This window comes from Pomacea canaliculata, linkage group LG6 (genome assembly GCF_003073045.1).
Source record: "Pomacea canaliculata isolate SZHN2017 linkage group LG6, ASM307304v1, whole genome shotgun sequence".
NCBI classification, from domain to species: Eukaryota; Metazoa; Mollusca; class Gastropoda; order Architaenioglossa; family Ampullariidae; genus Pomacea; species Pomacea canaliculata.
The window spans coordinates 6932825-7004562 of NC_037595.1; the positions used below are offsets into that span (position 1 = coordinate 6932825).

The 71738-nt window shown below is 42.5% G+C and overlaps 3 protein-coding genes across 7 annotated transcripts in view; 2 read left to right on the forward strand and 1 right to left on the reverse strand.

Annotated features, from left to right (window-relative positions):
* The first annotated feature begins 18413 nt into the window (after positions 1–18413).
* Positions 18414–25854, forward strand: LOC112566346. Its single transcript, XM_025242493.1, has 11 exons — positions 18414–18535; positions 19667–19717; positions 20186–20278; positions 20688–20813; positions 21532–21683; positions 22109–22127; positions 22398–22518; positions 22710–22890; positions 23315–23509; positions 23878–23982; positions 24809–25854. Exons 1-11 carry the CDS (start codon positions 18502–18504, stop codon positions 25112–25114), a joined length of 1383 nt encoding a protein of 460 aa, XP_025098278.1. The 5' UTR covers positions 18414–18501; the 3' UTR covers positions 25115–25854.
* A 151-nt stretch (positions 25855–26005) lies between these two features.
* On the reverse strand, positions 26006–55452 carry LOC112566345 (adhesion G-protein coupled receptor G6-like). 5 transcript variants are annotated; one of them, XM_025242490.1, is made up of 29 exons: positions 55350–55452; positions 47112–47643; positions 46571–46642; positions 46134–46205; positions 45820–45891; positions 45171–45251; positions 44785–44954; positions 44532–44638; positions 43353–43548; positions 42845–42963; positions 42505–42575; positions 42152–42330; positions 41595–41733; positions 41120–41229; positions 40689–40920; positions 40200–40371; positions 39440–39574; positions 38829–38978; positions 38438–38587; positions 37763–37890; positions 37255–37311; positions 34691–34814; positions 33914–34058; positions 33451–33526; positions 33017–33296; positions 32621–32729; positions 32230–32244; positions 30063–30158; positions 26006–29065 (listed from the first exon to the last, which is right to left on the reverse strand). In XM_025242490.1, exons 2-29 carry the CDS (start codon positions 47369–47371, stop codon positions 28704–28706), a joined length of 3879 nt encoding a protein of 1292 aa, XP_025098275.1. In that variant the 5' UTR covers positions 47372–47643; positions 55350–55452; the 3' UTR covers positions 26006–28703. The 5 variants fall into 5 exon arrangements, with proteins under 5 accessions (XP_025098275.1, XP_025098273.1, XP_025098274.1 ...); XM_025242488.1 differs by having other exon boundaries at positions 30063–30230; XM_025242489.1 differs by lacking the exon at positions 37255–37311 and having other exon boundaries at positions 30063–30230.
* Positions 55453–68897: 13445 nt separating this feature from the next.
* Positions 68898–71738, forward strand: part of LOC112566628 (vacuolar protein sorting-associated protein VTA1 homolog) — a 5616-nt gene continuing 2775 nt past the window's right edge. Inside the window, exons 1-6 of the mRNA XM_025242894.1 lie at positions 68898–69052; positions 69667–69761; positions 70119–70243; positions 70670–70745; positions 70940–71045; positions 71370–71591. Of these exons, the coding sequence (XP_025098679.1) occupies positions 68947–69052; positions 69667–69761; positions 70119–70243; positions 70670–70745; positions 70940–71045; positions 71370–71591 (730 nt within the window). The 5' untranslated portion in view covers positions 68898–68946. The remainder of the gene's footprint in view (positions 69053–69666; positions 69762–70118; positions 70244–70669; positions 70746–70939; positions 71046–71369; positions 71592–71738) is intronic.

The following is a 71738-nucleotide window of genomic DNA, read 5'->3' on the forward strand; positions in this document are numbered from 1 at the left end:
ACAACATGTCCTCTCTGTGTGTATGTATGCGTGCGTGCATGTTTGCATGTATCAGCTAAAGGCATCTACGCTTGTCTGTTACTGTGTGCATTTTCTGTGTGAAGGAGGTTTTTTTTTTAAATAAAAAAAATCACCACTCAGGGATCGTTGACTGTTCAACATTCTTACTGGACAAGAACAGGCAAAATCGGTGCGTGAGGGAGGGGCCAGTCCTCTGTGCATCCACTCCTCCTGCTGACATTTTTTTGTGGACTCGGCACGCACAAAGGAAAAAAAATACCAAAGAATCGTCATGTATTTTTGCACAGATATTTGTCTTTACATGTGTGGTCCTGCTCGGGACACCATCCACTTTAAAGCAAGAATGAAGTTGACGGGTTACATTCTATTTGCCACAGACTATATATTCTAGCTTGTCCTGGTGCGACACTGTTTCCTCACACCATGATGTCCTGCCGCAGCAATATGTGCACGAGCACACGAACGTTACGATAGAAGACTCACTGCTCACTTGTTCCTGAGTACGGCCGATAATTTCCCCTCGCCAACATCACGTGCAGCATTACTAGAGCCGCTTGGTTGTGACGACAGGCTACGTCTGACGGAGATAGAGAGAGACAGGCGGAAAGAGAGAAAGAAATAGGTGTGCATCTTGTAAAGGTAGCTGGTAAATAGCGTGGGAGGCCTTGTCAGTCCTGGAAGTAAAGCGATTCCTGTTTGCACTTACCTGTGCCGGAAGTTGGCTTACAACTAGACAGAAGTTGTGAGACACAAGAGAGCACGTCGCAGGAACGGCAACTCCAATGACCATTTTTCAAAATTTATTATTACTTTTCTTCGCAATGCCAAGTCCATATAGATATCCACAAAAAGTTTTGCAGCGTCGATGTGAGTTAAGGTGTCTTCACACGGTATGACTGCGTTGTATGAACCTGACACAACTGGTGTCATTGCAGCAAATCTGATTTATTCGCTTAGAAATTCCTGTGTTGCGACTAAGTTTTCCTTTAATACTTTGCACAGCTCCCTCCAATACCCTCAACATTATGATAGAGATCAGTTATGGGTGGATTCCGATCTTCGAATTTGGGTGGAATCGTCATCGTTGCAGTCCGTCAGACTAGTTGTGCACCCGTTTCACTTCTATGGGCCCTGCATTGGAAGCGAGCTGGCGAGGGTTCTGGAAAACTGTTTGCTCCTGATGCTGCTCAGGGTGAGTACGCAGTGAGAGAGAGAGAATAGACTACTGCGGTATACTTGGCAAGTCGACCATTGTCTTACCATCGCAGTGGTTGTACCTTCGCTTACAGTAGACCAAACGGCACGAACAGGAAATCCACCTCCTTTCTGTGTTCTAATCCTTCCCCCAAAAAGTTTTTTCCGTTACTTCTCCCCATGGGGAATATTTTTCTTAGAAATCATATTTTGTGTATCATTTGATTAATTACCGTTCGCCTCTTGGAGCTTTTCTTTCCCTGGAAAGAGTTATGACAAGAATCTTGCCGTAGCTTCTAAAATCATTGCATTGCCTGCATTCTGGAAAGAAGTTTACAACCAGAGTACTGTCAGATTTGCACGGAACAAAGATAGTCACAGAAGGCCTGAGAAGATTTAGGTGGATAATTCTGCAAGGTTGACACTTCCAACAATAGGTTTGTAAGACCCTGCAGCGAGGCAGGACCTTGTCCACGTCAGGTTCTGGTAGGTGCATTTCTTGTGTGTGTCCCTCCGATGCCTGTTCTCGCCACGTGCTCATGGTTGCTGGCTTGTGCGAAGTCCTGGGATCCGATGCACAGGAAGTCGTTATACTCTAGCTTGATAGTTAACACAAAATAATCTGCTATGACGATTATAAAATATACTTGTTAGGGGGTAACCAATCAGCTAGCATCTAGAGAGGTGTTGTGCATTCGAACACCCTTAGAAGAAAGTGAAAGAATAACATAAAGATCTTTGAATTTTAAGAACCCGTCATAGCAAAGTTACTCGAATGTACTTTATATTTACACTTTAGCTGCAGGTAGGTAGGTAGGTTTTAAAAAAATTGTAGAGGGAAATTTGCGCTGTTAATTGAACACGACAGCTACAGGTCGGACCAATAATCATGAAAGGATGGTTCATGTAACACCTGTCACACAGCCTCCATTGTTTAATGCCCAAACCTCTCATTGCTGCTGGCCCTTTACGGTTTTACTGACCTTTGTCTGGTACATTCTACAGTCTCTCTGAACACGTTCCATTGGCTGATGTTTTAAAGTGCAAGAACGAGGTGCACCTCAAATAAGTGTTGTTACGATTCCTCATCCATCACTTTGCATTTGGAAGGAAGGGGTTAATTTTGATCCCGCCCGCTTTTCTTTTAAAAAATATATAATTATCATGGTGGTGATCGTCTCATTATTTCCAGATATACTATGAGAGACATTTTTTTTTAATCTTCTCGGTAGCCCCGTTATAGCCACAAAAGCGCTACCACAGCTGATGCGCAAGGTACCCGTTAAGCGTTTTGTTATGTGCCCTTAGCAAGCACAAGAGTTATCGTTCGTAGGACAGAGGTTTTCGACTTGACTGGCTTGCAAGTGGCTTCCAACCGATACCTGAATGCGTTTTATGTAGTCACAACATTTTTTTTTTTGGAATACTTTTCTATTTGTTATCTTATAGTGAGGTATGTTGATAGGAACTGGTGGATTAACGGTAGATTAAGATTTTAGTCACTTTGGTCACTTTCTCGGAAATTTCTCTGTTTAAAATCCTAGCCTACTGCGCATGTGCGAGGTTAAGCTAGCATTCAGGGACCAGGTGCACTAGAGGCTGTTCACATATTATCTGGACAGCAAGCAGTAACAGCAGTCAGCCAAACTGTTGACATTTTACGCCGACTGTAAGCAGCGCCTTAGCGACTTGTCCTGCACCTGGCCCCTAAACACTACTCCGTTGTTTTAATACGTTTTTCTCACTTATTTCTTTGCTTAATGGTTTGTGGTGTCGAAACTCAGCATTTCCTTCTTATTAACTTTTGTCTTGATGTTAGCAGTTCGTAAACATCACACTTCCGTCAGTTGACTTGGGTGACGACGTGCTCGAAGTCGTTTAGTTGTTTTAAGTTGCCATACACACGACCCCACCGAGGCCTGTTCTGTGCCTTCACGACCCAGCCTTAGGGTTAGAGCAGGGGTCAGCGTAATGGGTTCACGGTAGCAAATGAAGGAGTTGCATGGCTTTATTAGTTGGCATTCCTTTCCTCCGCTTATCTTTCTCTGTTGTCACATGGGATAATTCAAGAAAGAGGAAAAAGCTCTTCTCTTGCAGATTACATAATAGTTCTGCAAAGAACATACAAGAACATAACATGCCATCGCAAATATTGTCATCCCAGAATGGTTGGTTTGCTGAAGCTATCGTTTTTATTTCTTTTTAAAAAAATATGTTCGTTTCTTCTTTAAGCTATATACAAAAACAGGCACGACCGTGAATCAATACCCGTTATAAGTATTTGAATTACACAATATATCCAAAATCCCGTTGTAAGTCGGTACAACTGAAACTGTAACATGAACATTACAGCTTTAAGATGTTATGATGGTATTGTTAAATGACTAGTGTGAAACATAGCTATATAATCTAAGGACAGCAGAAGTATAACAACTATTTGTGGATGTGGTAGTGAAGAAAGTGATGACAAACTTCAGAGATATTTTCAGATGAGAGCGAACTAAAATTGTTTAGTCAGCGAGTGTTACACCTTGGAATTTTAAGGTAGTTTACACATTTTGCATATCTTTTGCTTTTGTTTTTGTAACTCCTTGATCATTTCCTTCTCTGGATTGAAATCAGCATTTAAATTTCATCCTTTTATTTTTCTTGTACCTGTCGTGAAGGATTCATGCAGCCACACGAGGGGAAGAGATACCCCTCTATTATAAAAGTAATAAAGCAGCCGGCCAGTCTCTCCTGGTCCTGTGTCTGTGCATTCTTGTGGACATTCGTAGCGCAGTGCTGCGGATAGAAAGACAGAGCCATGGTGTGCCTGCAAATCATTGATCAACTCATACTAATAACTTGCATTAAGAAACTGTCACCGGTCAACAGTATGATGTACATTTTTTCTTTGCCATTCTTTCCTCGGTGTACAATAGTGAACGTAAAAAAGTATTTCAGCTGAAAAATTACTTTTTTTTTTTGGAAAAAGGTTACAAGGTCAACGTTTTTAAATGTGTTGTTCGGGTTTGTTTCTTTTCTTTGTTTTGTACGATTTTACGATTCAGATTTTTAGCAGCCAGTGATTTTGATTTGATTGTTAATGTCATTTCTACAGCTACTATGTCGACAGATAAAAACATTATATGTACAATTGTTCCAAAGCCTTCGTGTGTTATTTTTTGATGTGGGTTGGTGAGCTTGACTATGCTGGAATATTCTTCCTCGTCAGAGAGAGAAAGCGTGTGTGTGTGTGGGAAAGAGAGATTGCCTTTAGAGGTCGTTGTCTTTTAAGCATTGGGCACACGACATATAAAATCAGTTCAAGATAAGTAAAATCTGTGATTTTAGCATAAGTACATCATTAGTCTTCACAAATATTTTTGTATAATTACAAATTTATACTGAAGGAAATATTACAGTATTTATTTTAAAGAAAAAGCCCCTGAGTATCGAACCCATTTGCCTTCAATTTCTAATCCTCAAGTTAACGATTACACTACAGTAAATCAAAACAAATCCTCACCAATAATGGCACTTGTACTTGTTTATAGATGTTTACAAGTCTCTGGCTTAAATGACAAATTTGCAGACAAGTGATTTTTTAAAAAATTTTCTCTTTGGTTTTATGTTTACAAAAAAAAGCAGATACTGTTCGGCCTCGGCAAACATTTTATACCAACAGACTGCAACTTTGTCAAACTGTATTATCCATTACAAATCATTAGAAGCTACGCTAGTAGTCGCCTCCCTTAAATCTACAAACCAGGCGACCAAATACTTCGTGCCGAATGAACAAGTTTGTTTTTTTCTTAAAAGGTCTTTACACATCAGAATAGTTCACGGGACCTATACATCATGACCAGTTGTGTGAGTAAGACCAAAAATTATTTGATGTTCAGGCGACCTTGGCAGCCATGTTGGAAAATCGAAAACTAAAGGAACGGGCTGCTTAAAAAAATAAAGAGAAAGTCAAACAGGTTTGCTAAATTGTTTGGGAGAAGTTTGCAGTGTATGTCACACACCAAACAGGAAAAAGGATGTTGGTTGGGAAACTTTATGCCAGCTGCTTTTATGATCTTGTGGCCAAATGAGTGAAAGGCACTTGTTGTCCTCAGTAGCCTTCCGTTATAAAGAAAACAGTTACAGCCAGGACTAAGTTTTGTGTCGCTCTATAGATAATAAGGAAGTGTCCGACATCACTAATAAATGATACCGGCACTCCTTCAAGGAACCAGTTCGCTTAAGCACATTAAAAAAAATTTAAAACAGTCCAGGGATAGTTCGGTAAAGACAGGATCGAGGAACTCAGACAATAAGCTAAGTATATTGGTTATAGCATATACGTATATCAGATAAGAACACAAGTTCTAAATGTGAGGTGTACAGGCTAAACACACCCGTATATCAGTGAGGAACACCCTCCCCCTCCACATGCTATCTTTGTCCCTTTCAGACATCCTCCTAAAAAACTTGTCAGTCAGCACACGACCACCACTGGCTCATGATCATCTCACGACTCTGTAGCCAGCCGTGAAATAAAGTTAACACTTGCATCCCATGTACATAGCCTCCTTAAGCAGAGATGACTGGGCACTGTAAACTGCTGTCAAGATTCCAATAAATAATTATCCATACCTCCTGATAGCTTTTCGCTGCCGACAATAGATGACATGCACTTCGGATACAGATCTTGAGCTGGTCGCTGTAGTCTTCAAGAGACGAGGAAGAAACTCTCTCCCCTGGCTGCAACACTTTCTGTCAGGGCATTGAGTGAGTCACTAGCCTCCAAGACACATACACACACCTCAAGGCCAGGTGTGTGTGTTTGGAGAGGCCAGGTAACGCTGAGTAAGTGCATTGTGTGAGTCATTAGCCTTCAAGACAGAAGAATGCATTGTAGTAGTAGGAAGAAGAACCTTCTGGTCCCTAATGTTGATTAGTTTTGCTTTCTCCCCTCCCCCAACCAACTCTTCTTCCGACCCCAATACTCTATTTTGCACATAAAAAATGAAGACATTCCCTTTAACACTGATATAAGGCTTACACCTTCTTGCCTAGTTGAGAACCGTGACCTATTTTTGGTACGCTGACCTATTTTCTGACTGGACAAGCGGCTGATGACCTAGTTCGCGCAAGGAGTTCAGAGCTTCGTTCTCTGCATAGTATTATCGCCTTGGTTTACTCACAGGAGAGGCATGCACGAGTTATTTTTTAAAAATATTGTGGTACTGTGCAACGAGCGGCACTGGCAGAAAGGCCTCATGAAAAGAAAGTTACCTGCACAGGTGAGTGCAGGTTTGTCCTAATTACTGAGGCATAAGAATTTCTCTCCATTCTTCCCATTCTCTCTATTCTTCTCCCCACCCCCCTCACCAATTCTTCACCTTCTTTTGCGCTCCCCATCCTTCTTTATTGCTGATCTTGTTTGGCATCCACATACCCCACCTGTTGGCATGATACATTACTCCGATGAAGTACTATTTTTGTTAGGGAGGAAAATAAGTCAGCAAGGACTGTGTTAACCCTTTCTTCACAACCGAACAACAGAAAATAAAAACTTTGCCTTGCTTCGTTTCTCTTTCTGATGGAGAACAAGGCATGAACGAAGACTATCAGGAAAACACAAAACTGAACTATTTCCTCAAAATGTTGACATCTCTGGGCCGGATTGCATGATCTCCAATCTGCTTTCCTTTTGTCACAGAAGGGCGTGTCCACCAGCTGAAATTTATAAGATTCATTAATGTTTGTGAAAGAAAATGAAACCACCAGGTACCACAGATTTAGGGACAAGCCAGTGCAGGGAGTTCGGTCGCCGGGTCCAAATTAAGAGGCTGGCCGGGTATCGTTTCTGGGAGCTGGCGGCAGGAGTACCATAGGAAACTCGAGCAGGTAACACCACTACTCACAGCTATTTCGGGATCGCTTTTATCGGCCTGAAAGCTCGACAGACAAATCCTCTTTCTGCCGTGCATCCTATGGTTCTGTACCTGGTCCTAGACCCGCCCACAATCTGTTTGATGTGTTAATAAGAGAATCGTTTCCTTCTAAGTGCAAACCATTAACAAAATTGTCTTCAGCCTTTTTTTGACAATGAATAAGAGCAGTATATCTCAATATATATATAGCAGTATCTGAGGCGATGATGAATTTAATAAAGAAAGAAAGTGTGTGTGTGAGAGAGAGAGAGAGAGAAAGAAGAGGGGGGTAGAGGACGTGTTTATATTTTTTATTTTTTATTTTGTTTTTTTTTAATTGCCCATTGGGACTAATAAAGTTGGTTGTTGTTGTTGTTGTTATTTTGAACTTCCAGCAAAAAAATAAAGACTATCCCATCACTAGGATTGTGCTATTATAAGTTTCACTATCCATTTTCTCGAGTTTCTCATATTCAAGATTCATAATCAAAATCAAGGCTTTGGACTCACTGTTGTCAGCTAACAGTTCTCTTTCTCTCACTCTCTCGTTTGGTGTCTCACTTCTGCATGTATGTACGAATATAATCTCAGGTACACGTACACAGGCAGATGCCCTTTTCACCACACACACACATTCACTTTCTCTCTCTCCTACACACGAACCACATGGAAGATACAAACCTCTTAGCGTTCCCGTCAGGAATACCAATCCTACCGTCCACCTTTCTGTTGCCCCCTCCCACCTCACCCCTCCACCAGGCGCTCCACCATCCCCATGTTTGTGCACAAGCACTCTTACCTGCTATTTCACAACTTCCTGTGCCCTGGGAGGCTGTGGAGGTCGGCTGCTATTTTTACCTGCCATCAACACGTAAATAGTCTGGCAGGAATTTTCATGCAGAACTTCGAAACTGCAGCCCCCTCCGCCTCGCCACTCAGCCTCCACACCTCCACCCGCTCTTCTCCAGCTCTGACCGTTGGCTTGGAGAAAGTCGTGGAAGGCTACCCGCAGGGCGACGAAAGGACGACTTGGTGCACTTTCCACGACTTTTGTTCTTCCTTCTCTTGCTTTTACCCGTGCAGCATTCGCAAACATTGTATATTCCAACTTTTTAATTTACACTGAGCGTGCTCACTTGCATACATTAGGAATTAAACCAGGTATGCAAACAGCATATCTTGTCCTGTGACCAGATAGATAAAGGGATAACCCTCATTAATGCATTATTCTGGAATAATGAAGTATACCGAAAAGACAAACAAAGAAAAACTAAATTGTTTTCAGTTAGTGGCCAAATGTCCAAGAAAATGTTTGTAAGGAGTGGAAAGCTGTTAAAGATCACATCATGTTGTGTCATAACTCGCACAGAATCAACAAAGTATCAGTGAGTACGAAATGAAGTGCTCTTTGCTTCTTAAATCAACAGCAATTCAAAAAGCAGACCTTTCCCTCAAACAGCCTCTTAACTCCTTAACCCTAAAATTGGAGAAGTAGGCCGGCAAGACCGTTTATCTCCCATTCCGCACACTTTCTGACCAAGTTTCATTAAAGGAGTGGCTTCCCTCTTTCATCGGGCTGCTCGCCCCTTTCCGGTAATGCTTCGCCGCCTGTTTCCGGTCAGGTGATGGTCAGTTCAAAACAACGTTTGTTTAGTTGTCTTGATTATCGAATCTTACTCCCGACTTAATTTAACAGCCTGTGCCAAACCTGACTAGTGACAAAATGGTGGCTTTGGGGCCGTTGTTTGCCGTCACGTGACTAAAGACTGGCGCTATTGTCAAACTACTCTCCTGCTGTCAGGAGACTTTAGCAAGGGCTCACTAGCCACGTGACCTTATAGGACCAAGCTGGAGGGGTGGCCTAGACCTACCTTCAAGTGCTTCATCTAATGCTGCACTTCTCGGTAACAGGTTGCTCTTGAAGCTCGTCTTGCCTGCGATTGGTTCACCTGCGGAACTCTTGTTTTTTTCTTTTTCTTTTTATTTACGAACCTGTTAATCCGTTAGGAACACTGATATCTGACGAGAGGTTTTGTTAGCTAGATGCGATAGTGACTTGGGGGTCTATGAACCTTGTTGACATTAGGTGTACAAGGAATTGTGGGATGGGGCGGAGTAAGTCTTGTTTGATTTATATATCTTGTTACAGAAATGATTATTTTTCAATGTTATTTTACTCGAAAAAGTTTGTTATAAGGACATTAACTATCTACGTAGAGAACCTCATAATTTCAAAGGGTGGTGTCCCATGAAGGGGAAAGATGGAGAAAAGGGTGGAGACGAGTGACGGCTGACACCATCACAATATTTATCTCCCCCTTGGACAGCCAGCAGCGTCTCTCGCCTCCCCTCTTCCTTTCATCTACATCTCACACTCACAATAATAATAAAAGAAAGAAAGTGGCATTGCCCAGGCAACTTTCAGAGCACAATGCAGTTGCAGATAAATAATCCAGTAGATCAAACACGATCTAATCACGCAAATTGTATGAAAAGTTTGTTTCTCTCATATAAAAACATTTACTGGGAAAGTTGTTTTTATTTTCAATCCATTGACTGAACATGTCAACAAGTAGATTTTTCAGCTGTAGAGTAAACTGTGACAGTTCTTCGATACTGAGACATTCAACTGTGTAGACATGGTTTGATTAACGGGTTGGCAAGAAATGTCAAGAATGAAGAGACCAGTGTGAGTGTTATCTAAATTCTTGTCTAGTAGGCGCAAGAGATTTCTGGAATTTCTTTGTTGAACTGCAGTAGATTCTGTAATTTACGTTAAATTCACGAAGACATTTTTCACCTTAATACATTGTTCTTCCCAGTTTCCTCTAAAACCCCAGTTTGTTTATATGGCTGTTTTAGGGGCTGTCCTGCTTAATGAGGGAAGTTAGTGGTGGTATGCAAATTGTCATGGGCCTTGGATAACGAGGCTTCATCTGATAATTACAATGACCTAGTCAGATTGCTAATATTGCAGATGAAAAAATTAAAATGTGATATGTGAAGTTAAAAAAAAAACTTTGCCAGACATAGCCATGCATTTCACATATGTCCTGAGTGGCCTTTGGCCTTTAGCCTTTAGCGCGAAATCACCACGTGGCGAAAGTACTGTGCCGGGTGCCGACGACCACCCAACCTAGCAAACTGCATCGAGGCTTGGTTTAGAGGGCTGGGGATGGTGAATATGGCTTCCACTACGAGACTGGCACAGAGAGGAGGGTGGGGGACGAGGATTTGCCAAAGAGACTCACTCTGGTCAAGATTCCAAGAGATTCCTGGCAACAGGAAGCAGTATATTGAGACAGCTGGGGCACTTTAGTCTGGACAGCCTGGAGGTTGGGACTGGGGCACATAAGTGACGCGCAGACGGCATGAAGAGCAACGGTTTTTAGCTGCTGAATGGACCGGCATCTGCTTATGTCTCGTGATTTTCCTCATGTCCTCGTCGTCGTCATCCTCTTCCTCATCATCATCCTCGCTCAGCGAGTTAACGGTGGCAAGAAAGAACTCAAGCAAAGTATTTACTTCCATTTCTGAAGTCCACGGAGAAAGTTTGAGGGACTTCCCTTATATTATTAGTTTTGTTGTTGTTGTTGTTTTTACAGCTGTTTCATGTCAGAATCATAAACGTCGCATGTGGTAGACAATTTAAAACAAGTCTTTGTGCTTTGAACAGAATCGTGACTTGCTTTAAATTTATAGTCTCTTAAAAATAAAGGAAATTTGACGAAAGTGACATTAGGACTTGTCTTATGTCGGTGTTGTCTGCCGTCGCTACAAGTACATCCAGTGTACTGGTTCTGCCGACTACCGACAGCCAAGCTCACGTAAACAGCAGGAGCCAATCACCTTCAAGCGGCAAGGCCTTTCTCTCCTCTCACCCAGAAGAGTAGCAGCAGCAGCAGTCACTCGTCCTGAGCAGCCTTTCCGGCCGGGATTCGTGGGAAGCATTTAAATTCTGGCTGGACAAGAGTGCTAAGAAGACCAAAAGCCAAATCCCGCCATCCCACCACCCTGTTCACCCTCAGCCCCATACCCCCCACTTATCCCCTTCCGTCCTCAGTGACGCCTACCACGTGGCGCGAGAAAGAATGCGCGCGCAGACACGCATTCCGTACCTTCACGTGCTGATCGGAGGTCCGCGTGTTTGACCAGCGCCCGACCTTCCTGTCGTGAACTCTCAACGAACTCCGACCTTGCAACCCTTCCCCCCTCTCCTTTCGCAACGTCAGCGGTAGGGAGTGATTGTAAGGCGATAACCGTTTGGAGGGTCGTGGTGGGGGAGAGTGTTGAGGGAGGAAGAGAGAAGTATGGGGCTGTTCCGTTTCCGATGCACTTGACTAAAAGCCTGCGCGTGTACCCATGTTCTTTTGGACCAATCTTCAGTTAACCTTTAACCTTTTAGTAGCTTCCGTCTTCTTAACACCGCCCTTTCTCTGTTCATTTCGTAAACGGCTTTCTAAGTGTTTAAAAAATATTTCTAAAAAACAAAAACAAGACAAAGACACTGGTTACGTCTTTAACAGAGGGTCCAGAAACAGTTTCTATAAATGTAAGGAGAAGGGAAGTGCAAGCTAGATTATTTTCTTCAGAAGGTCAAGTAAGGGAGATAATTTCGTTGAGGAAGGTGGAGTAAGGGAGATCATTAGACTCATGTCTTTTGTCGTGTTGCAAATTACCATGTGTGATGTGTGTAAATTTGTGTATCATACATGTGTGTTGACTTGTAAAGACGTACACAGAAGTCAGGTGACTGCTCAAAAAGTCCACAGTACCCTACATTGTAAACAGTTCAACGGACGCATTTGTCAACTTGTGGCACGTGCAGATGTCAAAATGCATCACAAGCATTACCATTCCTCTCCCCATGTGCAACAGGTGTCGCTCTCGCACGGCGAAAAGTGTAAGAAGAATTGGTCACAAGTCGTGTTGGCATTCGTTCGAGGGAGGGAAGGACTGCATCCTCCGCTTTCTATTTTTATTTGTGTGTTCACAGTTTAGCAGACTTTTAGAATTGTTGTAGTATGGCCGACAGCTCAACGGGCAGGGCGACATTTCAGCAATGTATTTGTGTACTTGGTTATGCGCTCAACTTTTTGGAAAAAAGCTATTGTCTGTTGCTGTTCTTTGCATGATTTCTGTAATTTCTTGTCTTACTTTTTGTGATTATCGTGGTTTTTGTTTTAATCTAGTATTTATCAACGTTTCAATGTCTAAACAAATATAAACTTATTGACCTTTGAGGAGGTGAATCTTGCAGCGTTTTCAATACGTTTACTGTTCAGATTTATCACTTCTCATCATAGTGATGAGAGTGATGATGTCCCTTCGCCTGACTCGGTTGAGGGTCTTGTCTCTGGTTGTCTGAAGTCGCTTTTAGTGTCTCCTATTGATCTGTGCTTTTTGTTGCGCCATTACCACTCTCCTGGATTGCCTGCGCCATGTTGTTTCCACCGATACACCACTTCATCACTAACGATCTTTGCAGTCTGTTCTTTGTCATAACCATCTTGTCCGCAGTTCTTCGATTTACAGGGTTAACTGTTCTCCGCTCCGAAAATTTCGTTTTTCTTCTTTGCCGACAGTACATTCTTCAACCCGTGAACTTTCTCGCTTTATTTTATGTAGATTGGATTTCATATGTGTCCATATAACAGACTGAACGAATGATTTTTTTCTAGATTATTGTCAGTGTACACACTTTTGAGAAGCGGAAAGTCGTTCAGCCCTCTCTACCCTATCCCTAATATCCCACAACTATCGTTCACAGAGGGCAACTGCGGGGCAAGTGATGTCACTGTGCAGATGGCTGATGGCTGTACGTCACACCTCCTCACGCACCTCCCGGGCTTGCTTTATTCCCCTGACAGCAAAATACCTGCGACACAGCTGCTGGTGCGGCCACTTCCGTTTGGTATTAATTTTCATCGACGATTTCGTCAAGTGTTGTGCCAGTTATTGCACTTCGCGGCACAGCGGTGTCTGCTTTCCCCCTCCCCACCCAGCCCCGACACACACACTCTTGCTCGGCCAATCCCAGCTGTTGCCAGCCGACAGTTGTTTCCCTGTCAATGGTTTGTATTCCTCCATTCATAAACATCGGTGGCAGGGAGGGGACTTGATGGGGAGGGGAAGTGAAGGGGCTTCAGATTTTCCAACCCACAGCAGCAAGAGTTGTCACTCCTAGCCATCACCTTCGTCGTCGTGAATGGCGCTGGGTCATCTTTAACGCCCTCCTGGCTACACAAGCAACTTTCCAGGACAATCAAAGCGGGACTAACTGCAATCCCACCGTCAGGTCTGCTCTGAAAACCAAGCATCACCCTCAGAGTGCTACTAGCCACAACAGCAATCGTCACAAGACACGAGACTAACCCTTATTAGAGTGCAGCTCTCTGTTTTCCCACCTATACAGGACTAACTTGAAGGCCCCTCTACAGCAGCAATAAACATACAATAAACAACAATAAACATGCAATCACCACAAATCCTTCTCGCCGTTCTCAGAACAATGCTAAAAGTCACTACAGAAAGTCTTAAAACTGTAATGTCGCTGTAATGAATGTAAATATAATAAATGTAATAAACTGTAATGAATGGGCCATTATTCCGACTAATTATAAACATTTTTCTGACAACTGTCAATTATTTTCAGCTTATGTGAAAATTTTTTGTGGAAATTCTATTTTTTGAAGAAATTTCACTTTTTTTTTTTTTCAAAGCTGCTGCTAATCGCTTTTCCGTTTGTCACAGCAAAGCCTGACACAGACTGTTTGGAATGAAAGAAAGTTGCTGACAAGTAGATTGCCGCAAGACTGTTTCAAGGGCATGAACTCTTCTGTTCTACAACGTACGCTGTATTCTGGACGAGGAGAAAGGGAGGATACTGCGTTCTTTGACGATTGAAGTGATGGTGGTGCCTGCTCCAGTCAGCTGGTCTTTAAAGCGAAATATTTTCAAGTCTTTCTTCATCTCTAGAAAGCAAGGAAACATTAAGAAAATTACTTTTCCATTTCCTTTTGAAATGTATAAATATTGTTTTCCCCAAGGTTCGTCTTTGAGACTAAATACAGAAAAATCATAATGTCAAAATGTGCAAAAAATATCATAATGTCTTTTGCTTGTATACCGAAGCTACGGAAGTCTCCATCAAAATATAGGGGTGGGTCTAACTGTTACTAAATGTGACTGCAACCTTCAGTGCATTAAAACCTCTATATTTGGATGTCTTGTCTGCTCAGCACGAACTGATGGGCGACGAAAACTGCAACTGAAATTATAGAACCATTTATAGCAAGATGGAGTACCCCATGGTATTGACCATTTCTCTTAAACAAGTCTTTTTCTTTTTCTAAGAGTGAGGTGCTTTAGGATCGGGACGGGGGTGATGAACCCACACTCATTTGTCTATTTTCGTATTTTTGTTTTGTACATTTTTAGGCTCATGGAGCTCGCTGCTCAGCGGGTAAATAAATGTGCTGCTGCTGATGATGATGATGATTTGCTTTCAAGGGCAGAAAAATCTACAGCAATAGAGAAAGATGCATAAAACTTTCCGAAAAGAGCTTTTCTTTATCATACGGGCGAATATAATAAGCCTGGCCTTACGAAAATTCTTAAAGTCAAGATTTGGCAGTAGCTTTCTGTCGCAGTGTTACTAAAGGAAGAAGAATGGGTTGACGGTGAAGGTTGGGGCGCATTATTCACTGGATTATTTTAAAAACTGACATAATGTAGATAATGGGTGTGATCAAGGCCGACTATCGAGAACCTGATGCGGGCGTGGGGACAGAAAGGGGTAGGGGGTCAGCAAGGGAGGAGTGACTACTACCCGATAAACAGAGTACACGAGAACGACAGAAAGTATTACACTGAAGAGACTAAGTCAGCAACCGCTTTACAAATAAACGTTCAATCACCGACAAAGGCATATTATTGTCACCATACTCTATGATGTATGTCACCATAACTGCAAAAACAAAAATATAAACGTCGGAAATATTAACCAGCAAAATTGAAGCAAAACAACTGTATGAAGTTTGCTCGCTTTAGTTCAAAACGTCGAGATTCTACTTGGTCTCGTTTTGGTTCTGTGCTGTCGATGATCTTTTTTTTTCTTTCGTATGTTACAAATACTAAAAGCATGTCCGTGTCGTATATACAATTTCAGGTAAATAACATGATTTGGGTATTCAGTGATAAGAACAAAAAGGAAGGAGAGAGAGAGAGAAAGAGAAAAAAGAATTAGAGAAGGCGTTTGTGTGGGCGCGCGCGCGTGAGTGAGAGACAGAGACAAGCAGAGGGAGAGAGACAGTAAGAGAGAATTTGGAAAATTATAAGCAGGGACAAAAGAAAAAGGGAGAAAAATATGGGAAGAGAAAACGAAAGGACATAAAAACAGAGAAAAAAAAAAAAAAAAAAAAACAAAAACCAAAAAGCGGTCGGACAACAACACACGTCTGCATTACGAGTTACTCGTACTCAGTGACCTGACAGTTTATGAGGAGGGAGACAGTGCAACTCACATGTCGAAACACGATGGAGCTTATATAGAACCTAAGAAGCAGAGTCACATACTCGCTGGATTACTTGTTAATTATGTCAGGCATGCGCAACGGCCTTCTAAAATGAAGGTAATCACCTCGCCTGCTGCCGAAACACCAACACTCCGCCCCCCCACCCCTCAACCCCACCTTCACCCTCGCGTGGGCTTATTCCAGATTCCGGGGGTTGCGTTGGATGACGGATGCTGTTGACATCTTGTAACCGAGGGGCCATCGTTGATCCCTGTTTTACACTTATAATTAATTATAATTAATTTTCTGCGGCCAAAGCCTGGCAACAACTGAACACTAAGAGAAACGCCGACCTGCAGCCCTAGAACAATTATAGGTCAAAGTTGGCCGACCATGGATTTTAATTAGTGTTTCTCGACGAACGTTGTATGGACCTCATGTCTACAGCTAGACATCAAAGAAGGGTAATGTCACCTGCAATTTTGAATAGTCTTTTTGACCATAACTATGTAACTAATGTATTACATAATTATATATATTGTGTTCATAACAAAAGGATTTTTTTCATAGAGATAGTTAACCGCCAGAGTAACTGAAATTTAAGTAGGTACGCACTTCCACAGAGACCATTAAAAATAAAAAATGAAATGAAATCTTTCCTCTGACTGTCATACCCTTCATCTTTGAAATCACAGTCTGACAGCTCGAAAACATCCCACTTTTGACATAATGGAAACAAGGGGTGGAGGATGAGTTGGAGGACGATTGAAGAAAAAAAACTAATCTCAATATTTCTCCCAGATTCCCTTGTCCCTGTTTGTGCAGAGAAAGGAGTAGACGACCGGTGCATAGGATGCGACCTTCTCTCTTTGATAAAGACACGCCTTGCATGAAGTGATTGAAGTGCTGCCGCATATTTTTCTACACACCCCCGCAAAAGAAAACTCCACACCGAAGCTCACTCAAGGGACATCCCCTCCCAAGACTTACGCATTTCGGGTTCATCACAATGCACAGCAGCCCGTTGTGAGGCAATTAGATGGCAGAGACCTAGTCCCTCGTTCTTACGGTACCTGTCTTACCTTCTCCATTCCTCAAACAGCAAGATATCCACTCCACAGCTGGGTTGACTAGAGGGAAAGTACGCTGCGCTGCACGGGACTCGAACCGATTAGTGCAGGCGCCTTCGGGTTTGGACACCGTCGAACCACTATCTTTGAGATGAAAGGAGGGGAGAGGACCGACAGGAAAAGGTGCGAAAAGCATTCAAGTCCTGCACTAAGGCACTCCTTGGAGGAGAAAAAAAGAAAAGAATTTTTTTCCTTAAAAAAGCTCTGCCAGTTCTTGTAATCTCTCGAGGCTTCAAAAAGCAATTTTAATGTGATAATAACCTTCTTTTGTGCACTCTTTCACCCCTTGTCTCTTCCTCTTGGGGCTAAATAGCATCATTAGACAGCTGAAAATAGGTAGGTAGGGTTTGGAGGGCGTTATGATTTAGGAGCGGAAGAGAAGGACGTAGAACTGGGAGGGTCGGGGGGTCTGCTCTGGAAAAGTGAGGGAGAGAGTGAACTCGAGGTGGGACGGTAGAACTTCGAATCCATATCAGAGCCAGCAGCAGGAAATGGATAGGCCTGTGTCTCGAAATTCTGCTGTGTATGTGTGTGAAGTGACGCCGTCGTCATCATCATCATCATCGCAATGATGACACGCTATTTACATCAATAGATGTCAGGGCCATAATATACATATAAAGATAAAATAAAAGCTATTTTTAAAAACCGGTTAAAACCCACCTACCCCTTGTGTCCTTTGTCATCTGCACCGTGCGACCTGCACTTCTGTGTCATGACGAAGTTCGACTCATGCAAGCCAAGCCCACGTCGGCTACAACTGTTTCGTCCTGTTGTGGTGGGGGGACTGTCATTAGCTGTAAACAGCTTCTCAGTGCTGTCAATAACAAACCAGCAGCGCCGACCTCTCTCTGCGACATAAGTGACATCATTCTAGAACAGGGTGTTAGGGAAGGATGGGATTAAAAAAAAACAACAACAACAAACCCTCCTTTCAGGACAAATGAAAACTATTTGCACTGCATAATAAAACACGCGGCTTTCCCCGATGTTCAGCGACGGTTTAAAAAAAAAAAAAGGAGCAAACAATAAAGAACTCATTTATCACCTGAAAATAAACTCGCAAACATTGAAAAAAGAGCACACAAACACATCCACGAATACATGACAACTAGATTTGTTCGCTAGATTTCTAGCCAGAAAACATCAGAATCAATGGGCGAACCATAGCAGCGTTTTCCAAAAAACATTAGCCTGTATGGAGGGGACGCACGCCTACACGGCAAATGTGGACTAGGGGAGATAAATGCGTTATAAACTAAGGGCCCTTACCACTGACGGTTTTAGTTTTAAGACGTGGAGGGCAGGGGACTGGAGAAAAATCGTCAGCCCCATTCTTTCCAAATGTGTAATAACAATTTATAATAAATTTTAAGAAATTATTAGCCAAAGTTATAAACTGTTTCCAATATTTGCGAAACCAATTTTTTTTATTTCATACCTTGCCTAGGTTAAACTAGCTCAAGGTCTAAGGTCACAAGTTAAAACTTCAAACTGTGTTGCAGTTTAAAAAAATTTATGCTAAGCACACAATGGAGTCAAACTATGATTTTTACAATAAATAACTTAAAAGTTTTCAACTTCTATCAAAAGGAGCACAAGTATTTGTGACGTAACAACAAGAATCTATGACGTTTTCCCTTCTCAACAGCTGTAAACAATATGGCAGACGGCATGTACTGTTGATATACCTCCGTGGTTTGCTTCGCGCAAATTAGCCACTTTAGAGCTGTCATGGGGACAGGTTGCAGCTCCGAGCACCAAGATCGTAAGTAGAAATATACATTCTTCTCTAATACTAATTCACCGCTGATTAACCACGAAATTATATGTATAATATACGTCTTCCTATAAATAAAGCTTCGACTTAGTAGTAGTGGCTTTCATTTGCCTAGGCCTAGCGGTCTGTATAAATTCCCCCTTTAAGCTCTCTTGATTATTGTCTAGGTCTAAATTTCAATCAGATTACAGCTTCCCCCAAAAGTTGTCTTCATTTTGGATTTTTTTATACGGAGAGTTCTTGAAATGTCAATGTTTCAATTTGTAGCAACACTTTATGAAAAGTAGCATTTAATAGCGAAACAGCATATGATTAATACTTTTGAATCTGAGTTTCTAGTAATGTTAGTTTGTAAAGGTGTAAAAAATACATTCATATCGAGATCATCACAAAAATCTTCAACATCTGAATGAGGTCTCCTCTTATTCATCAGAGAGTTTTAAGTACCTAGGTCTATTGAAATAACACGTATCTTCAATTAAATAATTAAATTAACTTAGTTGGATATCTATGTACTCATTCTACTAATATAAATTGTTCTTTAAGAGTGGACTTCAAATCACATTGGCATATTTTAAATGTGGGTGCACATAAGCTTTGTACAATTTTAATATCATTTTCTATATATAACGAATTAAAAGTCCTCCTAATAATGCAAACGATTTGATTTTCCTTACTTACCACTTCTTGAATATGTGTATCAAAAGACAACTCACAGTAAAGATTTACCTCCAAGTCCTCCTCATCACAAGATTTTATTATTTGCACCTCATCACCAATTTTTGTCTATAATTAACCTTGTACAACTATTTCTCACTTTTAAATACTGAGCACTAATAAAATCTGAAGATTTCTTGGCTTGATTTCAGTTAGTGCAATAATAGTTTTATTTCTGCTATGCTTAGCAAAAAGGAATCTTTCTTGCTTAAGAATCCATCCATTCTACATCATTTTAGTTTATATTTGACAGTAAATCTTGACTGCCCACCCTCTCACTGTTCTGTACACTACTTACATTGTGTTTATAAGTCAACAACTGATAATTTTCTTCCTTTATTGACACTTTTATTTCTTTAAAAACTGTGGATCTGTAAAGAGTTTTCCTATTTTTCCTTGCAGTTGTGTCCAAAAAAACACCTTCAATACCAGGATTCAAAATTGTCATCATTGGTAAATATACTTTTCCTTCTCATCCATGTAATATCTATATCTTCATGCTCTGAAAGTAATTATAATTTTATCCTTTTTTATACTCATATATAATTCTCTGATGGTAAGTATTTAGGATTTAAAAAATTAGGATTGTCTAAAAAGTGAAACAAAATGTTTATGTTTTGAATGTTTTATTGCCTTGGAAGTGAAAAATAGTGGCAAAATCAATCATTTCATTTGAAAATGTGTGCTTTTTTAACTTTTAGTTTGACATGTTGCAGATTTAGAAAGATAATTGATACAAATCTAACAGGATGTATTCCCAGCTTTATTTTGGTTCAGAATGGTTCCTGTTTCAGTGCAGAGATGAATTCTCCACCACTTCATAGCTTTTTTCTAGGAAAAAGAGGAAAATCAGAAGTGATTGCCTACACTGTTTATATTTAGTTTTTAGTCAGTTTGAAGTAAATATGTCTATTTCTACAGGTGATCGTGAAGCCGGAAAAACAAGTATTTTTCTTCGTTTCCTTCATAACCAGTTTTCTCCAATTTATATCCCGACTCAAAAAGTCAATATTGGTAAAGAAATTTAATCTTCTGACATGATAAATTTTCACATTAACATTTTACAATTTAACATTTTTTGCTTATCCACTGAGTAGACTTGGTAAACATCTTTGTAAGGAGTTATTTGTTCTTTTTTGTGTCCTGAAACAGATATTTGTATATATATATATCACTCCCTCTGTGTATAAAAAAACAATGTTTTGTGAAAAGATAAATTTCAATACTAAAAGATGCTATATCATCATTTTTGCCATTATCTTTGTGATCATTTTCAACAATATTGGAGTTCCATAATCATTTTTTTTGTTTGTTATTTTCTTGTTAGTATCATAGTTCTGAATGAAATGAACCATGGAAATTGGATGAAAACAAAAATAGAAAGAAATATTTTTAAAAATCTTTACTATCTTTACTGCTTCAGATAACATGGTATTAAAAGTGAATCAGCCAAGTCATGCCCTTGTCTCCATGACTATATGGGATACTCCTGGCCTGGAGGATATCGACCTACAATCCATCTATTGCAGTGATATGGACGCTTTGATTGGTGAGCAGTTCCACCATGTCATTGGCTTCCTCTTTTCCTTCATGGAGATTATTTAAAATGCATAAGGATTTTCTCCAGGTATAAAAAAAAAAGCTCTTAGCGTTAGAGACAAGAATGAGTTATGGACAGCATACAGAAGGATGAACAATAGTATGCTGATGACTAATAAAAGACAAATAAAAAAAACACAAGGAGGAATCAGGTAACAGTGTTGTGATTCAACAGAGGACAACCAGTAGGGAAGCAGCAATGAATGGAAAAGAGGGAAAAGGGTTGAAAAAGGATTTGCTGTCTGTGGACTGTTGTTAGGAGTAATGCTGAAGGAAGAAGTCCAATGTTTTATCAATAGCAGAGACATACCTTTAAAATGAGTGGGACATCTAGATTCAGCAGTCATATGCACCACCACCTTGTTCACCATTTTCTGTGAACAGTTTTGGCATATGCATTCTCTTTTAGCTAGGTGCTTTCACTTATGCCTGACAGGCAAAGGGAGATAAGTGAAAATGTGTGTGTGTATATTTTGTTGTTAGTATGAGTCTCTGGAATGAAAAGTCTGTAATGATCCAGTTCTGGCTGTCATCTTTCACCATTGAACATGGTGCTTACTCTAGGTCTTAATCCTTGCATTGCTTTAGGCTGCATCTGTAGTTGTATAATTATCATCCAGGATCTTTTAGAAGATGACTGCCATTTATGTTGCAACTTTTTTGTCCAGTTGTGGTGGACTTGACAGATGAGACAAGCATACGTATGGCACCTGTTCTGAAACAGATGGCACTGAACAGATCCTCCTTTACAGGACAAGGAGACGGGGAGAATTCCTGTGCTCAAGTGCCTGTTTTTCTGGTTGGCAACAAGTTGGATCTAGTATGTTTCATAGACAATTGCTTAAAGATATATTGTTCCTAATTTTTTCATCTCTGTAGGGGTAAAAAGATATCAGAAATTTAAAAAAAATATTTATCTTCATTCATCAAATGCAAATCCTTTTACAAGAAGCAAAATGGTGAAGAATAAAACAGGCTGATTGTCCGTCTACTGTCCTATTACAATTAAGGGTTGATGGGAGGAAGTGTTGCCAGTAATATCTTAGGGTTCTAAAAGATTCTTGAAAGATTCAGTCAACAATCTTCAAATTTAGTGTAAATTTAGTAACATTGTCTCCATTGTTATATAATGCAACCATCAACCAATTAGTCATCTGTACAGCATGAACAGTGGCGAGTTTCACTGTACTTTGTAGAATATGAAGCTTTATGGAAACTGTAATTTAAAAAATCTGTTTATTGCAGGTGGAACATTTCTATGAAGGTGAGCAAAAATAATGTGCTTTATATGGACATGGTGGCATGAAAAATACAGCCATTTTAAATTATTGCCTCCCTACTGCTCCATAAAGTAAGTCTGTATGTCAATGATTAGAATGTGGTCATCCATTTGTATTTTTCATGTTTAGAGTTTGCAGAGTGGCTTTTTCTGCAGATCATACATAGAAAATTGTGTTAATTCTTTTATTAACTTTCAAACCAGATCATTAAAATGCAAAAAGAGAGCGTTTTTATTTTTCCATGTCAATTTTAGAAGACAGAATTGAAAACAGCCCAGAAAAAGTAAAGAAGAAAAAGCAAAAGTTAGCTCCTGTAAAGCCAGACTGCATCAAACTGCTGGAAGAAGTGGCAGCTACTGGCTACTTTACAGGAAGGTATGAAAATTCTGTATGATCATGTTCTCTGTTAATTGCTGATATGTATACAACCCTTTAAAAATCTTCAAAATGACAATCATCTTCATCAGACAGGAGAATCAAATTAAAGGTGAAAATAGTTATGTAGAAATTTGAATTTAAAGATGTATTCATAATTTGGCAACACTTTTGTTATGTTGGATCCACAGCACTGTTGTGTCAGCAAAACTGGGTAATGGTTCAGTCCATCAGGCACTGCAGACATTTGTACGTTATATCCTTGAAAAGCGCAACCTACAAAGACGATGGCAGCCTGTTTCATCTAAGGAAGAGTCAAAAAAGTCTAAGGACACACAAGGAAACACTTTCACACTTGTGGGAATTTCCCAGGTGAATCTGTATACATTTGTATGTGTATGTGCATGAACCTGAATACATTATATATGCAACGATCCCTAGAGAGTGTGTGCACTAGCATGGTACATTATGCTTAAATGAGTTCTTATGTCTTACTAAACGGGCAGTTCTGTATGTTTGGTGACAAAGTCAGAGCAGTTTTTTAGTGATAGCTTTTCAGGGATTAGGAAATTTGTGTTCACCTCTAAAATAACTTCTTTAATGTGCATTTGACAAAGTGCATGCCATAAATGTGAAACAGGACTGTATGTTTCTTAACTTTAATAAAGCTACTATTTTTGCATAATGTTATACCATTATATTTTATATATAATATGATCTTATAATTTCTAATTATTTCATTTTTCTGTTGGACCATTGTTGTCTCCATGTAGAAAATACAATATCTGTCTTACAGTTTGATGAGATGTTTACTCAAGGGCAAATAATGGTCACTCGTGTAGCATCTCTGATTGCGTGCATGAGAGAAGCCCAGAAGCAGTTTAAGGAACTCTGTGTGATGTGTGGCGTTGTGACAGAGAATGACTGCAGTTTGGAAGACTGCCTCGTGGGACTGAGGGAAGCCCTGGCTTCTCAAGATATCAAACTGAAAGTGAGATACTGTTTGATCCATGGGATAGCTGAATATGAATTCTTGTCAAAGCTTCCTCCTGGAAAATTTTGGTGAAAAAAAGCAGATGCAAAGATGAATCTTTTCCCCCTTTTGATTAAAAAAAAATGCTTGACTAATGCAACAATGATTTTATATTCATTCAGTTTTCAGGGTTTTCCCCCCCTGGAAATGTTGGCACACCTTTATCTTTTTATCTTCATTTTTTTATAATGATTTATATCTTGAGTACTCCAAAGAGTCTTCTGTTAGTAGTTTTTTGCTTCTCCAAAAATCCAAGATATAAGATTAATATTTGAATGCTTTTGTTTTAACTACTGGCTGTATGTAAATAAATGTTCTCACTACAGCTTGTCCTGAAAGACAATTTCTGCATACTGGAGGCAAAAGGTGTTTTAAAAGACATGGAAATTGAGAGGAAATTGCGATATGCCTTGAAGTCATTCAATAAAGAGGTATGTATTATGCCATTTCTCTAAATAAATTTTCTCTGCTCATTATACCTTATTAATTCTGAAGATTAATTGACACCATCTATTTTGAAGAACACAAGGATAGTTCTTTCTAAGCAGAGGATGGACTCCAAGTGCTCTGTCCTAAATACAAAGAACATAATGAGCTGACTGTGATATCATGTTTTTTTACATTTCTTGTGGTTAACTCATCCAGGAAGATAGTGCAGTTTTTTTAGAGAACTCTTTGTCAAGCAAGTGCACTTAAAGTTTGTAGTCTTAAAAAAGGAATATTATGACCCTCTGAGTTTTAGTAACCCTTTCATTACAATGAAGTTGTACACTTTGACCTGATTGATATGTTACAGAACTTTGTAAAAAAGATTTATTACAAATGATGTACATGAATGGTTACATTAGGCTGTATGGTATGGTATGCTGAATCTGTGCATTCATGCATACATGTTCTGAAACAGTGGTACTTTTTGTGCTTTAGTTCAGTGTCATTAGCTAAAGATGGTCTTTTAAGGTTTGTTCTTTTTTCGCAGATCTGAAAAAGGCTTCTATAAAATAAATGACTGCTAACTAATAAAAGATAGAAAATGTGTTAAACAGGGAAAAAGTCGAAGAGAGTGGAGAATAGTCTTCGACTATAAGCACCATAACAGTAGGTAGATGAGGATGATTTTAGGAAGAAATGTCCATGCTTTTATGATTTGTTAATTATGTTATTATTTATAATGAGTTTGTTTTAAATGCATAGACAGTGACTGGGGTGGGAAGGGCATCACAAAGCTTGCTGATTTTGTCATCTTTACTTGTTTTGTAGTTTTCAGCTGTTTGCACAACTGCTTTGGCTGAAATGCCCACCATTAAGACTTCCCTGGAAATACTGGATAAGAGAGTGGCTAAGCTTTGTGAAGACTACAGAGTTCCACCTCCAGCACCCAAACACAATGCCACTGACAACAGCTTCAAGAAAGACACAAGCGCCAATGTGCTTGATGCCAAGAAATTATCCAGTCTCATAGAGAAAAACCGTGCAGTAATGACACACTCTCAGCATCAAGCAATGGAGGCTGTCAAGAGAATAGAGTCAGCACTAAAAAAAGCTAGAACAGCATTTGCTTGGTGAAGCTGAGAAATGAATTCCTGCAGGCTTTCTCTTTTCAAGTGTACATAGAGCAACTCATCTCTTGCTTGGAAAGCTGAGAAGTGAATTTCTACAGGCTTGCTCTGTGTAAGTGTATACTGAAACTCTAACCTAAACTGAAACTCACACTTTTTCACCCCTTTAGTCCAGAATTGAATTGCTGCAGATCTGCTACCTATAAAAGTGTACATAAGGATGACTCTCTTGGCAGCAGATTTGTTTCTGAAGGTACAAGCAAAGAGAATTGGTACAACTGGCAGGAGCCATTTTTCTTGTTTGGGATTGCTGTCCTTAATACTGTGAGAGTCTGCTGAAACTCCTTTTTATCATATAAACAAAATGAGGGACCTTATATTACTATTATTATATTAATATTACACTTCTTAAAGCATATAATATTAATAATTTTGTATTGTATCAGTCTTTTGTTGTAAAAATTTTGTATAGCATTGAACAACCCAAAGTGAAAGAGACACGATGACATATATGGTTGTAGAAACAACTGTAGTTGCAATGCTTGCTTCAGAATATTATGCAGCTTTCATTTTTGTGATTTAAGGTATCAGCTATATGCCTCTTTTCTGGTTTTTGAAGGTTTAGAAATTTTGGGCAAATCAAGGCAAGGTGTGCTGCTGTCTAAAAGTTTATGACCATACTGTATACAGATATTTTTGAAACTGCATAATTGTTTGGACTGGCCATAAAGACTGATGATACTGATATGTTCCATCGACGAGCTATTTCATTGTTGTTGGTGATAGTGTGTGTGTTGTTTTTAAACTGAAGTCGTGTCCAACAATGGCACCTTTTTGTTATCCCCATTTTCTCTGTGTGTGCATGTGTGTGTGTTTGAGAGAGAGAACTCAACCATAAACATGACTCTGCACTATATTTATGCACTATGTCACATTAATATTATTCATTAAATCAGGTACTGTCTCTGAACATGTTAACTGTACCTGATTAAATGTGACAGAGTAATGCAGTGACCCAAACATGTGCATGAACTGTTGTTACCTTACCAAGTTGTTTCGTTACACGACACTTCGTGCGTCCTCATTCCAGGACTATTATAGCCGACACATCTACCTTAAAAAGAACTTTAATGAATGAACATAAGAAAAAGGTAGAAAAAATTGTATTTGTTTCATGTTGCTCTTAGTGGTTCACCTGTTGTTTCATTTTCAGTCCTTGCTAAACATAAAAATCTGAGCCATCCACAGATCCTGTTTATGCATCCCACACATGACAGATATCACTGTTTATCAGTCTATATACATGTGTGTGGGTGCGTGAGAGCGAGTGGGTATTTTTAAGATGTGTCATGAATTTATGATTGAAGGACAAGCAGTTGTTCACTGTTAAGCTCCTAATCAAACTACTGATATAAAAACACTCATGCACAAATAAAAGATAGCATTATGCATACACATACACACCTATCACCATAATGTTACATTTACTCACTTTCAAAGTATATTTAAAATGAAAATACATCTGCCAATTGTTGTAGATGAAAGAACTAAGACAGCAGAATCCACTATCATCAAGGTAGCAGTTATGATGATTGTGGTGGTAGTTTTGTTGGCACATTAGGAAGTGGAAATAGTTATCACTGGTAGAATCAGCAGACTACAATTGTGCTCTGGTAAGCATATAGATGCCATAGCATACAATTAAAATGAATGGAATCAGCATTAGGGTTGTGAGTTGCAACTAGTTATTAGCTATGTTAAATCATAACTTCCTCGCACCACATACATCACTAGCCTCAAAGTATCCATAGGCCTCCCAAAGCAATATTTGGTCTGGCATCAGCTGGTTAAAAAACAGCAGCTTGCTTTGTTGCTATTGCCGATGTTTATGCCTGAGTCAGCAGCTAGTCCGCATCTGTATGTAGGTGCCATAGTGCTAGAGGCACAATCCAAATGCTCTACACAGACTTGGTGACAGTTCACACAATTTTCTTTTCCCTGCCAGACTGCATAGTAGCAGGAGGAAAAACAGCAGTGGTTTTAGTTGTTGCAACAACTCTACCATGCATCAGAGTACAATGTTGCACCATTATGACAATGGGAGCATATGATTCAAAGACATTAGTTAAAGAGTATCCGTGATGTAAAGATCAGAATACAGTGAAAGATGTCATATTATGCCTTGCAGTAACGATCTAAATAGTCGGTCCCTATAGTTTTTATTTAACAAAAAAATAAAGATCAGTCGTCCCTTGACCGGCACCTGTCGCTAGGTGAGGGGGTGGGAGCACATTGATAGACGAGGCAGCTGACAGGGCCTGCCACTTGGGCGATAGTCAGCAGGTCCTGTACAGGACGACCAGTCCAGTCTTTGACGTACGTAAGCTATTTATTCCTCTATATGGCCACCGCGGTGTCGACTATACCCTCGACAAGGTGTCGTGCCGGGTCACATAGCCGAAGAGCAGCTTACGTTGCTTGATTGTTGCTAGTAGAGGATCCCGGTGTCCTACGAGTGTGGCCACCTTGTTTCGTACAAAGTGGCTGGTTCTATGTTCTTCGAATGAGATGCGGTGCAGCCTCCTCTGGATTCTCCTTTCCGTCTCGGCGAGCAGGGTCCACGTGTCACATCCGTAGAGCAGGATCGGCACTACCAGGGATTTGTACAGCTTGTACTTGGTAATGAACCTTATCTTATGGCTATTCAAGATCACATCCAGTCTAGCCATCGCCGCTGTTGCTATCCTGATGACACCTGGCGTGGAGCTGCCACCCTTGGAGAGGGCGGGTCCCAAGAACTCGAAGCTGCTGACCTCTTGGAGCTGTGCCCTGTTATTGCAGATCTCTGCTTTGCCGCTGCCAATGTTCAGAACTTTATTTCTTTCAAGGTAGAGGCTTAAAAATCTCGCCCAGTGAGAAACAATTGAATACTGTAAGGACACACATGAGACTTTGATCTAAAATTTGGATTGCGAACATGAGAGTAAAATAATATAAATGTAATAATGTCAAAGGTATATTAAACATTGCCACTGCATTCAAGTTTAACTCATGGTCTCTGATCAATCGAGATCTACAGAGAAGTGTAATGTCTGACAGGGGCAGACAACTGTTTGGTCTGTGTGGCCGAGTAGTCGCCCCTGTCAAAGATGTCTCCCATTGCTCTCATCTTCCTTCGCATTAAAAAAACGCAGTACTGTGCGTGCTTCCCATTTACACGTTGTCGATCCGGTTGTGTATTTGAAAACCTTAGCACAGAGGGTAACAAATCGTTTTGAAAGAAGTTTGTTCAACGCACAGTGTAATATTCAAACGAGTAAGAGCACATCGTTTTCAAAGGCTGCAGTCTTTACAGTGTTTCTTGAATGGTCGTGCAGAATTGAACATCATGACTTTTTTTCTTCAAAAAGAAAAGAAGAAACCCCAACTTTTCGCTTGCGTCCAACAGATGTGTGGATCATACTTAAGTACGACACTGGCATCTGTATTGTGAGACTGTCAATGCTGCAATACAGAAACTTGTTTTCACGTTTGGCTAGATACGCTGCGAACAGGATTGCACGTCGTGTAAACTATTTTTTTTTTGTGAGTGTGATTCACAATCTTGAACATTCCCTTTCGGGCGTCTGGTCCGGGTGAGAGACGATACTTCCAGTACACGTTGCAGTCCTGTCACTAGTATCCTTTTCCTTGTCCGTCAGCGTGTTCCCACATATGTGAGTGCTGTTGCTTCCGCCAGGGCTTCTGTGGATCGGTGACACAGCAGTGAGTTCACGTTTTTCCTCTGTACCAGATAGAGAGTGCGCTCCTTTCGTTGGCGGCACCGACGCTGCATTAGAGGCTTCCTCCAGTTTTCTTCGGGAGACATTTCTGTCCTTTTCATGTGATGCCTCGTCCGAATTCTCCTCAAGCAAAGAGCTTGTGCTCTCATTTTTTGCCCGTGATGTAATCTTCGCGTCTGCAAAACAAACCAGAGCTTCACAAGCAAGAGTGGCATTTTAGATGATGCCTAACATGTGATAACGATGTACCTATACAACTATGAAGTATCCATGATCCTCTGAAATATCTTACCCACTACATTAGTACACAGTGTTTCATAATACTCATATGAAATATGTCATCCTTAAACCTACACAATGACCATAATCTAATGAAAGTGTCTTGCCCACACTACTTTGAAAAGTCTCATCTATGTTACTATAAAATCCCTTTCATAATCTGTCTAATCAATCATCAGATACTATTAAATGTCTAATCGACAATCCTCAGAAATGTCTCGCACATAATCCTATAAGAAACACCAACTTCCCATAAAACTATGTTTAGTAGTAAAATCGTTTAGCAGCCAGTCTTTCTGTGTTTGTTTGTCCTTCCTCCTAACTATTCTGAATTTTTTTCCCGAGTCGCGCCGTCAGGCGCAGGGGGCAGAAGCTCGCTGGTTCAAGGCTCAGTTGGGTATTTGGCTGAAAACTCGTCACTGTCGCCATCTGGCACACCATGGTTGACCCCGAGAAAGCAAACGGCGACGAAAGGAAAGTGTTGGACCTCACCATGCGCCAAATTTTATACCCGGTGAGCCACCCACAGTTCACTCTCCTTACGGCCACGAGGCTATGGCAGCTGTCACTTTTTGACCTTCTGGTCCTTCTTACACTTCTGAGATCAGTTGCATGGTAGAAAAAAACAACCACCACGGTAATGTACACGAGTATATTATGTGTTAAAATATATTTGAAAATAAATAAATCCAGTAAGTTGATCGACTAGTATATAAAACGTCTCTAAAATTGCTTCTAAAAACAGTTTTAAGATTGAGACAAGTGCAGTTGGGCCCATACCTCACTTGTCCACGCTTTGCTCTTTCCTACATTACAACTAAGATAACATGTAATATTTGTATGCAATGCTAGTATGTACAGAAGAAGAGTGCCAGTACAAAACGATCAAAGGACCTCTGTCGCTGTCTTTGGCGGAGGACGTAGAGTTGACGTAGGTGGTGGCGACGGCATCCCTGCTATAGCTCCTACTGCTTGTCCCCGTCTGTGCTGCTGCAACATCAGCGCCAAGCACAACATTATCAGCAAGCTCGCGGGTAAGTAACTTAACTGCAGTGTAGCCAGCTGAAACACATATTCATTTCCATCACCAGAAGGCGCGTCCAACAGGAAGGTGTTGACGTCAACATACAATGAACACAATAAACGGCGACATTTTATCGACGTTCGTGTTATAAACATCATTAAAGGAAGGTGACAAAGCCACGGATCCAAAATAAATTGAGCTACATACTTACACAGCAAAAGAGTCTTGTTTTTAAGCACCTACACCGTTCGTAGACAAAGTAACGATGATACACCATTTTTGGTCTAACACTCCAAAAGCCAGGGGGCTGTTTGGGTAAGGGAGACAACAGACACATGACTAGGACGAGATGCAAAGGGGATTGCTCTCCCTTGCATCAGTGGAACCCAAGAGGCTAACCACTTTGCTCGGACTGGGAGATCATTGTCGGTTTGCCGTTATGGTTTGATTGCTATAAGCATGTCTAATTGATTCATTGTTTTTTTATGGGATGGAAAATTGGCCTAGTCACAAAACTTTTCAGGTCAAGCCACTAAACACAGGCAATCTACGCAGATACGCCCCGAGACACCCACACGAACCACACACACAAATGGTTAAAATGAGCGATAGACCCCCTTCCTCCCTCAAAAAACTGACGACAGACGAGTTTGTAATTATCTCGAGGACTAGTGATGCAGCTCAATGCCAGGCTATTTCATTCCCTCTGGGCTACAGCAGATACAAGTTAACTTTCTGAATGATATTAAAGTCTGTTGACAAAGCAAATGTCACATGGCACGAATCTAAGCAAATACAAATGAAAAAATAATAACAAAGAGCCAAAAATAGTCAAAACAAGGTAGATTGTTCAGATTTTGTGGTTCATGCACACAGATCTTCCGCGCTGGCTGCATGAGCATGCGTTACTTCCTTTTCACACATAGCAACGTTCACAAATATCAAAGGCGGAAAGAGTCCTCTGGGCTTTCTGGGTGGAAAAAGAGATACAAATGTTCATGCAAGACTGCATAATTTTCATCACAAAAAAAAAAAAAAAAAAAAAAAAAGAGAAAAAGAAGAAGAAGAATTAAAGTATAGTTATCATAAGCATCCAAATGATAAAGTAAGAAAATGTATTTTCAGCGCGTCAGAAAAGCGTCAGGACATTGACACAGAAGTCAAAGTGTTTTGTCACAACAATGTACCAACAATAACACAATGCTAACAATGTTAGCATGTTACTATGACTAGTGTTAGACGTAGCATACAGGCATCGTGTGTCACCAGCACGTTAATAGTCATAAATTACAGATTTGTGCCCTCGTTAGTATAATTTCGTCAATAAGTCAGCTAACAACCTCTCAAGTCGATATTTAAAAAAAAAGGCTTTAAGTTGATCTCCACTTGGTTTATATTCTACGCGTCTCTAGCAATTGGAGATGGAGAGAAAAAGAAGAGGAGAAGGGAGGAAATAGGTGTTTTACGCCGGGCCAGCAGCTAAGACAATATCATGGCAAGGCAGCCAGCCCTGTAAACAGATGCCACATGCAGAGAAAGAACAGCATGCCGGAGACGAGAACTGAACGCAGGACAGCCAACCTTCTCTGTATTGTTGACAGGTGCTAACCGTTGCGCCACCGGACGATGATGATGAAGATTCAAAAGCAGACAATAAAGAAGAGATTTCATTCCGAAGTAGAACTTATCAAGGGTCAGTAGTTTAGTTTAGTCCTTGTTACTCCTTGGGGAGCACAGGGGTGCAAAAGGTCAGTAAGTGCAAAGTTATTTTGCACAACTGAAGGACAAGGTCAAATATAAAATAAACATTTGAGGAACAGCAGTGAATAGCTTGAGAAAAAATCAGCAAGTCATTGACACAATGCTTATACTAGCTGTAAGAGAATAAATTTACAGTCTTCCATCATTTCATTCATACACACGCACGTGCAGATCCTAAATATGCAATAACAGCCAATGCCTTAAAAAAAAGGCCCAGAGAGAGGAAAAGATGAAAGTAGTAGACGCTGATGATAAAAAATATACATCGCACGTTACCTTTCGTTTTTTCACCTGCAGAACAAAATGTTAAAGGTAAACTACACATCTCAGTTGGCAGCCAGTAATCAAGACGAGTTGACTGGTTGGGTGGATGTGTGATAAATAGTGCGATAGTGGCTGTTAGGAAAGGGATTTCATTCAACTATGTGTGTGAGAGAGAAATAACAAATCTTTATTTACGAGGGTAACCAGAATAAAGCATAAGTTCTGCTTTTTTTTTTACATCTATCCCTCAGACCAAGTAGTAGAGAGAGAGAAAATCGGTACATACGCTAAAGAAACAAAAAGAAAAGCAAAGGCATAGCAAAAGACAACGCATTGGATGGAAAATGTGAAAATACTTCTCTAAAAGAAATTACTGTATTTAAGAAAACTGAGAACAACGCACCCCTGCTAGAAACGGACTCTTCCTCTTCCGGTAAGCAAGGCAGCTTCCGTTTCCACGCCTGTCTGGCGTCGCGCTTGAGGACGCAGTAGAAGACGAAAATGAACAATCCCTTGGAAAATACGAAAAGTTTTTTTTATCATCTCAGTGGTAAACAATACCTATAATATTTATAATATAGGTATTACAAATGCAATCATTCAGCAGAAAAGCATAGCCTCAAGCTGATCAGCTCCAGCCTCATCGAATATCATGTGTATACGTGTCAAGTGTCATCTCAAAGGTGACTGTGATTCACCGTGAACGCTCACCACTAGTCATCACTCTGAACAAAGCATGTCATACGTACACAAGAATAAATTATGTCAAATGTACTCATCCATAAACAGACTGCCTTACCTGCAGGGAATTGAAAATGGCGAACAGGTAGTAGAAGGGAACGCTGGCCAGGTCGATGGCAAAGATGGCGAAGATCCAGGTGAGGCCCAGCAGGATGACCACACCCACCGCACCACGCAAGCGCTGGATCGTGGAGAAGGAGTCGGACTTGGTCAGAGCTCGTTGGGCCACACCCATCAGCTGCCAGACGACGAGGGCAAAGGCCGTGAAGTTGATGGCCATGACGACACACACGGGGGCCACGAAGGCCACATGGAAGGCGATACCCTGGAGCCAGCAACTGTCACACACACAGACAGCTCGGGTGTCAACCGTAGACGAACAACGAAACGGAAAGGGCGGAGACTTGGAGAATTTGTAGCAAAGAAGTTCCAAAGAGGAGAGAGTAGAAAAAGCGGACAGAGAGATCGAACACACTGCGGTACTTCACTTACATGCCACTGTCTAGTCGGGCGTAGTTGTCGGACTTGTTCACGATCAGTGTTAGCATCACGATGACCAGAGGGATGCCTGATGGGATACGAGATTGAATCCAATCATCAATCATCATCTTACGATAAATCACCTGCTGACAGTCTTCATGATATCATTATTCTCCTTTGATCCGATCCTGTGAATTACAATTTTTCTATTCTCCTCCATCTTTCTCTCATTCTCTCTCTCCGTCTTATGAAACCATAATGTAATAAATGCGCATGCAAACATCCAGATCACACCTATCCCGTTAAAGAAACAAGTAGAGAGAAGGAAGGGCTATAAAATCGTGCTGCCGGGTTCTATAGTTAGGTGTAAAGAGGTCAATTTTCCCTCGCTGCTTATCTATAAACATTTTTTCCTACTTCAATGTACATCCGTCTGCTTCGTGTGCCCGGCAGCACGAGGTGTGGGCGTACTCACCCCATCCGACGAGGCAGCACTTGAGCAGAAAGCAGGTGAAGTAGGTCTTGAAGACGCGGACGAGGGCCAGGTACATGTAGAAGGCCTCCACGGCCATCCAGCAAATCCCAGCCAGCAACGCGAAGTGCAGAATGGCTGCCACCGCCTGCACAGGACCATCCAGGATTTCATTGCAAGATAATTAATCTCATTACAAAGATAGAGTTGGTAACAAACACTCTAACAAATTAAAAACAATCAATTGGAAAAACACCGACTCTACGCTTACGCTTCGTGTCCGAATACTCTTTCTCTTAAACAAAAAGGGAAGAGAGACAAAGGTAAAAGACAAAAAAAAAAAAAAAAAAAAATTAGGGAAGAAGCAACAATAATTTTCACCCCGTAATAGAAATAAAAAATGAAGAAAAAATAACGAAAGGAAATAAATAGAGGAAGAAAAGGAAAAAAAATAGGTAATAAAAGAAGAAAGAAAACAATAAGGAAAGGAAGGAGAAAAAGAAATGAATGAAAGGAGGAAAGCAAACAAGGAAGGTAGAAAAAAAACAGAAACGGAGAAAAAAGAAAAAGAAATTAGCAAGGGAACAAAGAAGTAAAAAAAAAAAAAAACAAACAAACAAAAAAAAAAAAAAACAAAGAAACGACTGAAGAAACAATTAGGAAAGAAAGAAAGAACTAAACAAACAAATGAAAAAAAGAAACAAACACAAAAATTAAAGAAACAATGGAACAAATATAAAAACAAAAGAACAAATAATCTTCAGGACAGCCAGCACTCACTTTACAGGCCACCTCGTTGCTGTAAGTGTAGTCCTGCATACCCGCCACAAACACCAGGTTGGACAGCAGCAGGGCTGCACACAGGTTGATCAGGATCCGGGATGGGTTGTCTCGCCTCAGCTTCCTGTACAGGCCAACTGTTGCTTTTACATCGCGCGATGTCTCGTCACGTGTGAGAGCATTTACAAACAGTCTCTACGTCACAAATATTATCATTATCAACTGACTGTATACATTACAAATTAGAAAACTGACAGCGATATTCTTATTAAATGTTTTATCTCGAGGGTTGTCAGCAAAGGTTCGTTTTAAATGATAACCACACCGGACTTTTAAAAACTCCAGATTATTTCTAACTTTCTCTCTCTCTCTCACACACACACACATCCTTAGGAATCGTTCTTTTGTTATCCACTGAAGAAGAGACTGTAACTATTTAGAGACTAGCTGTAACTACTGTATTCTGACATGTCTGAAAAAGAAATAAAATGACTACGAAGGTGTGAGTAGCTGTTACTGAAGATGTCACTCAACTCAATCCGAGTAAGTAAAATATAACTCGCTTACTGTCATCGAAACACAAACAAAAGAAAAACGTCACACGCCAGCAGAGGCCACGTCACAGGAGTACGTAACAACAGAATGGAGCACACCTGTGTGTCAGGGTATAGGTGCGGGTGTAGCTGACAGCTGTCTGTCAACACGCACACAGCTGCATGTCGGGAACTGACAGCTGTATGTCAACACGCACACAAGCACTGCTAGCACACAGCTGCATGTCATGAACTGTTAGAGTTACGTCACTCAATGTAGTAGTGTGAGTGAGACACTGCCCGTAGGTTGACGCCATAATGCAAACGAAGTTTGAATGATAATAATGGAGCCCACGACAGAACACGAAAATACACAGCTGCAAATCCAGCACACAGCTGCATACCCAGGGCATAGCTGCCTGTCAACACAGAGCTGCATATCAACACACAGCAGCGAAGCGTGTCACATAAATGCACGTCCAGCGTTCAGCTGCATATTAGCGCACAGCTTTCTAATACAGCTGTACAACATACAGCTGCATATCGACACACAGCTTTCTAATACAGCTGTACAACATACAGCTGCGTTTCATCTTCAAACACATTTCATCAATCTGACATATTTTTCAATCACGATCAAGTCATTTCTATACAGAAACATCCTGCAAGTGACTCAGGGATGCTCTGGCCGCTATTTGCTAAAGAAACATAGCTAGCTACGTAGTAATATACAAGTTAACGATTAACTTTTGTTGTTATTACAACTACAAACATGGTGCTTTACCTTATTGTATGATCACCCACTCATCGTAAATAGTTACCTCTTTATATTTTGTCTACCTGTAACACACTGATGACAGACACAGAGTTCAACAGACAGCAGCGAGGCAAGCCTATGTGACGAACATTTCAAAGCCAAGAACACCCAGACCATAACGTCCATAACTCTCGTAATCAGAGAAAAGAAAACTTTTTTAAAGACAAGAAATCCTATTTCAGATAAAATAACTTTATTGGAGACACTGCCGCCCGCCAGTCCAGCTCCAAGAGAGACACGAAGAGCAGAAGCACATGCTTTTAGGTTGCCGCGCCTCCTAGCCACACGTCACCATCCCCAGGTTAGTCCCATGCTTCATGTACGTCACCTGTCTCATGTCATACGTCACCTGTCTCATGTCATACGTCACCTGTCTCAGTATGACACTAGTCCCATCGTACGTCACTGCTCTCTAGATCTTACCAACGCTTTATGTTCTGATGTTAATCTCATGTTAGCCGTAAGTCCAACGTCTTTTCTTGTTACAACATTTACATGCAGTGGTCGAACAACAACAACAACAACAACAACAACAACAACAACAACAACAACAACAACAACAACAACAACAACAACACGACAGGAGAGTGACACTACATCGCTAAGACCTGTTCCCAACACAGACATTTCTCTGAGACAGAAGTGATTCTTGTAAACCAGAAGCTCTGGACGACAGGTGCGAGAACCTCTCTGCGACTGTGTCTGTGTTGTGTAGGGCTGTGTGACGTAACACCTGGTGTTGACAACAGTATGATGTACATACAAACACTTGCAACATTTTCTGAAATATTTCGCAAGTCTATCTGTCGTGGTAGTGAACCCTGACTACGGTGTGAGACTGACTGTAAGGCTTTGACAAGACATGTCTCAACTAGAAGGTTAAGAAAAGAAATAACACATGCATTCAAAGCGTACACACAAGCTGGAAAGAAAGAAAGAAATGAATGAATAAAAAGTCAAGAACAGACTAAGCTGTACCCACACTACCACAAAACTGTAAAATAAACCACACACTGAAATATCCACCGACGGGTGAGTTTGTAGCAGGATTAGAGGAGGACTATTAAAGTGAAAGCGATTAGTGAACTTTGGCAACTCTTCACAAAGGTCAACAGACGACTGGACACTACGTCAGCATTACATCAAAGGCTCCTGTAACCCGGCACCAGCAGCGTTACTGCCATGGCATGCATCTTGCAATGCCTAAACGTTACCCGCTGTAGTCGCCCTCTGACCCCGACTCACTGCTGCCGCCTCGTGACGCCAAGGGACTAAGGGTCAAATATCATCACATCATCACAGGCGCCCAAATGACGTCATAGTAACATCAATGCATAAACACAAAACACACCCGCTTCTCAGACTAACACCCTCGTTCATCGTCTTCTCTCTCACTCATCGTCACGGACCAATCCTAACTCCTCACTCACCCACTCAACTAATCTTTCAAAATTTTGGGAGAAAAGACCCACCAACCGAAATCCTTCCATCACTCACCTACTTTTGCTGTCCTCCCTTCAAAACTAACATTTTATGTTATAAACATGAAACATTGGTATTCCACTGTAAATGAAACAAAAGACCAGTTATAACAATAATTAATAAAAATTACCTAATTTTACTAAATATTCTTAAAACTCAGGTATGACTATACAGCCAAGGAAACATCAAGGGACGCGAGAGTCAATACAAGGGAGGTAACTAGGCGGAAGTTGTTCTCACCGGAACAGAAGGTAGGTCAGCAAGGTGAGAGTGAGTGCCAGCAGAGAAATCCCACAGCCAGCGTAGGAAATGACAGACAAGGCCTTCTTATCGGCTGCACTCAGATGACTTCCGGTGCTGTAAACATCCTGTAGTCACAGACAACCACACCAAGAGTTATTCCTCTCCTCCCGCGCCTTCATTTTCAGTGCGCATGCGTAGATGACAATGATGTAAACAACATTAACAACAACCCTAATAATAATCTGACGGACACAGCTGAGGTCTCTAGTGGATACCTTAGGTACGAAGATCACTAAATAAATATATAATAATAATAATTTTAATAATGACACACGTTGAAGGCATCATACATGCAAGCAAACATAATGTTGAGCACACAGATATTACACATGTTATCCCGAGACCTGAAGGTTGTCTGTTCGAGTCCTCACTTTTTTCAAGACCAGCTTTTCCCATCTCTTGTTCTTCGCTGCCTTACCTCCCAGAACCCTCCACTAACCAGACTCCCGCTGCACAGCTGGTTCAACTGGAGGAACAGGCAGGCTGCGCCACATGGGTATTGAACCAGACAGTGTGTTTGCCATCGGGTTGGGACAATGGTCTCGAGTCACGAGGCTACCCACTGTGAGGACAATGACCTGAGTTTGTGTTGACTGCAGTGGCGGGACTCACCATCAGCAGCGCGAAGTTGGTCATGTGGTCGCAGGCGCAGGTGGTGTAGTTGTCGGAGCTGAGATCCGTGAGGACTTTGCAGCCCCTCGATGACCACTCCCCGCTCTTGTCGTCTGCTTGCCAGAACACGCAGTTCCGGTTACCCGACCACTGCAACACCAGATGAACATCTCTTAGTGACAAGAAGACAGATAAACCAGTCTGGCAGATTGATAGAAGAAAAAAAATCAACAAAAAAAACAGGAAGACCGAAGAACAAAGAAATGGACGCAATGAGGAAGTTACGAAGCCTACGGCGAGTAGGACTCGAGAGAAAACAGACAGACAGACAGGCAGGCAGACAAAAAGATAAACGAGACGAACAGCTAGAGAGATTAGAGAAACTACTTACATTGTTGATGTGAGTGAAGGTGAGGTGTAACGGCTCAGTCAAGTCCGTTATGGAGGTGTTGACAACGCTCGCGGCCATGACAATACTGTTGATGTGAGCGTTGGATGTCCAGCTCGACATGTTGTCATGCTTCCCGCTCTTTTCCACTGCCTGGTTTCCACAGCAACGCACGCATGCGCACACGAATAAACCCCCCAAACACACATGCACACACAGACACACACACACCCGCATAAATGTTTAACCCTCCCAGCAAAAGTCAATCAGAATAATGAAAAAGGTAATGAAATAATATGAAAAGTCTGAACAACAGGAATAAAACATGTGAACAATTATGAACCAGGCATTTGATCTGATGAATAAATTATCTGAAGAAATGAACAACTATTAATAAACTCAGGAGAGAGCGGGGGACTGGTGTTTTACGCCGAGCCAGCAACTAAAATTATATCAGCCCTGTAAACAGTTGCCACGTGCAGAGAAAGAACAGCGTGCCCGAGACGAGAACTGAACCCAGGACACCCGACCTTAACTGCATTGGTGACAGGCGCTAACCGTTGCCCCACTGCACCGCCGTCGGTGGGGACAGCCTTGTTGCCTTGGTGACTGACCTGGAACAGGACTGGAGAGCTGAAGAGTGACAGTGCTATGCGGCTAGTGCTGTTCACGGAACTCAGCAGACTAGGCGGGAGGTAGACCTTGTTAGTCGACTGAGGTGTAGACACGGTGCTGTCTGTCAGAAACACCTGAGGTAACAGAAAAACACGTGATAGAAATACAACAAGATGCAGACATACAAACATCCAGACATAAGAAAGAGAACAGAGATACAAACAGGTATATACCGTTGGAAGCAGGATAGATATATAGACAACATAGACATACAGATAGATACCCAGACATTAGACAGAAGACAAATAACATAGTCATAGACAAGCAGGTAGACATACCCTAAACATTAGAAAGAGTAAAGATACACAGACAACACCAACAGATATCCAGACACCAACAATAAAGATAGACAGACACCCAGATATTAGAAAGATGACATACAGACAGACAACACAGACACAAACGACAATGGAAAGACGATAGGTATTCCGACAGACAACACTGACAGTGGACAGAGAATAGATATACAGAGGGACATCATAGACAGGCACACACCCAGTCAAACAACTGAGGTCCCCTAGCTGGCAGACAGACAACTGAAATCTTGGCGAACACGAATGATGAAGACCATCTCCTCCATTGGCCGATGTTCACATCCATCTATCCATCCATCCATACCAACTCTCTCACTCTCACACCCAGACAACACCCTTCACGTGAGAGAGAGAGAAATTCTCTCAATGCCACAGAATGTCAGACCTTGTCGTCTTGAAACTGATTGTCGGAATCTCTCTCTGCCACCAGAGCGAGGCCAGGGAACATTGCAGGCTCAGCGAGCGTTGCCAGGACGATCAGGTTAGGGGTCGTGACCTTTAGTGACCCGTCCGTCAGGGGCGCGCTGGCACCGATCTCCTCCACGGCCTTCAGGATCCTGTCGAGGAAAAGCGAAAACAAAACTCGCAGATAACTCTCCTCATCAACAATTATCACCCATGACAACGATCTCCATGGTAATGAACTTTATGGTGGCGACACAGCAAAAGATGATCGTGAGGATGATAGTGATGAGGATGAATGAAAAAAAATATAACGATCACGGAAAACAAACTCAATCTAACCAGACAAACTTTTAAACTCAGGGGAATGTATCCCTAGGGGAACGTATCCTAGCCCATCCCCCTATTTTTTTATAAGCAGCTCAGCCCCGTCACGTGACACAAAGCAGGGGACGGCACAGGGTTGTCTAACCTTTCGGGAATTTTGGATTCCTCCTGGGCAAGCTGCAGCTGCGACTCATCCACCGTGAGGAGAGTGCTGAGGACGTTGACCACAGCCTGAACGCTGGTGTTGACCGTCAGGGCGCTGCCCTCCGCCAGGCTGTTCTCCAGTGTGTTCACCACCAGCACCAGCTCCTGTGACGTCATGTTCCCCTGACCTCTCGTGACCTCATCCAGCTGCTCCAGCAGGCCATGGACCGTGTCTGTACCCGACACAGGGAGTGGATGGTGATCAAGGTGGAGATGAACAGTTGGGTGGAGAGACACAGCAAGCACATTGGGAAAATAGTTCTGTACATCAGAGCTAAGTGTTCTTAAAGTGTTCACTAAAGTGTTTAGTTTCCTAACCTGTGTCCACTAGTGTTTACTGCTTGACCAGTAGTCACTCCTTGACAAACTCACCTGAGTTGATCTTCACATTCTCCAGTTTTCTCAGTTCTCCTGGCCTGATCATCCTACAGTTCTGAAGCTGGAGCTCACCCCATCTGGCAATGCCGTAGTTTCCCATCACACTGTAGACAGAGGTAAAAACTGTTATTTTTAAATGTGTTTACAGCTTTGACACTAAGGATGTCATTATCCACATTCTTCATAGTCGAACCACCATCAGTGATCGGCAGTACAAACTAAAATCGTGAGGGAATGTTACTTGTGCTAAAATATTATTGTTAACAAGTTCTGTGGGCATCTCGCGCTGTCTCGTGTTAATTTATGTTAATTTGTTAGTTGGGACGCAATCTGTTGTTAATTAAGTCGTGTATCTGTCTATAAAATGTAAGGATGCCAAAGAGGCGGATTAAAAACTGACAAAAGTAAATAAACGATTCTTAACCATCCATAAACTGTGGAAGAGAACCGAACAAAGAACAAGTCCTACCATCTCCGTGTAGCGAAGCTGTTTGCGGAAGAATCTTCATCCGGGGAATTGCAGGGGAGGCGGACGGTGACGTCCTGGTCTGTCTCTGGCCACAGCAACTCGTGACCCAAAAACGAGTTGATTTCCGCCGGACACAGAACTGGAGAAAGATCATCAGGTTTTTACTGGTCATCATTACAGTGTCGGTTAGTGAGGCAACAACATGAAAGCCTGAGGTTCACACATTTTTTTTATTTGGGGGGTGGGGAGGGAGAGATTGCAAAAAAGATAGAGGAAAATGTAAAAGAGTGTTATATCCCCGTCTTACCCCAAGATGCGAACTGTAAACTTTAATAACTGTCGTCAGGAAAAAACCCTCGCTAACTTGTCAGATAACCTTTGATCTCCACTTCTCGTTCTAACAAGTCAAAATAAATCACATACACCCACACAGTTATCCCCCAAAATCGAAAGAAACAAAACTTAGATTTAAAAGTCGCCACCCAGATATAGAGATCACATCCACCCCGAAGAGTCGAGAGTGACAGTGGCGGGTGCCTTGCCCGACGGGTACCCACCCGAAGAATTGAGCTCCGAACCCACGTAAATGCGGGACAGACTCTGGTTTTTCAAGAAGCCCGTGACGTCACTGGCCTGAACCTTCCTGAAGACGGCAGTTAAAACGGTGCTGGAGTTGACGTCACTCACGAACGTCTGACGCAACAGGAAATCAACCCGCAGCTTTGACGACTCGTTACTAGGCAACAAAATGCAATGACGTCATTGTCAGCAGCACATGGAGACCGCCCAGACAGCCAGCACAAAAATATATTCTGTAATTAATTAGCTGTGTATCATGTAATTAACTGGACCTCAAATTAACAGTTTCGTTCTGCAGGTGGCTGTGAACACGTGACAGTCTGATGTGTACCTGAACGACAGGAAGTCAACCTCGGTGTTTATCACGGGGATTCCTGGGAGGTTTTCCAGCAGTTTACTGACCTGCAAAAAATGAAGTATTTAAGTAGAATTTGCATAAGTGTTTACAAACAATAAAATGCATTTCTATAAGTGTTTACAAACAGTAAAGAATCAATTGGAAGTATGGAGGAAGCAAAGGGTTAACTGTACCGAGGGTACATCAGCGTTCTAACATAACTCTCGTACTCCACTAACTAAAGATGGAAACAAACAAACAAAAAAAACAAACAAAAAAAAAAAAAAACAAACAAAAAAACAAAAAAAAAAAAAATGAAAAAAATGGAGCTGACCTGCTCTGTCCAGAAAGCCTTCTCGATATTCCTCTGTGTGGAGAAGGACTCCATCATGTATCGCTGGAAGGGTTTGCTCAGCAACAGGGTGAGGAAGGACACGAGAGACCGAGTCCGGCCTACAACACAATCACAAGGTTGATCAGGGTTACAGGGTTACTTGCGACCTTTGACCCGTCCTTTCCCAGGACTTTCTGAAAGCGCACATCACTAGCATCCAGAGACACGACAGTGGACTGAACTCAAGAATCCCTCCACTCGTTCATGAACTCAAGCAAACAAGACTTTCATTGTCAAACAGATATCAGGGGTTGGGAGGAAAGTCAAACGAACCTGTGTGATAAAGTCAACGTCCCTCTGCTTCCTGTAACCTTTACATTTCCATAACGGTCAGCTGCCTCTCTACCTCTCTTCCATAATGCAAGTCTCTTCAATTTGATTATTAACCCTTCTTACTCTTCTGGGGGAGAAAACAAGGAAGCGTCACGTGTCTTCGGACCCCGCTCACCTGCCTGGTCGTCATGGTTACAGAGGTCGCCGGAACAGCAGAAGACACACTTCATGTAGCCTCGACCTTGTGACCCGGATGTGCTACACCAGCGACTGTTGTTGCGCTCGGCCTTCAAGCAGTCCCGCATGTTGGTGCAGCCCTTCTGTATGCTCAGAGACCCGTTGCTATAGGTAACGCTGCTGAAACACCAGGGCTGAAATCACACAGCAAAACATGGAGCTGGCGTGCAAGAATATTTCGAGCAACAGAAGTACAAAAATATATAAAAAATAAAGAGCATCCCACCGACTATTGACTATGACGGTAAGTGGTTCACTGTGTCTAAAAAGTGGTACAACCGTTTCCTTGCCCCGTCTTTACCTTCCCTAAGAAATCAAGTCGTCAGTCCTGTGGGTCAGCTGCTGTCAAGAGACGGAGGGACAAATTTTCCAGCGAAAGTCTACATCAGGTCTGGAACCAGCAAACTTGAGCTGAGTGCACTGACCATCAGGCTACTGGAACGCCCCAGTAGAAATGAAGGTCAAGGTAATTAGCCAACGTGACCTAGTTTATCCTGTTTAGCTAGTTATTAACCTCCACCTAGAAACTGTCATACTAATCAGCAAACTGTCTAGCTGATCGTGTTCACCTAGTCACCAACCTTTCCACTGGAAATGAAGGTCAGAGCAATTAGCAAAAAGTGTCAAAGTTCATCGCTTGGCATTGACCCCGTCACTAGATATGAAGGTCACACTAATTAGCAACAAGTGTCATATAATTTATCATTTGTATCTACTTACTTCCTCAGTTTCAACTAACCTTTCATATGCCTTTAAAAACACCACGTAATCTTCAGCGCAGGTAGAGTATGTAAATTATTTTATAGCTGATGGCCTTTAATTCATGCACGTGGACACGATCTTATCTATGCGCGCGCATGTGAGATGCTGGAGGTACTTCCCAAGGGATATGATAATGTTGTTATACAATCGTTCTAAACACGCCCTTCTACGAAAATCCGTTAACACAGTGAATGAGTTTGAATGTCATCTGCGTCTTTCTTTTCAAGAGAATACATTTTTTGTGTCGTTTTTTTTTTCTAATTTCGATAAAATTTTTTGTTTAGAAAGTCGGACAATAACGACATGGTGGTTGCTGTTCACAGTTAATAACTCGGCGAAAGCTCACTTTACTTACCTCACGAGCATCGCACGAGCTTAGCGTGACGTCACAGGAGGAATGCGTGGAGGCAGCGGAGCATGTCGAGCATCTGCCTCTTGATTCTGACACTGACAGTTCCGAGCCTGGATAAGTAAAGGAAGCATAAAAAAATCTGTGGTCCCTAGAAACAAGTTCATCAAATTGTCAAGAGTGACAACAGCTTACCTAGGGTCAGGTGAGAGCAAAGATGGTTTGTACAGGTGTGTTCCGCTGTAAACATTCCACTTACCGACACAGTTGGGGAAATCGGAATCAGTCATATCTTTGAGGTCCTTTTTTCTGTTGCTACATTGTAGATTAACAAGACTAACGCTGGAAACATCTTTCGGAATATTCGCGATCCACTTTTTTAATGCCCGGATGTTGCAGTTGCAGGCGATGTCATTACCCTCCAGGTCTCTGAAGAAACAAAACAAATTTATTTCACATTTTCACACAAACGTACATGATGAACATTGTGGAGGAAACAACTTGTGGGAAAATAACAAACACAGTATGTCAGCAGTGATATCATCTTATGCCGAAAGTTCCGCATGAAGATAATAAATCACAATTACACACAAACTACACACCCACCCCACAAAGAAATAGTTGAAAGATGATGCGGGTACTTACACAGTGACTGGGTATTGAGAGGCTGGTAAGGTCAGGAAAGCCTTCTTCTCGATGATACGTATCTGATTGTTTGAAACATTTCTGCAGCAGAGAATCCAGACAATAGTTTCCCTTACAGAACACAGGCACGAGGGAGTGTGTTTGTGTGTTTGTGTGTATGTATTATGTAAGTGTTAGAACGCATACACACCTTCATTTAGAATGTTTATGTATTTTGATCCATGCAAGTGTAATTTTGTCACAATTTTACTTCAAATAATTTAAAACCATTTGTAAAAGAAAAAAAAGCTCAAAGAAAGCTTTAACGATGGTTGCAGTTGGTGTCACACCTGGACACAGCTCCATAACTCTAATGGATGTTGATACGGGTGTACGGACACCCTTAGTCATTCACATGCACCCAAACCTGCCTCTACTCCTCCTCCATTCACACAGTGTGTGTGTGTTTGTGTGTGTGATGTAACATATAAATTGTGGGTATTTCTATTCACCTCGCTCACTCAGTCTATTGGTGGGTCAGTATAATATCCCAGTGTTTAATATCTGTGAACCTAGACCTCAGGGTCATGTCTACGCTCGTTATTTAAAGACCTCCCGGGAGTAACCAAGTCAGGGTCACGAGGCCAGTGAATGTCACGCGCGCACTTACATCAGTTTAATGGACGGCAAGTGCTGGAACCACGCGCTCAGAATGTGAACAAGTTGGTTGCCTGAGAGGTCTCTGAAATAGAGAAAAGCATGAATGAGAAAGACAGAAAGGTTCAAACTTTGTTTTTCAACACACATTTCTGCACTTTTGTCTTTTTGGATGTGTTGTAGAGGTTACAGTATGTTCTAGAATGTCCACATGGTACAGATTTGAATACACTGACATCAGTGCACAGACATTCAAATGTCGAGAGAGAGACAGAGAGAGAGATGACAACCGTTGCACACGTGACAAGTGTGGCAGCCAGTACTTACATCTCCTGCAGGCTGTACAAGTTCTCAAACACACCTCTGTCGATGCTTGAAATTTTGTTTCGCCGCAGACGTCTGACATGGAGGAGACAAAAGTCAGTGTCCGTTAAAACTTTTGCTGACACATTATGTATAAATACTATATTTATATATTAGTGTATTTGTATTTAAATATGAGAAATTTTCAAACAAATTATGAATAAATAATGCCGATATACACATCAAAATAAATAACGTATTAATATATTTATTTATTGGGTTTGATTGGAGTCCTACAAACTGTCCGTCTGCATTCAGACCGCAGCTAGTGCTGTAGCCAAGAAGCGGAGGTAAGGCTACCTCGGAGGTAATAGTCTTCAAAGAAACAAACAGGCAGGCATGATAAAGGTGAGTACATGATAAAGGTGGTGCTTGGTGTCATTGTAACAACAACAACTCACAATATCTGGAGACCTTCCAGGCCGGAGAAGTCGCCCTTTTTGACGGTGGTGATGTGGTTGTAGCTGAGGTCCCTGGAATAAACAGTAAACACAAGGTAAGTGGTCTTGTCGAGTGGACTGATTTAATTAATGTCTGCTTGAAGCCGATAGTTCGATGTTTAGAAGTAGCAGGCAAATAAGTTTGTAAGTGGGTTTAGCTGACAGCTGGGGTTGACTAGCGGCGGGGTTCGCATCTCGCCCCGGCTGTGACCGCGCAGCTCGGAAGCACTCGAGTGGTGAAATGCCTGTAATCTACTGTAATATACTGTAATATACAGCATCATACAGTCCACTTCACCCACAACATCCAGCTTTTCAAATATGAAGTGCCACTTGCTCGTCAAGGTAGCTGTATCAGTCTGTGTTCAATACCAAACATTAATGGACTTGTGAAAATACTGTGAAGACTCTCTCTCTCTCACTCATTCTTTCGTTCGCACATTTTCTCGCTTCTTCCGTCTCTCGGCTCAAACAAAGAGTAAGAAATGCACATAGTACTCACAGATGCGTGAGTGTGGCTGGAAGACCAGTCGGTATCCTCGTCAGGTTTTTCTCCACACACTCAAAATGTATTTGTCCGTACAGAGGACAGCGACACACCTCCGCCCTGTCCTGGTCCGCCACACACACGATGTCGCATCCAGCGAACCCCGAGAACTGCAGACAGCACCACACGATGGCCAACAACATTTTGACACTCCAGAACATTCTACAGTCTCGCCTTGCAGACCGACATCTCGCCAACTCCGTCGCCATTGTCATCACTGCCGCAGCGTGACAAGCAGGACTCTGGATGGAGGCTGACCTCAGCACGTGGCCTGGCACCGGCAGCGTGTGTGAACTTCTTACGTCATGACTGTAACAACAACCTTCAGTGGAGACAATTGCACACACCAACGGTCGGAATTCCCTGCTCGCAGGCCTCTGCGATTACGTCACACAAGTGAACGACCAATCAGCAGTCACGCCGTGAAGTGTCGGACCAATCAGAAGTCGGATCGGCAAAGCAAGGGCTTGTCGCTACGCCAAACGGTCTGCAATTACAAAACACAGAATATCACAATCCACGATGGCGTGAAAGGAAAACAATCATCCCATAATTATCTTAATTAGCGCATGTTTAATATCTCGTAATTGACAGAAATTTATAGCCTTCACTTGGCGAGGGTAAGAAACAACTCGTTGAGTCGACATTCCACAGACTGAACACTACTTGCCGCAGTGTCACTGGGAAATTAGCAGCAGTCTGTGTATTTGTGTACTTGTACAGTCTGTGTACTATGTACTTGTACAGTCTGTGTATTTGTGTACTTGTACAGTCTGTGTACTATGTACTTGTACAGCCTGTGTACTGATGTACTTGTACAGTCTGTGTACCTGTGTACTTGTACAGTCAGTGTACTGGTGTACTTATACAGTCTGTGTACTTGTACAGTCTGTGTATTTGTGTACTTGTACAGTCAGTGTACTGTGTACTTGTACAGTCATTGCAGTGACAGTGGAGTTCCGTCCTTCTGGTCCACTCAGTCTTTCGAGGCCGGGTCACAACCTCTGACCGACATATATTTGCCAACATCTTAGGTTCGTTAGACGAGAGTGCATATTGTTTATGCGATTACTTTAAATACTTACACGAGAAATCTCTTGTAAGGGACAGGAAGGGGAGATAAGTAAGTCGTCTAAATTATTTAAAGTTAGTTAAGTTTAGTTGCTTTCAATGGAAGGACATTTTATTTCCAAAAAAAAAAAACAACCCCCACACAGAATTACGTGAATTGCGAAAACGTATCTGTAAGTAAGGTACATTTATTACAGCAGTTGTAGGGCAAACAAACGATGAGTAATTCCACGAACATATCTCTCTAGCCGACCTCTGACTCAGGACACGACTCAGCAATGTGACCCACGTGACGTGCATGGTGAGAGTTCAGTCATGTCTGTCGTTGTGCAGACGCTAACTGGCCTGAAGCACAACCCCAACCCTGTTTGATCAAATTATAACTGTAAACACTCAAATATTCTTTTAACTTAAAAAGGTTTTTTTTTGTTGTTATTGTACGTTTCTGATCGAAAACCAAAAATCTGCATTTGAAGCTCATCAGACAGACTCGCTGCTACTCATGCTCACAACGCAAAACGGAAGTATCCGTTAAGCACGTGACCTGCTTGGGACTTAACAGGCAAGGCAAGTAACCCTGGGCTTAAATGATGCAAAAAATGGCGAATTTAATTTTTGCGAGTAAACGACTGTTCTGAGGCCCGAAATTTTGAGCTAAAATAACTCAGAAAATCAGAATCTATCCTTTAAACCCAGCCGCCATTTCACTTGCCTTCTCTTTTAAGAGAATGACAGTGGATGACAGCTATCCACATAACCGTTCTTCACTCGTATTATTTCAGAGACTATCTCCACACCCATGGCAAATTTCGTCTGAGTAGTTTGCAGACAGGTAACTGCTAACCGGACATAGTACCGCATGTAAATACCCGCAAGGCTACCTCATAAATGCACATTCGTATAATGAACTTATTTACATACATAAAGGCAGATATCTGTACGTGCATACACTCATAAAATATACAAACACACTTATCAGACCTCGATAGAATAAAGGACAAGTAGAGCTGAACACATGTCATCAAGGGTTAGTTCAGAGGTGCACGTGCCCCCAGAACGCTGGCGCCGAGCAAACGTTTAGTCCCGGCATCCAGTCGGAAAATTATTCTCATAACAAAAGGACAAACACCAGATGAGAGAAAAGAAAGGAGAATGGGGCAACTGTCAACATTCTGATATTTATTGCCTTCATTTCTAATTCTTAAACTCGGGGTTGCCTCAGGACAGTCCTCCACACACTCAACACCATTGCAGATGACATAAAACCCACACACACACACTGACAAACTCAGGAGCACGCAGATAGTAGGAAGGAAGGGAGGGGTGAAGAAGGAAGAGGTGGGAGGGATGAGGACGAGCCAGGGACTATTTGCACTCGCCGCGTCTTGTTTGAGTGAAGATGCTACCTGCCTGCTCGACCTCCGGCATAATCGAGCACGTGCATGGCAATTCGCAAACACGAGGTGAGCAGACATCAGTCGACCTTCTGTCTCTTCCTGCTCCACAACCTTTTCTCCACCGATTCAAACTCATTTAACGATTCGTCGCACCTTCCACGCACAAGAGCGGCACATCCTTTACTATTTTTTAACCCCGGGTTTAGGTTACCTGTTCTTTTGATGTAGACGACGAGTGAAGGTGGACTGCTGTCTGTCTGCCGAGACCAACGATTAGCCGCGCGAAATTCTCCGCTGTTAGTCTCGGCGAGCCTAAACAATGAATGTGACTAAACCGGAAGCTTTGTACACACCAGCCTCGTTTTCGTAGTTAACTGAAGGAAAATTCGTATGCAAGCAGTCTATTAATGCGCTCGTGATGGTATTGTTCGCTGTTACCTCACAAGGGGACACAATCTTGTCCAGTCTTTGAAAGAAAGGCGGTTGAACTTTGCCGACTTGTGTAAGGCAGGACCATCGCATTCACATGAAAAGGAAAGCGTGGGCTGAGTGCAAGCCTGCATCTCCCAGTAAGATAAACAGTGATGAAAGGTGTTCGTGTCCAGCTTGTTGTATGCCAGGGAAGTCACTCCTCTTCCTCAACCCCTGCTACCCCTGCTACCCTCGCTACCCGGCGGTTGGTGGCCAACACGATGCCAGCGAAACTCGCACACAAAGAACAAACAATATTTCTCTAAAGGATTTTTTTCTTCCTAAACAATTTTTGAGCCATCACAAATCTTTTGATTTTTAAAGGTTATCCTTTTGAACCGGTATACTTTCTCTTTCATCTCTTTCTCGTCTGTCTCCAGTTTTTTTTGTTTTTTGTTTTTCGTCTATCTCTCTGTCTCGGATGTAGCTCCGAAGTTTGAATGGCTGCCACGAACTGAACAATGTAGTTCTGTTGAGTTTCGCTGTTACAAGACCTTGTGGTCGGCTGTTTACAATCGTGAAACTGTCAGTCGAGTAGAACTGGACCAAAAACAAAAATAAATAAATAAAGGTAAAGGATCCCATAGCCTTTCAACTGTAGAGGCAATGAAAGTGGATAGTGCATTCCAGACAATTTTCTCCCTCCGATGTTTTCCCCTCCCATCATAAGCCATGTACCTATTCCTGCCTGGTGGACAAGGACAGTTTACCAGACTCAGGTTCAAACATGTCTCGAACCTTCTGTCCACTGTTCAGTGCATTAACTCACAGACGAGGTAACCTCCCGTGACTGGGAGGGACTTGAAACCAGAATTATAAAACCAGGTGTAATCAAATAAAGTATGTGAGCTTTTTTGTTGCGCCTTCCAGATATTTTCAATGGCTTTTTCTTTGAAGTGTTATTAACGGTAAAATCATAAATAAATTGTTATAAAAATAAGAAAACAATTATCCCGAATAGAAACGCCAGTATATATATATGTCTAAACTGCACATACACAGGCTGCCAACACAGTTATTGTTTCAATCAAACTTGCTATCGGCGATTATCAACGTACTTAGTAATCTTTGGAATTTTTATTTGTTTGTTTTTCTGCAGTTTGTGTGTGTGTGTCGATGAGCTGTGTGCACACACGTCTGACGGCAACGACAACAAACGGTGAACAACAGGATTACACCAGGTGTGGCCAGCAACTCCCTCTCGCCACAAGCACGTAGGACTGTTTAAAACTCACAGCTCACCTGTCTGCTCAGTTCAGGGGGCGCTGAAGTTAGTGTGTCATATTAAAAAACAATTTAAATGCCAGGTGTAAATGACAATTACTAGCGCCACAAACACCTTGATAAATGACAGTTACAACTCTGCACGTGAAACCAGAAGCCTGGAATCAAACAGGATTATCTGGGTGTAAAATTTGCATTTAAAAACATCATAAGAAAAATATGATAATAAAGGATATACATTGAAACCTGCACGGAAAGGCAATGCACAGTCGAACGGAGAAAAGGATACATCACGTGACTGTATAGATACACCATTTACATTTTAAAAAATACTTGCCTTGAAGTCTTCATTGTATTGCCACCAGGGTAAAGTTGATTTTAAGCAATAAATTTTTAAGAGAAGAGTTATGACTAGGCTTCAGCCTGACAATCACCGTATTTGACATTTTTTTCTTGTAAACACCATCGATAAGACTGTCACATGTGACACGGTGACACCTTGAAGACGACTCGTCCTTCCATCGGAGAAGGACAATCCAGAGACATCCATCGACTCACAGCCGCCACACGGGACTGTCGTCTGCTCACAACAGTACAGGTGAGGCCTTCAGGGAAGGTTTGAGTGTTGTAGTTTCTGGACCCTGACTCGTCACCCACAGCTGAGTCCATTGTGGTGATGGAGGATGCCAGGACAGTTCGGACAAACACAATTGTTGGTGGGCGATGCTTGGTTTTGTTTAATTCCATGTCAGCAGCAAAGGATGCATGATGGCGAGGTTGGCAGGTGAACGACTTGAGGACATTGTTATCACACACCGAGCTGTTATCACCACACTCTGTCTGTCTACACTGGCTTGTTTGATGAGTGGATAGACAGACAGTTGCATACAACGTCTACACACAGGTAGACAGAGTAAAGGCCCCACAAGGCACAGATTAACATCTTTGAACAAAATCCTGGCGAGGAATGAAGTTTAATCCTGTGTCAGAGAAGGGAAACAACACTCTGCAAGCTGCTTCTGGAAACACCTTCGTTAACAACCGGAACAAGAAGTGTCGACTACAGTGTAAATTGCTGTCAACGTTGTGCAAATGGGAGAACACAGAGGAAGGAAAAAATAAATAGTAAAAAAATATAGAAAGAAATAGAAGGTCTGATAAAAAAAAAAATTCAGAGGCAAACAGTGAGCAGACAAAAATCAGACTGACAGAAAATAAATAAATAATAGACAAAACAAAAAGCCTGCAGACAAGTTGCAAATGGTAGACAAATGTAGACACGCACATTCTGCATCACTCATGTCAGTACCGTCTGATTGAATTCGTTCTTCCTACCTTCAGGGAGAACACCACTCCAAACACACAAACCTTTCTGAACCCTATCCCAGTCAATAAACAAATAATTAATAATATCGCTTACTGCTCCAAGCATCCAATTAACTAATTAAACCAGTAGACACGCACACACTCGCTGGTGGCGCTGCTGCCCTCGCCAGGCGTCCAGAATGTCGTCCCCTTGGCGATGACGTCATCGCATATTTGCCCTTTATTGTAACACGTGTACAAACATCCGGGACATCTCCGACTGCTGTATGGACTTAGCATGGGGATGGTAGTAATGGTAGGTGGCAGTAATACCCACTGCATGGGAAAACTTTGATGTCTATAGCACCATGGCGAGACTTCTGTCTATAGCGCCATGGGACTATACTGTCTATTGCTCCATCAAAACACTCTGTCTATTATATTATGGGAGAAGTGTATTGTCTATTATGCTTATGATGGTCTCGCTTAGACATTTTTCGCGTGTAGCTGTCGGTTACAGATCGGAGCATGTCCTGACATCGCGAGTGAAGCCCCATAGACGTGGCCGCCATGTTGGCAGGCGCCGTTCCGTAGGCATGCGCAGTGAGGACTCTAGCGCCTCCAACTCTCCCCATCTCTTGCTAAGGATGTGGGCTGCGGAGGAAGGCTTTGTTTATTCTTTCTTTGTTCACTCATCCTACATGAAACCTGAGTGAATCGCACTGTCGTCTGCACACAAGTAAGATGAGATGCACGTCCTGTCCTTTCATGACATGAATGGTCTCAGACATTAACTGGCAGACCCACTTCCTGCAACCTCGTGTTTCCTTTATTAGTCTAATATAGACTGAAGTTTACATGAATATAGTCTGAGGTGCACAGCTTGCAATATGGTGGTCACAACCCAAGTCAACCACTCGCCAGACACAGTCCACTGACGATGTTGATGTCAATACCTACAATCTCATTTCCACCATCAACTTTAACAACTTATTATAGAAACATCACCGTGACATCAATTCCCCCCTGAGTCAAACTGTCAAGATATAAGATATGTATCGAGAAGTGGTTTAAGTGGGGAGTCTTGGGTTCAATTTCCTGATATTTTTATACCTCTCGTGTGTTTTGCCTTCTACGTCTCGAGCTCACCCACACCCACTCACCCTCCCTCACGTGTAATTCTCTTTCTTCCGTTTGAAAGCTTCCCAAACTTCATCACTCTTACAAAAGCTAATCATCTCCTCTTCCAATGCTCTCCGTTTTCCTCCTCTCTTTACTTCTTCGATTCCTCTTTCTTCTTACAAATTTCCTCTGTCTTTCGCACATGTGTTATTCACTTTTTTTCAGAAAATGTGAGATGAGTTTGACCGAGTACATAATGGAAGATGATTTTTTCAAAACAGAGTAGACATACAAACGATCATAAACTAGAAAGAGAAAAAGAAAGGAGATGAAAGGAAAATAGGAGAAAGAGAGCAGGTTCTCAAGAAGTTCTAAACAATGGGATATTTACTTGACAGAGGAGAAGCTGAATGTAGATAAGAGGAGTGAGCCCCGCCCTCCGTCTACTCAAATCGTGTTTTGTCATCTCATTATTTCTTCTTCACACCCAGGGTGTACGTGTATCATATGTTGTTTATACTCGAGTAGCTACTCATGTGTCAGATGTTGATATGTTACAGGAGGTTGTCATAGATACCTTGTTATTGGAAACCATGTTTCAGGAAGACTGGAAACCGCTTACATGGAGGCTCTGTGTGTGTGTGTGAGAGATATACACGTGTTATGCACAATTACGTGAATCAGTCAGTGCACACGTGTAGAAAATCAGGGTAGGGCTGCAGTGGAGGAGGGGAATAACCCAGCGAGCGCAAGGGAGAGCATCCGGCATACCCCACCACCCGAAATAGCGGGACGGCCACACGATCACACACATACCGACAAACCGCATCAGGTGGCCGTCCGGCGATTACCTAGCGGCTGGCGGGTGGGAGAAGTATTAAAATATTGCTGCCCACACAAAACCCACCCCAGGCGGGATTTAAAATTTAAACACAAACTTTGCGCTGTTGAGAACGACAAGGCTTCGTATATATATATACATTAAATACACATCCTGCACCGAGACACATCTGAACTCGTAAAGTGAGAAACAAGAAAGAAAAGTCAAAAGAAGGAACAGGAAAGAATAATAATAATCATCTAAATAGTCATCATCACTAATATCACATGTGTTGAGACAACTACGCTTGATACACATCAGACATAGGTGTGCCCCCTCCCTCTCGTCCCCTACATATCGGGTAGACATGTGGTCCAGGTGAACCAGATAAAGTTGAAAGACTTATAAGGGTGTGACCGACACCAGGTCTGGGTGGATTATGGACAAAGACATTGTGAAGGGCGCGGATCAAACCCGCTGCAGAGATAACGAGAGCTGGGGAGGGGAACCTGAGTGTTGTGACTAAGTAACAACAGTTCTCGCTGGTCGGTAAGGAGGGGCTGAGACTGTTCAACTACAAGTAGTCAAAACAAAGTAGGGTAACTAGTCATAAAGGGGGCTAACTAGTCCCACAATGTCGTGGTCGTAACGGGTTACTAGAAGGAAGAATGGAGAAAGATGCGAGCAGTTTCATGTACGAAAGGCCATAACGAACATCCTGGCAACTCAGCTCTCGACCAGACAAAATCATTTCAGTAATCAGAAAGTAAGAAAGATACACACCGCGCCAGAAGACTTGCTTGAACCACGAACTTGTGTCACCGGACTGCTGGCAGACGATTTTCCAGTTAAGTACTAAAACGAGGCTGGTGTATACAAAGCTTCCGGGTCACATTCATTGTTCAGGCTCGCCGAGACTAACAGCGGAGAACTTCGCAAGAGGCTAAACGTTGGTCTCGGCAGACAGACAGCAGTCCACCTATACATGTCCGTGCTTGAACCGTTCGAACGTCGCCATGATGCCATCAGAATATCCCCCTCCCTTGTATCCCCCTCCCTTGTCCTCTTTCGTTCAAACTCGACACGGACATTTTGAGAAGCTGCAGCTGTAAATAGTGTGGTTAGATCGCTGCGATGCGATGCACTTGATGTTCTGGTGACCACTGGCGGAGGTGGCGGGGCTGAGGGGTGGGGTGAAGGCATTCAGGAAGTGTCTACTTCGCGCCAGCTTGACTACACCCTGCAGAGCCTCGTCCTCGTTACAGCCATCAACATGGCGCAGCTGACGTCAGACCCACGCCATCCCACCTACAAGTCGTTGAAGGCTGAGTGAAGGCCGTGACAGAGACTCCAAGTTCACTACATCTATGAGCTTTTTTTCATATTAACATAAATTTGTTTTAAGCGAACCATATAACATCACGGAATAGACAGGACATACGCTTACATCACGGAACAGACAGGTATGCGTCTCGTCGGCCACCCGCCACCTTGAGGATGATTTTGGAAAATTGTGACCTTCACTCCCAAGCCGGTACTCACTTCTAGTTTGATGTTGTCGGTTGATAAGTGAAGTGTTGTTAGACCGTAACGGCTCTTACACCAACTAAACTAAATTTCTCGATATGTATCTCGATTTCACCAAGGAATGTGTATCGATATGTAGCTCCACTTCCTACAATAAATAAACAAAATAAAAAATGTCCCCCACACAACCCAGTTGGCTCGAACACGATGCATCTCCTCTCCATCCGACGCCCTGTCGGTTTTTAGTTACGTATCTCTGTCCACGCTGAGACACAGTAATCCTCATCGTCACCATCATCCTCGCTGTCATCAGTTGTCACAAACATCGTCATCGCAGTCTCTTAAAAACCCTCAACAGTATAAACGATTTGCTCAGACATATGTCGTGACCCCCAAAGGTGAAGTCCTCTCGCTGCAAGCTCTCTTTTCCAGGTCAGGTGACAGTTTTTCTCTCTTTTTCTTTTTTTTTTTTTTTTTTTGGACGAAAGGACTGGTTGGTTGGTTGGTTAATTTAGCCCTGACGTCATTTCGCACTATGGGGGGAGAGGGAGGGGCGAGGTAACCAGGGTACCCGGATAAAAACCGCCCAACCCTGCGGACAGGTGTCACGTACAGAGTGTGTCCCGAGACGAGATGTGAACCCTGAGTTTCTCACCGCAGTGGTGACAAGCGAGTGTTTTAACCACTGCACTACCGGGCGCCGCCGCTCGTCGTAAAAGGAACGAACCCTCGCGCTTGTTATCGCCACGAGGCTCGCGAGGAACGCAAGGTCATGACGTCATAAATCGTGACGTCACGGGTATGCCAATCACCTTCGCAGACACTTTGCCTAAAAATAGCACTGATGGTCGGAAGGGGGAACTCTCCTCCCTCCCTAGGCTCTGGCAAGGGAAGGGTTCATGAAGCGACGAGAGGCGAACGACTTTTTGTGTCGAGGCGACTGGCAAGAAACGAACCGGACTACTTGTGATGACCGCTGACTGGCTGGCAAGACAGAACACAGCAGTCGGACTAGAGGGGGAGGGGAGTAGACACCACATTAAAAACAGTAATGAAGAGTCCGACTGCTGTCTTGGTGATGGTTTTCATTAATTGTAGGAGGGAAAGTGCTGCCACCTAACGGCTCCCCACCACAATGACACTAATGACGAGCACAGCGCGCCATAACTCTGTGGGTGGGTTGAGGCAGTTGTTCTGTTTAATGTCAGCCTTCATGTGGAGGGCTGTCCTCCATTTATAGTGCCAGCACGTGCGTGTGAACTTCAGTTTCTAACTTAACAAACATTATGTCGAGCACTTCTGGCTAATAAAATTAAAAATGAAACATTCTTTCCATTGCTCGGGTGAGCAGGTCAGTAGTTTTCATTTGACACACTTACGTGCGTTTTTATTGTCTCCTGATGAAGATTTTGGCACGACTGTGGTGTAAGCTGACTTGACCTGAGAATTTGTACCAGACTGTTGCAAAGTGTGTGATATCAATCTATACTGATATTCTGACTACAGTGTCTGAGGTCAGCCGAGTTCAAAGTTTAACGAGAGACACCGGTAGACAAAGCAGCTCCCTGCTCTGTACAGAAATCCCAGTTCCTGCCAACCGCTCCTTCATTTCTAAAAAGCTTCTTACAAATAAAAATATATCCACATTCCGTCGGCATAGTTCATCGCAGATTTTCCCCTCAAACAGCCGTTGCTGCCAAAATGGTGTCCGGTGACGTCACGATCCTTCCACCCTTTTAAGAACAAGAAACTGCACACACACATACACATGTACACACACTCGCGCGCGCGGATAATGCATAGACTGGCATAGACCCTCTGCAGCAGACGTCTCAAAGGGAAACGTAAACAACTTCGCACTAACGGGAGGAGAGTGCAGTGGGGTGGGGAGCAGGCGGGAGGATCGGGCGAAGAGAAAGCCAGGCGACCTGTTCTCCCACCGCCGTGAAGCGAAACAGACTCGGGTAAAACACAAAAACTTCTTGGCGGGGTGGGAGTGGATATGGAGAAAATTCAAAACTTAAGCCACCCAGCGTGGGAACCACACCCCGCATCCGCTTTCATCCTCCGACAGACACCCGTGTACGAGAAATCAACGGTTACGAAAGTGTGTGTGTGAGTGTGTATGATGTGTGAGTGTGTGTGAGTGTGTGAGAGAGTGTGTCCGTGTTTTAAAATCCGTGTGTCTGTGCCAGGCCACATGTTCCTGGGTACGTGTGCGATGCAGGTGCGATACGACGAGTACCCCTCCATCTCTCCTCTATCTGATCCCGAATCTCCGCGCGTGCGTGTGTCTGTGTGTCAGTACAAGAGGGCGGCCAGACCAGTCTCCGTGGGAATGTGTCTCCTCTCCGAGCATCAACCTCAGTATCATCACCACACCCTGCCAGGCTGATAGTGGGAGGGGGTCAGGGGGTCAGGGGGTGACGGGAAGAGAGGTTTTAAATCTGTCGCACGAGGACCGGCAGGTTAACACGTGACATCCTACCGTTAATGTTAATGTCTCTTGGGAGGATTCAAAGGCCGACGAATAAACAGTTTGTTGACATTTATTATAATTTCTCCTCAGTGGAATCGTCAGGCGTGGAGATGGAACTGTAAACTCGGTATTATCAAAAGTAGCAAACAAACCCACCCACCTGCCCACACAACCAAGGAAGGAGGAAGAAAGAATGAGAGGGAAAAAGAAAGCTCAAACAGATCGTTTCCCCTCCGTGTTTTATGAAAGTTCTCTCATGTGACCAGTGCCTCAGCACTCCCCTTACTCTAACCACAAACACACTTGAAGACAGTTTGCTTTCTTTTGCTTATCTCTTCCTGAGAGCAGCGGCCGACAGGATCAAGTCGCCATGAGGGATTGTCTGGTGTGATGGTTTGCCTGGCTTCCCCTGGCACCACGGTCTGTAACTGTTGTCTGTATTTTGTCTTGTCTGCCATTCTGTCCAGGAGAGAATCAGTCTGGATGAGCGCCGGATGGTGAACAAGGATCTTGCTTTCTAACGGGGGAGGCTGTGGGTTAGGGTGGGTAGGTGGGTGGGTGTGCCGACAACGGATGTTTGAAAAACGTTTCAGAAGTGACAGTTGACACAAATGCTGGTACATTCGTTATTCTAGTTCATCTAACGGAAACCTTCTTGTGTCTCTAGCACCCTCATGTCCGTTTGTCAGGTCGTCATTAGCCAGTTTTGTTGTAGAAGCACGCATTTGTTTATTTCTGTCCTATTTCTAAATAAACAACTTAAGTAGTTTGCAGGAGGGTTCACCATGTGGAGGTCTCAGTTCTCCATTCCCGCTCTCACTTGCCATGATGAATGGGTACCCATGCTGGGTGCTCATGGGGGTGGGAAAGCTTTCTCACGCCCCGAGCTAGGCATCCCCTCCCATTTCCTCCAATAAACCGTCTTGCTAATGTACATCTCATGTTCAGGAACAAAGGACATGACTGTCCAACCTTGCTTTCCCAATGACCACTGAAAGATTTATGTTTGCTGTGTCTGAGCAAAACACATGACAAGAGAACTTTGGTAAAAGTGGGGTCAAGATCATCCCCGAACCTTGTCAGGTCGTTGGGGGCAAGGGAGGGAGGTGTTCGAGACCTCGCTTTTCTCGGGGCCAGCTTTAAGTGAAGGCGGTGCCCATCTCCTCTCCTTCAGCGAACATCTTACATTTAATTCTAATGAATATTACTGTCTGATGTGTCTTAGCAACTGCCATGATAAAAGAACCACCCAGCCAACCATCCTCAGATTTGTGGTGCTGCTACCCCTATCTGTAGTGCTGGAGACGAATCTATGAGAGAGAAGCAAGTCCTGGTCTACTTAACTGATAAACATTATCTTTATTCATGATGAATGTCCCTCGTCTGGGGTCACAGTTCAAGGTTCGAGATTACTTTCTTACTGGAATTAGCCTACTAGAATATTTAGTCCTTAAATCCTTCTTTGCCTTTCGAATGGATTCACCTCTTCGTTCTTGTTTGTTTGTTTAAAAGCTTTCATAACAGAGAGCGAAATAATGTCAGCAGCTTACAAAATATGTTTGCTGACACGAAACAACTGATGAACAAAATCTTTTTTATTTCTTTAGCCTTTTCAGAGTTCACTGATTGGTAGGTAAACCCGAGCTGCAACATTTTCAGACATAAAAACAGAAAACATTTGGATCAAATGAAGAATATCTGGCGATGATGCTTTCATCCTCTAAAATCTTTGGTAAAAGTCTCAACATTCTATAATTCCTTCCGTTTGTTTCTTTAGTTCATCATTTTTATTTTCTGTCGCCGCGATGTCCGTGCACCCAGACTGTCGTGTACACACTAGTCAATGGGTCCCGGGGTGAGCTGGGCTCAGTGATATCTCGAGACCTGGATCCTATTCTCTTTTGGTTCAATGTTCTGCTTCTGTGTTCAGCAGAACTCCACTGCTAGTCTCTCATGTTCAGTTCCTTCCTAGCCCCCGAGGGCAAAAGCAGGGCAATACAAGCAGACACTCACTTTCCGATGTTTAGTTTCTATTCACATGTCCCACTATTCTCTGACAATGGCTCCCTTTTGCTCCTGGCTTATTTACTGGAATTGCTAGTTCAGCGGAGACTATGATAGGAAAATAATTCGGTCTAGGGGCCATCATTACCCTGTCTATGCCGATGACCCTCAGCTGAACTAGTCTACTGCCCTGTCCGATGTCTTGACGAGGGAACTGGAGTGTGTTGATTGACTGGCAGAATGGATGTTGGTTGATAAGTTAGAACAATGAATAATAGTGAAAGTGAGACCATGCTCCTTTTGTTGTCAGTGCCCTTTTTCTTCAAAACTCAAATACTCTTATTCACCAGTATAAACCGTTAATGATGTTGCTATCTCAGGACGCCGTCTGCTCAGACTTCCACAGTTTTCTCTTTGTACTTTTGGCAGGTGCCTGCTGCTGTGTTTAGAGTCAGTTTTGAGCTCTTTGCCAGTGCACTTATGGAGGTAAAAACGCGAGACTTTGAAATATTATCTTAAAGCACATCTTTTCCAAAAATTGAAAATAGACTCGTGTGTGGTGGTGTGTAGGATCATTATAAATTACTTCCACTCATTTCTTCTTGAACTGAGGTAAACTCTATTACAGCTGTATCTGTATCCGTATCTATATGCATCTTCCGTGCAAACAGTTTTTTTTTCTTTCTTTCTGTTTTTTCCCCTCCACTCAGTCTTTACCTGCACGCTCATGCGTCACAACCACCGCTACATTCCTCCTCCATGACGAGGGAAGCAATTGGAAACACTGGAGGAGAAGCCAGCGAGATGTTTACACCTGTGAACCATTTGCACACATCTCCATCTCTAGATGACGAGAGACGAACCCTGTGACTTATGTGATATGTTTGATATACTTTTCCCAGAACTGTGAGCCGCACGATGCTCCAACAGCCTCTGACACACTTCCCACACTGCACCGAGCGCGAGTGAAAACGCAAGCACACACGTGCGCGTGCACGCTCACGCACACACAGACACTCCCATTTGTCATTTGTCTCTCTCTCTCACACACACACAGACATACTTGTGCTTATCTTTAGGTATACGACATGAATTGCTACAGGCTTAACACATCATTCACAAAGGCTTCTCTCCACAGCTACCCCGAGGCAAATCTGAGAGTAACTCATCTGCTAACCACCCGTCCATGGGAGTGCCTTTGAATATTTTTTTAGCGAAAGAATATATGTGTGTGTGTGTGCACGGAATGCTGAAAACATGTGGGTCCCATAGAAAATATATGGACACATGTCCTTCACCAGGGCACCATATATTTTTGGCATTCTGTTCTGCTAGGGTCCATAAAAAAATAACAAAAATGTTATCTTATTTCTTGCGTTCCCCTTTAAGAATTAACTCCATATCCTTCCATACTCGTAATGTCGATAGTCGGAAAATATAGTTTGTCTTACCTTCGACAGACAGGCGGACACTCATTTCTTCTCAGCCACCAGCTCGAGACACACGACAGAACAAGATGTCAAACTGTAACTGAAGTCAGAGAAGTGGACGACTCGACAACAGCCTCACAGGCAAACTACCGAAGGATACAGTCAACAAGTGTGTTTGTCTGTTTGAAACGTCCGCAAGATATATTTTCCTCTTTCAGCAATCCATCCGCGAGAAGTTTCTGATACCAGGAGGAAGACTTGTTCAAATCCAGCTTCAGAAGCGACACCACCTCCCTTGGCTCCCAGGATCAAACCTCATGGCTCAGCTGGTTCGCACACGTCTTGTTACAAATCCGTTCATCCTCCGTCTCACGTCGTGAGTAGTGAGACAGCTGCACGGCCACTCGATCCTGCGCGCGGAGAAAGGTCAAAGGCCACTGGGCCACACACGCGGGCGAACACTCACCACACTCGGCGTGCGTTTTCCCGCCCCTCCCGCTACCCTCCGCACTCGCCCACACCTTTGCAACAAATATGATTTCCAAACTCAAACGGTTTCTTCGATGACCGTACTGCACCGGAAGTTCATACTGGTGCGGATGATCCTGTGTATGACGTCACGAGGGTAGAACGAGGAGACGTTGAAAGTCTCGGAATAGCAGACGTGCCAGCGACTTGACTAGCGAGCTCGTAACGCGGACTTTTGGCTTTGGCCCTGACTCCGACTCCTGTGAAGTGGTAAGGTGTGCAAATGTGAGAGGAGGGGGAGACAAGCCGACTCAAAGCTCCTCCCTCCCAGCGTCTTGCGGTGAGTGCCTCAGTCCTGCCACCGAGACGTCTGCTCCTGGCCTCGATGTGAGAACGAGAGGCTTTCGGAGCTTGTGTACAACTTCCACTACATGTCAACACAGCCACACCCATCCCCACCTCCTCGATTTCCTCCCCTTGCTACTAGGCTTGCTGCTAGATGGCGCTGCGCTACGTTGTCGTCTGAGAATCGACGGGGCGAGTTTGCAACTCCACCCGTTATGTCAGGGGTTAAAAATAAAAGCTTGGGGTCGCCATTGTGAAGAGCGGAGAGATTATTTTTGGACAGTCACCGGATTGTGTGACGTGTGTCTCTTGTTTGGGCCCGAGGCCGTGACCAGTCGAGCGACAAAACAAAAATAGCTTTCCTCTTCGTCTGCTTGTCCATCTGAATGAGCGAAAACATTCCTGTGTGTGTGAGAGAGAGAGACAGAGAGAGTGTTGTTTTACATCAACATTTTATTCATTGGATTTCCACTTCTATGTTTCTTCGGGTATGTGTGTCTGTTCCTGGGTGCTGAAGGTAAGAGAGTGCTACTGGCATCCAGCATCTGAAACTCGTTTGTCTTCACCATGAGTAGGTGTTAACGGCACTCTGTCATCACTATTAATATTAATTAAGCTTAGAATAGAGGTGTCTTCGGAAAAAGGTTTTGAAATTATTTTGGATTTTAGTTTTCTTATGACAGAGTGGCAAGAAGATGAAAAGGGATCTCAACAAACAGACCTTCCTTTGGGCCGAGCTTTCCATATACTGATGGAAGGACAGATAGGACAGACAATCTAACGACAGCATCTTTATTGTACTCCTGATTAATGTTCTCCAGGTATTCTTCCCATTTTGTTACATTACTGTGTTCTCGTTGCCCCCTGAGGGTTATAAATAAAAATAGTTGGACTTTAAACTTTAGTCAGCGGATTGTTATCGTGACATCTACCTCAGTGTGAATAATGGCAGATGAAAAGAAAGCTGCAATGGCTGAGCGCACACTAGTGAATGTGTAAAATGGAAACGGGCCCATCCCAGTGTCCCCTCCACCCCCAGTACACGTGTCATTGTTTGCCCTCCAATAGTGTATGAAGTGAAATGTTGCCTCGGGGCCGAGCGGAGAAAACAAGGGCAAGCATAATTATTTTCTCTGAAGTTGCGAGGTGGTGTGCAGACGGTGCATTAGCTGACTTCACCATCTTTGCCAAGCTGTGTGCGGTGTCTGGATATCTGTACAAGGGGAAGAGGATAGCCGAGTGGTTAGAGCGCTGGAGTCCGAACTGTGAGGCGCTCTGGTTCGATACCCAAGTAGCGCAGCAAACTTCCCCCCAGTCGTTCCAGAAAGCTGGAATGCTTACCTACTCCGTATAGGACTGGGGAAGGTAAGATGACGAGGGAGATGAGATGGGCACTGTTTAAAGCTGATCCCTGAGAAAAGTGAGGTCTCTAGCACCTCACTCCCCAACGACCTCAACCTTTTCATCTTCTTTACCTCTACAAGACGCTTGCCCTTCAGTTCCCTTGTTAACCCCGGGGCAACGACTTACCCTCACTTCATAACTACGGTCGCAGAAAACTGTCATACAAACACAAATACAAACACGAGTGAACAACTCTGGGGCTAGCTGCACAACGTGTTTCCTAAACCTAAGATTGTTTTAAGAAGCAAATGAAGAAACTTCAAAAAAATTATACGGTGAACAAGCACAATAAAAATGTGCTGACGAGACCGGAAGCTTATCTTTTTATATTTTAGCTTTTAAAGTTTTAAATTGTGTTGGCATTGTGTTTGTATCCATACAGATTTAAGGCCTAAAAGTGTGTACAGTTCAGGTGTGTTCATGCAACTGGCTCCATTCCCCCTCCCCTACTTAGAGGACATCACCTGCGCAGTTTAGAGGTAAAAACTTGAGATCTTGTTTATCCATCTACTCAGAGGACATCACCTACGCAGACGGTAGTCGACATGCTTGATGGTGCACGTGTGCTCGTCATGGTGCCTGTGGCCACCCGAGCGCAGCCTCGCGGAACCAGTAAGAGCCAGGGATGAGAATCAGAAGGTCCGGTGGGGTGCAGTGCTTTCTCTAATGACTGATTTTTAGTTAATATTAAGTGCAAAATACTATTTCGAGAGATGTGAACATCCTCCTGCTCTTGAGACACACACCTGCAAACATAAACAAGGACAGACAGAGATCAACAACACATTGTGTATGGCCAATGAGAGACCATGTTATTTGGGGGTATGCGTGATGTTCGTGGGCGGGTGTACCGAGAACAGCAGAGGTATGCACCCACAGTGGGGAAATAATATCTTAGGCTGAGCTTTAGACATTATTTAGATAAAAAAAATGTTTTTCCACGAGACTTTTAGCCAAGTACTCGATTTGAATAGCTGGTGGTTAGTTGGTGTAGACAGACATCTTTGTTTGTATGAACTGCGGTGAGTTGTTATCAACCCTTGAGCTGCCTGGTGGTTAGGAATAGCGGGTGGCACTGGATGGAAGAAGCAGTCTCCAGTGAGACCTTTGGTGATGGGTGGTGGTGATTCACGCCGAGTCAGCAGCCGAGGATGTATCCCACTGGGACAGTCCCGCCTTGTAGACAGGTCCACCCACAGAAAGATGTACATGTACCCGTTACCTGTAGTTTGTTGAGTGGGTGCATGGTTCCTTGGTTTGTTAGAAGACAGTAACATGCCTGGTAATGTCGTCCTCGGCCTCTAGCTTGTCTGTAGATGTTGCCCCACCCTTAACTCCTCGTCTGTTTGCTATATCCTGGGAGGACGGCAGGGGGGTCGTTTACAGAGGGTCCACCCCGTGACTAAACCTCACAGCACCGCACTTGGTAAACCCTTCGATGGACATTTGGGGTATATCAAGGGGTGTAAAATATCACCTCATCCTATCCTGCTGGTCATCACCAGATAGTCTGAGGCTGGATGTTCGTTCGTATGAGTCTGGCTTCTTCTTTTTATTATTTTCGTTTCGTTCGAGCGTGGAAATCTGGAATGCCTCCTTGACTCGGTCAGTACTGTACTGTGCTACTTGACAGCGACACCCGGTAAATGATCTTCGAAAGAATGTGATAATGACTGTCTGAACTTGTGTAAGAAAATATTTGAATGTCTGATGTAAATATTCGTTCGAAAGTTTAAAAAAAAGGAAAAATTAAGGGACAACACACAAGAATGCGATCACACTTGATGTCAAGCTACACCATGTAACACAAAGCATGAAATATAGTTCCTACGTAAGTGCTGAGAGCACACTTCTTGGTGAGCGTGATTATGCCCTGTATAAATATAAATATAAATATAAATATAAATATTATAACAATAATAATAATAAATGTCCCTAGCTTTAGTCTTGACAACAAAGAATACGCCCTTATTTACCTCCTAGCACTCCTAATGGCTGTTGTCTTGACAACGAAAACGTGTCCTTGTTCTAAGATATCTTCATATATCAAATAATTCTGTGCATATCGAAGTTTTTAAGGCCTGTTGCTTACAAAATTCTATCCATCATTTTGAAAAAAAAAAAAAGAAATTGTTCCGCTCTTTTGGGTCCTTCTTAAAGTTGCTGGGGGAGGGTGGATGGCAGTCGGGTAGCGCAGTGCTCAGTTACCATCAAGTGTCATCACCGGATCGTAAGATCCCGTCTCAGTGCATGTGTACTGTGGGATGTGACATCTTCAGACAGTACAAGCGGCTGTTATTGCTTTCTCTCTCTCTCTGTACCAAAAACCTTGTTTCTCCCTCCTCTTTACCTCTTCTCTCACCACATAATGCAAAATCACATCCTGCAAATAAAACAACACGTCAGCTGTCTAATAACCTAACGGTCCTAACTGACATTCTAGTTCTGCTGTAATAACCATAAACTCATGCTCAAAAATAACATATCTCAGAACACATGGGTATGACATGGGATCTCGGTGCCAGACACCAGAGGCAAAAGGGAGCAAAGCTGACGCATGCGCAGTGGTTCTGAAGCAGGCGATGACGTCATACCACCCGTTAAGGGTTGGAGGGAGGAGTGGCGGGCACCTTTGGTATCTTTCAGATGGCGCAGTGGGAAATCCATAACTTTTATCTACAATCCATAAACCCGCTGTTTTGCTGTCGTGCAGGTAACTTACAATGCGACAACAAAGCTGACGAAGCGCCATCATCAAACACTCCACTTTAATTACACACCTTCGTAAGACTGTCGCCATCTGGCGCACTGCCCCCAGTCGATAGCACCACAGTATCTATTCCCATCTGTGTTTTTCATACTAACAGCTTTTAGAAAATTTCGGGGTTTTGAGTACATTTACATTCCCATACATAATGTGTCTAGAATATTCCATACTTTATATCGTAACTCCGCGGTTCTCAAACGGTGGGACGTACTTACTGACGTGCTTGCTAGTGGGGCGTGAAGGTGGTCATTTTTTAAAAGTTTCTTATACCGGTTTTAGTGAAATTAGCTTACATTGCTGGCTAAGGGGGCGGCGGACGTACCTTTGTTCGTCAGGGGTCGTCACAAGAAACAAGGTTGAGAACCGCTGTCGCAACTACTTAACTCCAAAGTAAAAATAAAAAATAAAAATCAGTTTATGGGACAATGCCAACTATCTTCTAATCACATTTATTAAATAATTCTAAGTTCAGAGAATCTTGTTTATGGTCGACGCTTCCATTCTATCTTCAGCCAGAAATTTTTGAGAAATAAAAGTTTTTTTTTAACAATAGGTTGTATTTTACAGATTTACACTTAGGAACCGTCTGCGGCACAAAACAAATACAGTTACAGTATCTTGTTTTTGCGGACTTTGTCGCATCAATAGACAAAATCCAGTGCTGTAACTATGGGGCATATAAGTAAAAGTCCCGTCAGTAATTGTCATTTGACTGCCTAGAGACAAAATGTTCCGGGGTGGCTCGACTTTAAAGGCTGTGAGTTGGAATCTCACTCGGGGCCAACGCCTTGAAAGTCCCTCTTGTCTCCACATCAGTCGAGACACATGCTGCACCGAAGAGAAAGAGTGCTGGGCTCTGCTTCAGACAGGCCATACCCTACAAACCGTAACCCATCTCCTCTCCACTCCACTGCCACCAAGCTGTGGAGCCTGTACACCACGGTGCAGCTTGTAGAAGTGTCGAGCATCAGTCTGGCGCCACCTCCCCTCCTCAGTCCTCACCTCACTTTTGCTGTTCTTTGCTCTTTTGTTGGAGGTCATGTTCACGCCCTTTTCTTTCTCCTTCCCTTCCGGTTCTGTTTGTCCCGCCTATAGCCTCGTGCAGTCTGTCATCTTGTGAATCACAAGCTACATGGGACCACGCCTGTCACGCCTCTCCCTGTATGGCAGGGCGGTTCAGCAACGTATCGAGTTCTTCCGAGGGCTTTTTTAGGTTAGTCATTCTCATTTGAGGCCCAAATGAAACTTTAGTCTAATTGGATCATTTGTGGTTTGTGTGACACAAATAGACAACATGTTTTGATGCTGACCGTGTGATGTTGATTGTCTGTATGTAGGTCTGTAATCGTTCTACTATCGACATATCCTTTAACATTTGTTAACAGTTTGAGACGGACGAGGAGTGCCTTGCCGTTCTATTTGTATGCATAAGCAACATAATCCACACAATGTGTAAGGAATTTCATGACCTTTCGATTTTGTTGATATTGTAGATAGCATAGTGATTGTGATTTGGCACAGACGCGTGCGCGTGTGTGCGTGTGTGTGTGCGCGCGCATCAATTTCATTTTTTTTTTATTCCATCGAAAAGAATTTACCACATGAAAAGCGTGTATTTTAAATGAAATTATCAAAATAACTCCTACTTAAATTCACTTCTATTTGCATTTTGTTTGTCAATGTCTGAGAGGGATTTAACATTGGTGTGTCAGGGTATGTAGATCAAAGTCCGGGTCCCTACCCTGATAGACAACTGTCAAACCTGTTGTGAACTTTCCACAATAAGTTTTATCATTGTCGAAATATTAGCAGCGACAACACCAACAACAATCACAACGCACTGGATCAACACCAGTAGTAACAGCTCGGAATATTGTTTTTTAATCCACAGGGTAGATAACTACCTCCTGCGATTGCGAAAGACATGAGATAAGAGTAGCTTCCCTTGATATTAACATGGCAGCGACTGTTCCTTCAGTTCCTGCCTCCCTTCGCCAAATCCAGCACTACATGAAAACAGCTGCCGAACATGACAAACGAGACGTCGTGGTTGCCTATTACTGTAAGAAAGAAAATTTGTGACAGTTTTGCTTTGTTTGTTCAATTTGTAATCCGACTGCAATGAAAGCGTTGGGCATTTCTGGCTGTGACTCATTTTACTTTTTTAGTGACGATGAGTAAACGAACTCTCCGTTCGTCCAAAACTTAGAATACTTCAGCAGGAATCCCTCTCCCACTACATTATTTTACTGTATTATCTTCTGTCTTCACAATTTATTTTAGAACGTCATATTTAGTGTTTAAGTAAAATGTCATTTAGCTGCTGTAGTGCCTACTATTATTATTCGTAATGCCAGTAATGCTTAAGACTTTTAAAAGGCTTAGGAATTCTTATTTAGCTATAGCTTTAATAAAGAGATTGATGCAGATTTTTTCATTCATAATGAAATTTGTCAAAATTGCAGCAACATTATCAATATCTGGTGTTTATTTTAAACCCAGCTATGTGAATATTCAGATCATACTTTTAAGACAGCTTTCTTCCTGCCTGGTCATTACCAAAAGCCATGTTTCAATAATGCCATCAAACATTTCAGAAAACGTTGAAATATTTCTTGATTAAGCAAGAAATGCAGACTTTGCCATTGCTGAAAAGACATTTAATATTTTTGTTAGGTCGCCTATATGCTCTGCAAAAGGCAATGGAGATTGACAAGAAATCTCCAGAAGCCAGGCAGTTTCTTGTTTCCCTGATGGATTACCTGGAAAAAGTAAGATTTTCAAAGCTAAAGCTTTTCCAATTTTATAAGTTAGTTTATTAATTTAGTACTAGCTTTAAATACCAGAATGAGTTTGCAACTGCTAATTGCTTCCTTGACCTATTCTGCTTTTAAATCATTCTTCCTTGCCAACGGTTTCATCTCTTCACAGAAAAATGTTTCTCGTGCAATACTTTATTTAGATTTTTAAAAAAAATGGTTATGTCACTGTTTTCTGTGACATGACAAGAGGTGGTATCAGACATTATGGTCTGTTCTCTACTAGGTGCAGCAGTGTTGGATTATCTAAATGGCTGATTATATCACAATACTATATCATATTTATATCGTTATTATTTTTTTATTCAGGTGAAGAAAGAGCATCCAGAAGAGGCCATCCATAATGAGGTAGTTGGGCAAGCACATATGGAGAACTATGCTCTCAAGGTCTTTTTGTACGCTGACAATGAAGATAGAGCCGGGCGCTTCACCAAGTGAGTTTATCACTAAAACCAGACCACAGTTGTATGATGAGCTGTACCATATAAGAGTGGGGGGAAGTTAGCCATGTGAATGGAGCTACTTTATAAAAAAAATATTTTTTGACCTTAGAGTCTCTCTGAATAAATCAAGTAACCAGCCACTCAGTTAACAAATCTGTGTGTCATGTCTGTTACTATAGAGTTGTGTTTACCTGCATAGGATGCCTGGTTACACTAATATATGTGTGTACGCTTTCACAGGCTGTACAAAAATTGAGTCAATTGGTGGCATTTATGATGAGTGTTATTTCAAAGTTTAGGTCTATGTAGGGTTAGATTTAGTGTGGGCAAAGCTTAAGGTTTTAAAAGTGTCACATGTTGTAATTGTCGACACTTTCAATAAACATTCTCAGCATCAGTCGCTCTCCTTTGTTGCAGGAATGTTGTTAAATCTTTCTACACTGCAGGGATGCTGTTTGATGTACTGGGCACGTTTGGAGAGTTGTCAGAAGATGTGAGTTTCTATGACAAAGTAGAGTATTCGATCTTGATTATTGTCCACTGCTAGTTTATCATTTCATTTTCATTATGGTATCATTTTTGCATGCTGCTTATCTAGAAGGCTTAGAGGATGGCTTGACAAAGTTATCCTTTATTTGAAACAGACTTATCTTGGACATAATTTCATAATAATGTTCTTTATTACAGCTTGTCAAAAATCAGAAGTATGCCAAGTGGAAGGCTGCTTACATCCACAGATGTCTTAAGAATGGTGAGACTCCCTTGCCTGGTCCGATGCTAGACGAATATCCAGGTAAGATGTGGATGATGGATGTACAGAGATTTTGAACTACAGACAGAATGACTTCTGTGGGTTATGAACCAGCAGAAATGTCTTGATGAAGCATTACTGAACACCGTCTTTAAGCTATTAATATCATTGTCTTCTCTTTCATAATAGATGTTCCAACAAGTAGGTCATCATTTCAAGAAATTATATAAATAGTTCACAGCTTATCATTCCCTGGTCACCCAAATATTCTTGACAGTGTGGAAATTTTGTGTGCACCTTAATAAGCTAGTAGTGCATGTTCTTAAATTAATTTTGCATTTTGTCTTTTCTTGTTTTTTTCTCAAGATAGCGGTATTGGAATTGAAGATTTCTCTCAGCCAGGATCCTCTTTCTTGGAAGCTCCTGGTGGGATGTTTCCCACTCCTGGAGTTCATGCTCCTCCCACTACACCACAAGACCCCCCTGCAGCAGCATACACCCCCCAGCCAGCTAATCCACCCTTACCAACACCACGGAAATCTCCTCCACAGGAGATTGTTCCAGACTGGCAACCACCGCCTAATCCAGGTAGAGTGTCTTGATGGCTAATCATAATGTAGACGGCTAGTGTGTAAAGTTTGTGTGAAATAAGAGTATGCTTGTTTGTCCCATGTTTACCTTCCTATGTTAAAGGGGCACGAATGCTAATATTTACCAATGATTCTTCGAAATAGA

What these genes read in the sequence shown, in the direction of transcription:
- LOC112566345 (XM_025242488.1), bottom strand. Translation starts at nt 47,371, where the DNA reads ATGACAATGGCGACGGAGTTGGCGAGATGTCGGTCTGCAAGGCGAGAC. An exon ending in TTCGGAGCTCAATTCTTCGG is followed by an intron (nt 41,734 to 42,151) that starts GTGGGTACCCGT and finishes ATCTTTCTCCAG; the next exon opens with TTCTGTGTCCGGCGGAAATC. An exon ending in GCAACGAGGTGGCCTGTAAA is followed by an intron (nt 34,059 to 34,690) that starts GTGAGTGCTGGC and finishes GGTCCTGTGCAG; the next exon opens with GCGGTGGCAGCCATTCTGCA.
- LOC112566346 (XM_025242493.1), top strand. Translation starts at nt 18,502, where the DNA reads ATGGGGACAGGTTGCAGCTCCGAGCACCAAGATC. An exon ending in CACTTGTGGGAATTTCCCAG is followed by an intron (nt 22,891 to 23,314) that starts GTGAATCTGTAT and finishes TCTGTCTTACAG; the next exon opens with TTTGATGAGATGTTTACTCA. An exon ending in CTCAAGATATCAAACTGAAA is followed by an intron (nt 23,510 to 23,877) that starts GTGAGATACTGT and finishes TTCTCACTACAG; the next exon opens with CTTGTCCTGAAAGACAATTT.